Source organism: Nelumbo lutea, chromosome 1 (assembly GCF_056320005.1).
Source record: "Nelumbo lutea isolate HS-2025 chromosome 1, American lotus-T2T, whole genome shotgun sequence".
In the NCBI taxonomy this organism is placed as follows: domain Eukaryota; kingdom Viridiplantae; phylum Streptophyta; class Magnoliopsida; order Proteales; family Nelumbonaceae; genus Nelumbo; species Nelumbo lutea.
The window spans coordinates 94,750,006-94,822,094 of record NC_142684.1 but is presented as its reverse complement, the minus strand read 5'-3'; the positions used below and the strand labels follow the sequence as shown (position 1 = coordinate 94,822,094).

General features: G+C 41.7%; 1 protein-coding gene, 1 long non-coding RNA gene, 1 other non-coding gene and 1 pseudogene across 6 annotated transcripts; 2 read left to right on the top strand and 2 right to left on the bottom strand.

Annotated features, from left to right (window-relative positions):
* Positions 1 to 8,347: 8,347 nt before the first annotated feature.
* LOC148876233 (uncharacterized) lies at positions 8,348 to 11,205 on the top strand. Of its 2 annotated transcripts, XR_016105653.1 has the most exons (7): positions 8,348 to 8,903; positions 8,983 to 9,107; positions 9,192 to 9,404; positions 9,490 to 9,605; positions 9,696 to 9,897; positions 10,003 to 10,494; positions 10,800 to 11,205. It is a non-coding gene; the product is annotated as an uncharacterized LOC148876233 (long non-coding RNA). The 2 variants fall into 2 exon arrangements; XR_016105654.1 differs by lacking the exon at positions 10,800 to 11,205 and having other exon boundaries at positions 9,977 to 10,638.
* A 1,914-nt stretch (positions 11,206 to 13,119) lies between these two features.
* Positions 13,120 to 19,486, bottom strand: LOC148876232 (serine decarboxylase). 2 transcript variants are annotated; one of them, XM_088966364.1, is made up of 7 exons: positions 18,965 to 19,166; positions 18,616 to 18,691; positions 18,228 to 18,515; positions 14,843 to 15,074; positions 14,538 to 14,731; positions 14,314 to 14,450; positions 13,120 to 13,781 (listed from the first exon to the last, which is right to left on the bottom strand). In XM_088966364.1, the coding sequence occupies exons 3-7, from the start codon at positions 18,424 to 18,426 to the stop codon at positions 13,215 to 13,217; spliced, it is 1,329 nt and encodes a 442-aa protein (XP_088822490.1). In that variant the 5' UTR covers positions 18,427 to 18,515; positions 18,616 to 18,691; positions 18,965 to 19,166; the 3' UTR covers positions 13,120 to 13,214. The 2 variants fall into 2 exon arrangements, with proteins under 2 accessions (XP_088822490.1, XP_088822489.1); XM_088966363.1 differs by having other exon boundaries at positions 18,228 to 18,691; positions 18,965 to 19,486.
* A 17,271-nt stretch (positions 19,487 to 36,757) lies between these two features.
* On the bottom strand, positions 36,758 to 39,137 carry LOC148876231 (serine decarboxylase-like; annotated as a pseudogene). Its single transcript, XR_016101989.1, has 5 exons — positions 38,688 to 39,137; positions 38,231 to 38,461; positions 37,931 to 38,124; positions 37,709 to 37,845; positions 36,758 to 37,598 (listed from the first exon to the last, which is right to left on the bottom strand). The product of XR_016101989.1 is annotated as a serine decarboxylase-like (transcript).
* A 12,565-nt stretch (positions 39,138 to 51,702) lies between these two features.
* LOC148876230 (small nucleolar RNA R71) lies at positions 51,703 to 51,809 on the top strand. The gene has a single exon (XR_016106191.1). It is a non-coding gene; the product is annotated as a small nucleolar RNA R71 (small nucleolar RNA).
* Positions 51,810 to 72,089: the final 20,280 nt, after the last annotated feature.

Below are 72,089 nucleotides of genomic sequence, written 5' to 3'. Positions count from 1 at the left end.
TGTTTCATTCTAAGAACTAAATAATTATTTGTTTTTATTCAAATAATTACTTTGCATGTTTTATTCTAAAATTTAAAAAGTAAATATGTAACAGAAAAATTGAATGGGTTTATGGAAATAATAGAAAATTAGAGAAACAAATAAATATTTATAATCTAAAAATAAAAAATAAAAAACAAATTAAATTTTTCACATGATATTTCAATATATTCTTGTCAGTCTTAGCTCTACAACATACTCAACCTATAGGATTAGATCACATAAAATTGAAGAAATTATCTATATATTATATATTATTTCAAAAATTAAAAAATCAATTATTTAGAAGAAGTTTCAATTGATCTATGGACATGGTAGAAGTAGATCACATGAAAAATCTAAAATTTTCATTTCTTTCAGATTTTTTTATATTTTGGAATTTTTTCAAATATTCACAAAAGTCTACATATAGGAACAAAATAAGCAGGAATTTTTGCACAAGAATAGCCTATCAACATACACAAAGATGTTTTTAAGCATCCAAACTAAAAAAAAAAAAAAAAAACACAAAAGAATTGGTCGAGATTGTAAAAAAAATAAAAAAAAACATATATATTTTCGCTCATTTTTTAACAATCTTGAAATACTTGTTAGATCTTGCAAATTTGTGGATGTTTTGGTGAATTTTGGCTAGATTTCAATATCTAAGAATGGTATGAAGGTTTCTAGAGAGTTTGGGGAAGAAAGAGGGCTTCTTAAATGGGTTTAGAAGCCCTCTCCCTCTTTCGAATGAAGTGTTTTTTCGTTTTCCACAATAGTAAAATCACACTGTATCGGCTAATACAGCACCAAAATAGGCCGATATTCACCAAAACATTACCAATACAGGCACAATATGCTTCCAACATGACGAAAAGGAATGATACTAAGAATTTGATACCACTCCCCATGTCAAAACCTCAAAGGTATGATAAGTATCAATCGATACGAAACGAAATTTTGAACTTTAGTTAAAGTCTCCATGGCTTACAGGAAATAAAAGACATAAAATGACCCTCTTAATATATTGTTGCACATAAATAGAGAGAAGGAGAATATTGTCAATTTGAATTTGTCATCTCTCTGTCTTTCTAGCATCTTTTCTTGACGAGAGAGAGAGAGAGAGCGCATTATAAGCAGCAACAACATATGCAATTACAATTATAAGCGATAGGTGGTTACTAAGTCATAGCAATTATATTAGACATATTAAATTATTACTGAAAGATGGAATGCTGAATGGGAGACCACTTGAGATTTAGAGACAAAGAAGATTGTGAATATGAAGGAGATCAACTTCAGTAAACGGGGAGGAGTTTGGATTCCACATGAAACCCACCAACGCATATCTTTCTCTGCTTTTATTTGAAACTGAGCTGGATCTCATTCTCATTCCAGGAAGCAGGATGGAGCTCAAGGGGGGACTCTTGGCAATCCCAAGAGTCACTTTTTTCAGGTCTTGGTTTAATCGGGTCAGGTTGCACAGACCGGATATTAAAACCAGTGTTTTAAAACTCGGCTTCCAGACCGACGGGTTAACAGTTTAATCATCTGGGTCAATGGGCTGATTAACCCAATAACCCACTGAATAGGTCAATTGGGTCAATGGTTCAACCATCCAGGTTGACGGGTTATCAACCGAATTTGGATTATAGGTTGACCCAAATCGGGATTGTGAGCAAGTCACCAATCCAAACAGCTGGGTCAACCAGATTAAAATAATTAGATTGTCTATTAGATCATTGGATGGGCCATCCATGAACGCTCTTTACTAAAGACACCAACACCAAGATCATCCTAAGCATTATCTGATCAATGAAGTTCTAAGTTCTGTTTTGCTATTTATGGGTCAATTGAGCAAAGTCGGAGAGGTGAGGCCCATGATTATACTTTTCTCTTTTTAAGGGTGCAATGGGATTCATTGCATGGGAAACAAGCTAAGGTGCTATAGGCTATGGATAAGGTGAAAATTGAGCAATTCAAAGGCAACCCTACGTCTTATCTTGTCTTGCATTCTTTCTTCAATAAAGCCTAATGACTGAATGTGGGCAATTTTAGTGGATATTCACCTGCTTTTTTCCTCAGCTCTAATCCTTATTCGTTTGTTCCTTTAACCCTTTTTGTTCTTTAGAAAACGGGAATTTAATAAGGAGATAATCCTGTTTCACTTTATTATTATGTTTACAATTAATTGCATAAAAATGTACAAGTACAACCATTTTTATACGGTTTGAGTACGGTCAGATTCCCCAAAAGCTTATACAGATCCAAATTGGGTTTATCATTTATATTCTTCTTGATCAACTCTGCTATTGACAAAGGATACATAAAATTAAGTTCAGTTTGGGCAATTAGGGTTTGGGTTGAGCCCGACCCAAGATACATTTGTATATGAAATAGGAATAGGAACTCCCTCTTACAACCTAACCTTGTTCATTCTGGGTCTTTGGAGTCTGAACATCAAAACCCGGGCTATCCATTAAATGACTGGATATATATCCATATGATTACTTGAATTGAACCAGACCAGGTTGGGACATACCAGCACAAACCAAATGGGGGTTGGTGGGTCGGGTCAGTAAGACTAGGGAATATAACAGTTATTTGGTTTTCATTTCAGACCCAAATTTGCAAACCCCTTACCGGATCTAAATCATCTCTAGTCCAATAGATTGTACTATCCGTTCCAACTAAATATGTGGTTCAGTTCAACTGTTCAAAAACCTCTCAAATCAGGATATGAGCAGGACACATCTCAGATAAGGTCCACTTCTTTGCAATAGAGCTAGTGGATGGACCACCATTTAGGTGCTTTGTAAAGCCCAAGTGGATGATGATCTCAAAGTGTTTGATAAATGGAGCTTTTGGAATTTTGTACTGTTTTAAGGGAGCAGTGGAATTCCATGGGAGACGTAGCAAATTGAAATGGGTGAGGTGGATCATTCGAAAATTGGGCAAATCAAAGGCCAACAAACAACAATATGTCTTGTCGTATCCTGAATCCTGATTAAATCAAAACTTGAATAAAGAGTGATTGATTAGGGCCGATCATGGTACGTGGGCCAGTTTGGTCTATCAATCATGGGCAATGTACCATTAACATCACTTCCTTTATATGGGCATGGCTCTAAAACTTTAGTTTGCTTTAGACTCATGTATCTTAACAGAGAAAAAAAGAGATTCCCATTGAAGACTATGTATCCATATCCAGCATATGCCCTACTGCCGGATAATTCATAGTGTGTGGTTTGTGCATGTGCATGACCCAAAAATTACGGATACCATTTATTTTGGGTGAACCTCAATTTGGTTCCAACCCATACATACATACATAGAAGAGAGTCAGAACTTCAATTAGGGGTGTAAATTGGGTACCCGATTTTGTCAATCGGGCCCAAGTTTTTGGTCCAAGCCCATTCAAATTTTAACAAAACCTCAATCCAAGCCCGCCCAACTTGCAACCCTAACTTCAACCCTATGCAGAATATTTGGTTTCTACCTTATCAGAGAACATAAGTATGACTAAATGCATTTTGGGTTAGAATTTAGGGTTTAAATATAAAATCAAGAGAGGGTTGAATAACAGTGGTAGGAGAGAAGCAAAGGCCAAAAATGTCATCCCATTAAATTCGATTGAGATAACCGAATCGTAGAGTTTAATAAACTATCAAAATGCAGTCAATTAAGAAGTGCAATAGTACAATCAAAGAAGATATATAGAATAGGAGGCATTTACTTTACAACCGAATATGATCTGTACAAAGTCTGCGTCTCATGGACTGAATGCAGCAAATACAAATCAAATTCAAGAGAAGTTGGTTGTGTCTTGATCTATTTATTTATAGTTTTGGTTGGCATCTTCTTTAGTATATATGACTAGAGTGTCATCAGTAGTTCAGATGTCGAACAAGGTCTAAACCAGCCCATTACTTAATCGATCACGAGTGACAAACTGATCCATGGGCTCAAGGTTGTGGGCCTTTTGGCCCAAAGGCAACCATTTCTGGGCTGCCCATGTTCATCCCCTATCAAGGGTATTTTCATTCTCTTCTGTCTCAACTAAATTAAGGCCCATTTGGAACTATAACTTGAAAAGATAATCGTACTCGTAAATAGAAAGAACTAGAAGACACCTGTGCCATGCATGGGCTGGTGTCAAAAGATGCCCAAGTTGGTGAGCTTAAATACTCACATATTTAATTTTGTTTTTTAAAAAATTAAAAAAATCATAAAATTCTAAAAGGATTAAGAAGAAATATGATTTGCATTTTGGAATATAATATAGATTATAGAAACACTGAAGTCTTTTTTTTCATTTTTATTTTAATACTTTGTAAAACCTATGTATTAATCAAAATACACCTAGGATTTGTTTTATTGCACATAATCTTAAAGAAAACAAACTATTTCATGAAAACTGCTGTTTTAAGGTGTTCGGTTGCATTTAAAATTGTTTGGAAAACAAATATTTTCAAAAAAAAAAAAAGAGTACCAACTTTCCTTGTGGTTTTCCAGCAGTGATTAACCACAAGTTGATCTTCACCATTCATATCTTGCAAATTTAGTAAATTTCTCCACCACTTAAGCTTTATTTTCTAAATTAGGCAAAACGCCAGGAAAATTAAGAATATGATTCATTTAGTATAGATTATAATTTTTCAAGGAATTCATTCATTTCCTTTCATTTTCATTTTGTGTGCAACCAAAAACAAGCTTAATTTACTTATGTTATTTTCGTTTATAACTAATATAACAGAAAAACAAATAAATTGTAAAAAAAGAGTTCATGAGACTATTGGTTTCCTTAATTCTAAGTGCCCATTTGAGAAGCCCACACGAACAGCCCATAAACTATGTTTCGTGAAAATCCAAAGAGCCAAATTGGCTGTTGATCAGCCAGTTGAAGGATTGTCTGCATCAGCCTCTTCCAGAGCATTTTGCAAGGATTATCTAACTTCTTTGACTTCTTAGACAGACATGGCTTATGTTAATTATGCAGCTGAGCTAAAGAAACTTCTTCAAAGCTCTGGTACTAGCTTGGTTGAATCAAACTTTATCTTCAGCTCAACCCTCCGAAATGGGCCCTTAGTACATCCAAAACATATATGGTTGACTGTTAGGTTGCATTTGGAAATGATGTAAATAAGTGTGAATGTAAATATGTAGAGTATAAAATGGTTCATATAAAATGTAAAGTTGGGTTAATTTTGTACTGAAAAATTTACCTTCTTACCAAACAGATTTTTAGCTGTAATGGATTCAAACATAAATTCTAATAAAGAATTTTTTTTTTATCAAAAGTCCACTTGAATGCAAATTTAATTCCTTTTCATTGATGTACTTTTACATATTATTATCAATGTAAATATGCATTGGTTTGTCATTTGTCAATGGATAAATGTAATGTTGCTAAGCACAGACAACAGTGAACTAGAGTGCAAATTTACCCTGAACCGGGATTTACACTCCATTTGCATCGTTTCCAAACTCAGCCTTAGGTTCAGTTCAATCCAGCATGGCCCGATTTACACCTCTACTCATACTCCAGCTATGGAAGAATGATGCTTTTAATTCAGCTTTGTCCATCATATAGGGAACACTATGGATTGTAATTTCAAACTTTTCTAAAAATAATTAAGAAAAAGCTTTCCCCACATGGAAGTTAGGTTTATAATACAAGACTTTTAAAATCAATCAAGGAAAATATCTAAAATGCCTTCCAAGAATATTCCATGTGGCTACATGGTTGGGGATATTCCCCCCTCTGCATCATTATTTATCCCAGAGAGAACTCTCCACCAGTTATTCCCTTTGCTGTACCTTCAGGCTAAGGCTGCATTTGGCATTCCTTATTTTAAGGATTTGTCTCCTTTTGAACACTCAGTTTTTAACAGCACAAAGAAGATAAGTTATTATGCCAAATGCAGTCTAAGCTTTTTCTTTTTCTGCAGGTGTTTCTTGAGTTAAAATTTTGAAGCTTTGGATGGCAAATATCAAGTGTGACAAGTAGCAGCATATAGATGGATATAAGGTTGATGTGAATTTGAAGAGTATAGAATGGCCTATCCAGATCTGCTACAAACAAGGCGTGTAGAACTGGCTTCTTCAAAACAGGCGTTTACACTTGATTAGTTGATTGGGTCTCATAGCCCATTGTACATTTCTTCCTTGCAGCAGATCCAGAGTCACATTTATATACGAGCAATGTTGCAAAGAGATCTCAAATGACTGGTATAGAGTTGATCAGGTGAGATTGGCTCTGGGTTAATCGTGGGTAGGACTGTCAACGGATTGGATTTGGATCGGGACTGAGCAGAACCGTGTTCCCATTTGACAAGGAAATGCACTGTCCCAGTCTCGATCCAGACCCTAATTTTGGGCCCAGAACCGAACCTACAAGTAAGTTGCTATGAAAATGGTTCAAGGGTCATTCACAGAAACTAAACAATCTGACCAATAAACCCTTTCACCATTATTGTATTAAAGATTTATTGATTGGACGAGTCCAAATTCTTTGGATCACATGGTGGAATGATAATAGATATACATACATCAGTAAAATATATACAACGCTTATGTATTGATATAAACACATAGGAAAGAAACAATTTTAATAGTTTGTGAAATTTTAGCTACTGGGATATGTTTAATCAAGAGTTACAACAGAAACTTACACCTTACAAAACAAAGATTGATACTTAAAGTAGTAATTTTATAGCTTATAAAATTAAAGTTAAACCTATTCTACTTTAATACTAAGTTGTAGTGTAGTGTAATAGTGAGATTTACACTTGTCATGTGAGAGCAACACAAATATAGCAAATAGGATGTATGTAGGCATAAGAGAATAATGGATATTTGGGGTTTTTATAGATTCCTTCACCACATAAATGTTGATAGGGTGCATCAAGGGTTAAAATACGAGATACGCCATGACTGATACTATATCGTATTAGTCGTGCATATCAGTCTGATACACCATTGTATTGGCATGTATCGCAACGTATTGCTTGATACGCATTGATACAGAGATGTATCAAACCCGCATATCGCACAAGTGCTTCATAGCCTTCACGAGAAAAAAATGCTTTTAGCATGATTCTATCCCCAAAACCTGAGTTGCACACCAACCAAGTGTGCAAGTGTATTAACCATCAAACCATCTTCCACTTCAATAACGAATGAAATAAATTATCTTTTATTAAATTAATTATTACATTTCATCTAAACAAATAGTATATCCAATAACTCCATGTACAAATTAACAAGAATAATATTCAAAATTATTATTTTATAAACTAATAAAATAGATAATTTATCAAATCCATACATATAAATGATTTTTAATTTCAGTATATTTATAAAAATAAAAATATTATTAATAGAATAATGATTTTAATACTTAAAGTTATTTATGTAGACTTAATAAATTATAATAATTATTTTATAAATTATTAATTAATATTTCTATTTTCATTAAATAACAATGTATTTATTATTACAAAGATAAAACATTGTTTACAAAATATTTGATAATATAATATAAATTGAATCTATCAAATACACTAATCTACATTTAAATAAAAATTAATTTTTTATTTTAAAATTTTTATAAAATAAAAATATTAATAATGAATAATTATTTTTGTAATTAAAATTTATGAATTTTCATATGATATGCATCTTCAAAATTTCATTTACATTTTATATAAATATATTTATTTTTTACAAAAGTGAAAATATTATTTAATAAACATTTGCAAATTAATTTTTAGTTGATTCTTTTGTCGATGTTAAAAATTGAAATAGTAAAATAAAAGAATTGATATAATAATTCAAATATAATGGTTGGCCTTAGATTTTAATAAAAATAAAAATTGATGCATTATTAATAAAATTGTATAATATCTATACATCCTGTTATATCAATAATAATATATTTCTTCAAATATACTATTAAAATATACAATTTTTATATATTTATATATTATTTTGACACTAAACTTGAAGTTATTAATATAATTATTAAATTTATATGTATTTCCTTAACGTATCTAAACATTAATACACATCATATAAAGAACATCTCATCCTCCATGGGGAGATGTTTACGGTAGTGTGTTGTGCACTTGTGGGTAGATGTTAAAAGGGTTCTTGTGAAGAGGAGATCCGAATTCGGTGCTTTCCCCTTTTGCAAAATGGAATGTTACTGTAAATTCCCACGTACTCCCTGCTTTGAATTGCATGTGCGGTACGTATATTACATGAAAGGAAACCTTTCTGATTTTTTCTTTGCATGATTTACACGTATCCCCTCTTCTTTCTCCGTCTTTCTTCTAGTCTCTCAATCTCTCTCCCTCTTTTACCCCTTCCTCCCTCTCTTTTGAACTCTTTCCCCCCATCTCTCTCCTTCTCTGTGATTTGAACTCGTTTCCTGTGTGTGAAGGCTCTCTGGACCGTCAACAACATTTTCCAATGTCAGAAGGAACGACGACAAAACCCGACGATTCTGGCCAGCGACGACTTCTGCAAATTTCTCAGCGTTTCTTCCTCCTCTCCTTCTCGCCGGAAAAACTTGAGCAACGCGGATTCACTACCTCACCATCGGTTATCTCATTGCGCCGAAGAACTCGAGCAATGCGGAAACCGCCGGCCTCCCATTACTCTCCCTCCCTCCCTCCCTCTCTCTCTCTCTTCTTCTTCTTCTTCTTCTTTTGCTGGTCTCTTCCGATATGGTTCTCTATGGTTTGTTTTTTGGTGACGATCTGTAGGGTTTGCGGCATGGGAAGGTCTCATCGCCTCGGTATCGGTCTCCACCACTGATAAGGAGGTCACCTCTTCCCAGGTCCCCAAGACAGAAAACGATCCTCTGGACAAGGAAATAGGTATTTGACCTTCAATTTGCTCTATACTTTTCATTTTATAATAAAAATATTGGTTTTTAATCTAATAATCTATTTACAGGAGTCATAGTCCTTATAGAAGTTACAATCCTGCATACAGAAGCCGAAGGAGCTTGAGTAGGGATCGTGACCTCTCCATTAATGGAGTGGATAACAGAAAATACATGAGGATTCTGCATCTCAAAGGTAGTTTTTTTCTTTCTTTCTTTGAGCCCATGGTGTTGTTTTGGAACATGGTTTGTTTAAGTCATACTTTGTCGTTTCATGTAGTCCTCCATATAGGACCAGTGAGAAAATGTCTCCTGTTCATCATACCCCTGAGAGAGATGAGGTTGATCAGTCTGATCAGGCATGCAATGGGCATCCAATTTATTAAAGGAAGGCCCATCAGAAAATGTCTGCATTGTTACCATCACCAGAAATGTCTCGAAGTCCATCAGAAACTTCACCAAATCCACGGAGAATGAATCCCAGCAAAGATAAGTCTGTACTCTGTAGCATGGTATTGCATTAAAATGTCATAATGTTTATGCTCTTCTTTACTAACTTTGATATGCTAACATTTTAGGCAAACAAGAGAACAATTACACCACCATGACAAGCCAAGTCCTGTCAAGCAACTAAGAGATCATATTATTCATCATGACAATTCAGGAGCAAGTGAGGAGGAACTTATTTCTACAGGTAGGATTGACATTGACTGTTCTGTCAATTTTGACTTCTTAGTTATATTAATTTTGTTTTATTCTTTCTTGTGGATTTCTAATATTTTAGGGATCATGGGAATAACATTTTTGATTCCTCACGAAAAAGAACAAGGCATTCATCCATAAGTGATGGTCTGAAAAAAAACTCTTACAAAGGTTCTTAAGCAAGAAGAATATTCCCTTGAAAGATTAGCTAGCTGTGGTTCTGTTGAAGGTTGGAGTCGTCCAGATGACATGCTGCCAAGGAAAAAAGACGATGACAGAAAAAGGTATAGTCATTTCAGTTTTTTTTCTCCCTTCATTTATTTACTAATATTTGTGGAAAACCTATATGTACAAATTCTGTAGACAGATGACATCAAACTCCTCTGCAGTGAGAAAGCTTCAGTAGGACCGATCATCCTGAAAGCCCTATTCAGCGCACATCACCAATGTTGGAAGAAGTTGAATATGGGCCAGGGAGGCTAAGGGGAGAAGGCTATATAATCGAGCATGCCCAGGACAAAAAACCATCTGTGTATGAACATGAAAGAGATTCTTCTTTATATGAGGAGTTACAGAGACGATGTCTCAGAGAAGGTCGAAAAGCTGATGAAAAGAAGCATTCTCATTTGAGAAATATTGAGGGAAGTGACCGAGTTTACAAAATAGAAGTTCATAAATCAGGGAAAAAGGTTGGTAGGAAAAGCCGAGCTGGTGCTTATGGTTCTGATTTTGAGGAAAATAAGAAGCACAAATCCAAATACATGGAAAGGAGAAAGCATAAGAGAGTGGATAGGAATTTCCTGAAAACTGGAAAAATGAGGATTTCCTGAGCTATTCTGTTGATGTGCAACTTTGTGCAGACCTTGCTGCTAGATTTTCTGGTAATATTTGCCTTCCCTTATATGGGAATTTGATTTAATTTTTTTGTAGTTCTTAACTGGGTGGATATGAAACCATCTTGTTGTTTATCACAATGGCTTCTTAAAGCTTTCAGTGGCATTAATTTATATGTTTTGTTATATGAATTTATGTACTGTTGCTAGTAAAACAATAGTGCCCCATTTAACAAGGTCAATAAAATAAAATAAAATCTTATTGCCTGAATGTAGAACAATAAAACCTAAAGGTCTTGGCACTTTGTTTAAAATGAAGTTTATACTAAATTGGCTTTGTGGTTGATTGATAGATGAGTATACTGTCAACTAGATGACTTGGTTGAGCAGGGCCTTGTGCAGAACCACTTATTGAACATCAATTTAGGTGAAGTATCATACATGCTTCTCTGAACTTCTAGAAGGAAAGACTCCAAACTCTATTGGCTAAAACTGTGTCTAAATACTTGATCTCTTTATATTGTACGATGATTTAGCCTCTTTATGGTGGCAACATGAGAGCTGTTCTGCGGACTTTGTTTTTAAAATTCATCAAGGTGATATAGGCACCCGGCCCATACTGTCTTGATGTTGATGTCAGCTGTCAAGTGTCTCTGGATGGCGTCACCATGTATGTATACACTAAAATATTATGTAGAAATTTAAGCACTTTTGCTATTTATCTGCATTTTTCGACTTGATAATATTGGCATTTTCCATGAATCATTTATGTCGGTTAGTGATTGCTGGGATTTTGGTAAGCATGATCTTCTGGTGATTGATGGACTTGGCATTTTTGTTATGGAAGGAAAATGAAGCAAGTATATTAATGTTACTTTCCTTCAGTCTTTTTGTCCCCCCCCCCCTTTCTTTTTAATTTTTGTAAAACCTTTGTAGAAAGTAGAATTGCTAATAGTATTCAGTGGGTTGTATCGGAATTATAATGATTATACACTTAACATATAAAAATAAAATTTCATTACAAGGGTCACCCTCTCATTTAGCATTTGCTATTAGTGTATGTTTTCTTAGGAAAGTGGCTATGGTGGTTCTTGGAGATCACTAGAGTTTGGGATTTGGAGGAAAGCATTGGATATAGTTGGCATTTGGGACTCTGGACTTTCTTGGGACAGCTGAAGTGGCTGAACTGAAAAGCTTATTGCTTTGTCTTTTAGTGAATAAGTTTTTAAGGAGGTTGTGTGCTCTTTAGTGGCTGAAGCTGAAGTCGGGTAGCTTTCTATACCCTTGAATATTTTATTATTATTTATTGGCAAAGCAATAAGTCATTCAGTTTAGCAATTTCAGTCATTCTCATATATCCCCTTTGTATGGTATGCGTTGTTCTTTTTTTTGATGAATATGGTATGCGTTATTCTTTCTGCCCCTGAAAGACCAATTCTGGTGCTATTTGCCCCCAATTAATCATATATGTTATTGTGAATGGAGGTAGATTTTGGGGGGATCTTGATAGGGAGAAGTTTTATGGTCTGACCAGTATTGTCAGACCTGGACCAGATTGGACAGTTGAACCAGTGAGAAATTGAGCCTTCTGATTCCTGAATTTGGATGGTTTTGAGTCTTTTGACAGGCTGACAATTACAATATTGGTCAACCTGATTCTGTGAGCTTTCTGGTCTTTATGTCTGCTTCGTTAACAACACCGTGTCTGGGAGATGCCCTGAACTGTTTTTTTGGGTAGAGAGATGCCTTTGGCTTTATTTTATTTTCCAACTATAAATGGAATTCTGGTTTTGTGCCCCCTAATTGAACCCAAATCTAATTTCAATCATGGTAGTCTATGGGGTTTAACCTTGATGGGATAAAGATGGAATTTATGCTGATTTGATGCTAAGTTATCGTTTCCCGGTCTTCCCCATCCAATGCAAAGATTGCTTATTGATGGGGTATTGCTTCCTTGATGAAACTAATTTTGAAGTACGCATGCTTTGCAATTTTGGTTTTTATGGAATGGAGGGGTTTTTATTGTTTGAAGCAATTAAAGGGAGATACTGGTTTGCTATTTTGGACTGATTGACATCAGCAAACATTATAATTGAGGTTCTGGTTTTTAGAGCCCCTCACTGTCTGGTCGGTATTAGCAAAGCTTATCTCTTCTTCAAGGGCTATGAAAAGTCGGTGCCAAATTATAATGTGTATCCCAGGTGGCGGTGCTTAGTTTTTATAGATGTGTTTAGTTATTGATTGAAAATCTTGCTGTGTTCTTTACCCTCTTCGAGAACCAATTTGGATTTTTTGCAAGTTTATATCGTTAATATCTTCTTTTATGGAAATATTAGACGGCAGTTGTTTCAATGTCATAGGGGAGAGGATGAGACCTACACAAACGGAAATATTAGGCTGCAGTTCTTTCTTTTTTCAATAAATAATCTTCTTTATCCTAAACTATTTTTTGTTTATTCTATATTGTTTCTATTATGATGAATCAAGAACTGGGACTGTCAATGTAATTGCTATCAATTTTTTTCATTTTTTATTCTCCCAATTATTCAGTATTATTCGCCCGTGCTTAGCACGGGCGCCCCTCGCTAATTATTTAGAAAATAGTTGAGAAGTTGGGATTTAGGCAGTAATTGAAAGGTAATGCGCGCATTAAATAGGGAATTGTAGGCGAAATTTTCCTGAAAGAATCTCAAACTTTACTATTAAACCCAAAATGTTTGGCTACAGACAATCAACAACAAAAGCAAGACAGTCATGGAGCTATTACATCACTTATGCAGAACACAAGCACAGTTTTCCTTCCCTACATCTGCCGCAATACAAGGAGGTTGATACTTTCCATCCTGGAACCAGGTCGAACGTTTTTGGATTAGTTCGTTCAAGAAATTGTCTAGCTTCTCAATTGTGATGTTGGGCATCACCACAACATGAGCAATGTTCCCCTGACAAGCAAGCTGCCAGCGGCGAACAAACTCCTCATCTTGTGGCCGCTCAAACACAACAGTGCTACTGAGTTCATTAAGCATGGCACCAATCCCTGCAGCTCGGAGGCGGTCCTTCAAGTATTGAGCATTCCTAAGACATTTCTGGACTTCTTTCTGGAACCCTCTGTATCCTTTGCGGTTGAGTGTGTACCAGAGGAAAATTGGAGCATGGCCATTACGGCTACCCATAATGGTGGCATCCCGGGATGCAAGATACTCAACATTCCTCGAGAGGGTATTAATGTGCTCCAATCTTGTTATCTGAACTCCACAAGGCATTGGGCACCCTACAAACTTGTGTCCAGAAACACTAACACTCCCAATGGGCTTCTTAAACGTGACCTTTGGCGCCTGTTTTCGCCAGGAATGACAAGTGATCAAAATACAATGAGTTATATATGGATGGTAAAGTAAATAAATAATATAATAAAATAAGAAAAGGAGGTTTCTTCTCGGTGACTGGGGAGTTAAAGCTATTACATATTAGTCTTATTCGTAGGATAACATGATTTAATTTGCAATGAAGCAACATCCAAACATGTACAATAAAAATTACACACATGAAAGGGGTTGGGAATTTGTTAATTTTGAATGGGGACTCTCACCCAAGCCTGGTGTAATTGGAAATTCTTCAAATCGGATCACCCAACTTGCAGCCAAATCCAACATGACACTCTTTTGGATGGTTAGGAAAGGAGTCCCAAGCAACTGTAAAATTGGTGAATCAATATGGCCTAGTATGTTTCCTATGCAAACATGTCATTGGTGGATCCAGAAACCATAATATGTACATGAAGAATGTGGTGTAATCAGCTCTCACTCTAACGCAATTATCCTCATTTTAAGCATGATATGATACCAAAAACAAAAAAAGTGGACTTACACGTTTGACAAATGGCATCATAAGTCCAAACAAAGCACCATCACAATGGATGTAGAACCGGTCATGTGTAAAGCCAGTATCTTCAAGGGTTTTTATGACCAGGTCAAGATCATCAACAGCTCCTTTAACTGTTGTCCCTGTAGATTTTAGGGATGATAAACAATGATTGAGTTTTTAGTTGAGTAGACAAAGAGAAGTCAGAAAAATTATAAAATAAGGCATACCTATATTAACATTGATGATAGCTGGTTTGTCCTTGTTGGGAAGAAGTTTGGCTTTGAAATCATTGCAATCAATCTCACCAGAAGCCATAGTTTCGATCTTAATGCATTCCATTCTGTACATCCGTGCAGCTTTAAAGACTGAATAATGCGACTCTCTTGATGCATATAAAATTCCATCTGGGAAAACTTCTCTCCTGCACAACAACCAAATCATGTTCTACAAAGATCCCAATAGAGAATAAAATACCAGTTATTTATCATATCATAAATAAGTCACCAAACCACATAAGTTGTATATCACTAACCCGATCAAAATACCATGAAGGTTGCCTTCTGTTCCACAGTTTGTAATATATCCCCAATATTCATCCTTCTCTAATTCCCATAGATGGGCAAACCAGTCTAAAACACCAACCTCAAATTGTCTGGAGTGAACCCCATAGTTGCTCTCAATAAAGGGATCACCAAGGTTGTTGATGGAAAAATGTTGCAGCTGAGCCAGAGCACCATAATCAAAGTCTAAGTTATATGGATAACCTGTAAAGAAAATAATACCCAAGTGGCAAACATAAGAATAAACAAGCTAATATGAAATAGATGAAGTTCTTGGAGTTACTATTTAATCTTAGTAGATTTTCTTTATACACAAGACGCAAAGAACTAGAAAATTGGATTAATTAGCATGGGTGAATTTGGGTATGGATATGGGTTTGAATCAGCAGAGAAGGATAAGAGGATAAGTCTTATCTACTTAAAGAGTCCAAATCCAAATAAAGATTTGGATTAGGAAACTCCTAATTAGATTAGGAGATTAGCTCTTTAAGATCTATATAAATAGAAAAGGGCGAACTACTCCAAGTTTACACACTGCTTTCAGTTCTCTCTCTCCTTCTGCTCTTACCGCCCTAACCCTAATTCAACCTCCATTCCTGAATTGATAGAGATCAGTTCTGATTCTGATTTTTGCAAGAAAATATTATATCTAATTCGTGCTCACCTCCCTTGCTTGATCCAAGCTGTTGGATAGCAGTTCTTGCTAAAAAGACTACATTGTTGAACCTGCTTCATCTCAAGCTACGCCATCTTTAATGGAAGCGGGTTTTGGTACCCTCTTTGGGCATGAACACCTACTTTGGGAGCTACACATGTGGATTCTATATCATGTATTGCTCTCCCTTTCTTCTGGTTTCAAATCTGGTCCAGGTTGGTTCAAGAACAATCCTTGAAAAATGCAGCTTTTTCTAAAACTGGGAATATGATTCTCGGAAGGGAGAAGAAATTTTTGAAATTTCACCTAGCCACCCTGCATGGTTTGACCATCCATATAATGGATTTCCCCTTCCTTCAATAGCCCCCAATGATATGGTACATTTTGGATAGAGCTCTCACTTGCTCTTTGTCGAGATCACTATCGAAGTCAAAACGGGGGTAACGCATCAACGTCATGCCTCGGCGTTCGGCCTCGACCCGCTTCTTGGATGTAGGTTCCTCAGCCTCCTCCAGCTCCACCACTTAGAGAAGCTCAGGGGCATTCCCCATGCTGTCAGCCCTCGGCCTCATAGAGCTAGTACCTTCATCGAGAGAGTCTACACCCCTTTGGTCTCGCTCAGCTCCCCATGGGGCGGGGTCCTCTCCCTCAGCACTTGGATGCTAGGCGACCGAGGGGAGCTCTCGGAGTCACTACTATCACTCCCACTACTAGTCGAGGTGGAAGGAGAACTGCTAAGGTCACTCCAATCAGGAAAGGCATAACACTCAAGTCTAGAGTATGAGGCCAACATATTGAAGACAGGAGTCCTTTACCTAGTGTTCATTCAAAGAAGACTTGGGGAACCGGTTGTTGGTAGCCGAGGTCTCTGATCGCAGGTGAAGACTCAAGGTTCGAGCAAATGGTGAAGACTCGCTCTACCAACCTCCCTATTTGAAGGAAAACGTACGGCTCATATCCCTCTAATCCAACGGTCGCGAACTAGCCGACCTGACAGCCCGAACCAACAAGCTCCACGTGGCATCAACCTCAAGAAGACGAAACGACGCCAAAGGAATGGGTCGGTTCGCCTGTTATCTCTAGATCAAGAACGGACCAACCCGGGCGCCCCTCTACGCCATTTCATGCAGTCCCAGCCGGTCAACACCATGCCTGTCCAGTGTACGAATCTGCACCAGATGACGTCGACACTGGTACAGGGCACAACCGACGAACGCAGACATCCCACACCCGTATAGGCCACAGTATGCGTTCTTGGCACATAAAAATCCTCCATCGAGACGAAGAGTGAACAGAGAAGTAGTCGCCACACAACCGCCAAGAAGAGTCCTCTAAAGCCGAGGCCGACGCCTCCACACAACTCCATGGTACTCTTCGGCCAAAGCCAAGGTCTCCACACAACACATCATCCGACCTAGACCACTGCAGCCTTAAGAGTGGGGGGCAAGTGATCGCACCACGTGCTTCAGCCAGATCAAATCCTGGCCGCACATCACCAACTGCTTCCAGTCACTCTTAAGGGGAGGTTAGCTATAAAAGGGAGCACTCACTTCAAGGTAAAGATCCAGATTACCATTCTTGGCCATTAAGCACTAAGCTCTAAGCTCTCGTCTCTGGACTAGTCCAACCACTCTCTAAGTACTCAGCTAACTTGATCGTCGAAGTCTCCGCCCCTGGGATAACACCTGGGGCCTCTGACGTGTGCTCTTCTCTTATTTACAAATTGGACCAGTCGGCCTCGGACTCTAAGGAAATTACCTTGTTTCCCTCAGCCCCATATATGGCAGCAACACAACCCACTTTGAATTAAGTTGAGAAAAAACTTAAGGCAAATTTTCTTAGAAGTTTGTAGTGGAAGCATAGGTAGCCCACCAATAGGGATGTGTGGAGAGAAGCCCCCGCAGCGGTTTGGACCTGATCCATATTTTCAGCTTATGGATCCAACCCAAACATGAAGAGTTATGTAGTTTGGGAGTTTTCTATTGAATACATTTTTTTGGCTTTGGAGAGAAGTATAGAGGTTTTGGGTGTTTTGGGGTTTAGAGCTTCTGTCAAAAAGGTTGTGCACAACTCTGAAATCTCCATTGTTGATTCTATAGTGGTTTTTTGCCCTCCTTCACCATGGACAAAGGTTACAAGCCGAACCACATAAATCTGTGTGTGCTCTGTTGTTTGCTTCTCTTCATCTCTAATTTACGTCATTTTCTTATGTCATTTGAATTTGTGTTTCGGGGTTTTGCGCAACAGTTACCTTGTTCATAAGTCTATGAAATGTCTCATATCTAAGAAATGCCTCATAGAGATAGTCTGGGACCAGGAAACATGGCATCAACAACCACCAGGAATGGTTCGGGCCCGTATAGGTGGAGACTACACACACAAGAGTCCTACTCCTATATCTGGTAAAAAAAGCACTATCAAGATGCATTGATCAATGTTTTGGCATGCAAATCTCTATACTAACAACCATTACTTGAACATTTAAAACCACACCAAGCAACACAAAATCGATTAATGAAATCCGCGAAAACAAGCCATGATAACAAACGGGTTCACATTTTTAGCTTTCCCTATAAGCATTGGGATTGACGTTGCATTATTCAAAATGGTAGATGACATAAGAATCCCCGTCACGACATTTCAATAAAAGCTAACAGATGAATCAAATAGGACCGAAGAAAGGACCAAACTTTGTTTCATACCTAAGTGATGCTTCGTCCTTTCAATCAAAGATTTTCGGTACCTTGCCAATACACTGGCCATATAAGCTTCCCTTTCTCCCGTTACCTCATCGTCTGCATCAGGCTCTGTAACAGCAAGGCACATTGTATGAACATTTCTTCCCAATACAATCTCTCTTTTTTGCTCCTCATCGCTTTTCTTAGTTTCATCACTGACCATCTCTTCATTTACCGGAGACAATGGCTCCGAAATCACAGTAGTTGCATCAATTTCCTCGGGTAACGGCTCAACCTTTCCATTCAATTCACCTGGGAGCACATCAACTTCAACACTCCCAACCATGATTGCTCAGCCTAAAAAACAAACAGAAGTAACTTATTTGAGTCTCTAGATCTAATCCTTCACTACCTCCTCAAGCTCTCAAAATGCAAATCTTCCACAATCAACCCTTCCAAGAACAGCTCCAATGCAGAAAAATGCCTATCTGAAACGGAAGACAGCTAAAATCAGTAGATTGAACAAGTATTACTTCAAATCAAAGACGAAATTCGTTCATAACAAATCTTATAAAAAAACTAGTTAAAAAAAGATCGAATTATCTCTAAGAAAACAGAGTGAAATAATCGAAAAAAAGAAAAGATCATGAAAAATTACAAATCAAAATTAAATATTTTTGTAAGAAATGTTGTAGAAAATCAATGTCTGAGAGATTACAGATCCAGGAAAAATGCGAAGGTTGAAACAAACGTAAACGAACCTCAAGAAGCCAGGGCTTGCAGAGGCGGTAAATTCGCTAAAACGAAGCTCGCTCCTCCCGCGTTCGATCCTGTGGAGGGAAGCAAAGAGGAGCGGAAACCTCGCCATAGCTTCCTTTTATAGGCGAACGTGTGTACACCTCCCAAGGGAAAAATCTGCTGTGACCGTGGTCGCATTCATAAATGACGATTACATACTTTTTTTTTTTTTCCGAACGATCACTTTTACTCTCGTGTTTGAAATATCAACTGATTGTGATTGTGATGGCTTGAATTTTCTTTTTTGATAAAAATTAAAAAAAAAAAAAAGCTGATGTGGTCGCCATTTATTTGAGTTGCTTGCGACATTGGTCACAGCAGATTTCCTCTAGGCAGCCCCCTCTCTGACCCTACGTCTCTCTCCAGTCTCTGGTAATTGGTTGTACAGTGAGCACCAAAGTCTCTCTCCATCTCCCTCTAACTTCTCAGTCCGGATTTGCTACTCACCGCACACCGAAAATATCTCTATTACTTTTACTTATTATAGAGAAAATCTATAATAAGGAAAAGATATGATATGAAAAAAGTTTTTATTAATCAAAATCAATCTATCAATTTTAATAAATAACACCTGTGACACTTGGCACATCATGTCAATTAAGTGCAGCCTCTTGACAATTAGACAATTCGAGCTCGTTTCAGGTAGTTCGCCACTAGGCAACTCACCATCATGCAACTCGCCACAGGCAGTTCGTCACAAGCAGTTTGCCACAAGTAGTTCGCCACAAGCAGTTCGCCACATGCAACTCGCCACAAGCAGCTCGCCACAGGCAGCTCACCCTCTTATAGCCTGGCAACTTAGACAACTTGGCACTTCACAGGCAGTTCGCCACCATGCAGCACTCACAGGCAGCTCGCCACCATGCAGCACTCACAGGCAGCTCGCCACCATGCAACACATAGGCGGCTCGCCACTAGGCATCTCACCATCTTGTAGCTTGGCACCTAAGAACAACTAGGTGACACCCGAGACCACTTTGGCAACAACTTGCCTTTGCTAAATTGATGGTGTCCCACCAGGCGTAGCCTGGCACAGGCGCGGCCTGGCACAAGCGCGGCCTGGCACGGGCGCGACTTAGCACAGGCGCGGCCTAGCCCTGGCGCGACCTGGCCCTGGCACGAGCTGGCAGCCTGGCCCTGGCACAAGCTGACAGCTTGGCCCTAGCGTGGCCTGGCCCAGGCACCGACCTGGCGGCCTGAAATAGGCACCAACCTGACAACATCGAGGAACACACCTCCGTACCCCGCATTTTATGGGATTGTGACTTGTAATGGCTATATTAGCTCACCCACTCCCCAAGTCAGGCAGAAATGGGCAACCTTACCAGTTGGTGGCTTTATCCACACCTAACACGAAAGCAGGTCCCATCACAGCGAAAATCCAGGAACTACTTCACCTAGCCCACGAGGACTCTAGTATATAAAGACCTCACCCCCTAGGGGCGAAGGGATGCGAAAAAAGGATGGGTAACCTCTGCTCTTTAGCTCCCTCATTCTCTAATATCATTCTCAGCTCTCCTCTGACATTTGGTTCCTTGCAGGCCTCTAAAAGAGCAACAAAGCTCATCAAGGTAGCTCACCTCCAAGCAGCTCATCAAGGTAGTTCACCACCAAGCAGTTCGCCACCAGGTAACTCACCACCAGGCAGCTCAGCACTAGTCAGTTCGCCACTAGGTAGCTCGCCACCAGCGAGCGAGCTCCACTTCAGCCTCTAAGTCACAGGCCACTTGGGAGCATACGAGATGATGAGGTACGCAGCCAAAAAAAATGGCACAACACGAAAAAATGATACGTGACCAAAAACGATCAGGTCATTTGGCATCGTCTGTGGAAAAATACTACAAAAAGCTAAGTTCTCATCCTACAAAAGCTAAGTTCTTATCTTATAAAAAAGCTAAGTCCTCTTCTCTTAGAAAGCTAAGTCCCACCTTTTTAGAAATTGAAGCTCTCGCTTCATAGCTCTAAGGCGCCCACCTGACGGCCTAGCGCGGCCCGCGCGCGGCCTGCCAACCTGGGACATGCGCCGGCCTGGCACGACCTAGCACGGTCGCCGACCTGGCGGCCTGGCCCAGGCATGAACTGATGGACTGATAAAGGACTTCCTCACCCCCAGAAGACCAAAGGCCAAGCTAACAATTCACCTTGGCACCTGCATAAGACCCATTCGCCTCTTCGGCATGGGCAAAGTCAAGGAGAGTGGACTACAACTCACTCCCAGAATCTAAGGACTAACGTACCGAACTAGCAGAAACCTTGGCGCCTCATGGGTAGCTAGCTTCCAAATAGCTCCTAGAGCCTAAGAAGCTGAATCAGCACCTACGAGCTCATCGAATTACGGGCCAAAAGAAGTCTCCCTTCATCGAGTTACTTTCAGCTCGGGAGTGGGGGGCAAATGATGAGGGTGGATTTGGCCCTCCAATGACATTGTGACACCTGGCACACCATGCCAACCAAGTGCAGCCTCTTGATAGCTAGATAGCTCGAGCTCGCCTCAGGCAGTTCGCCACTAGGCAGCTCGCCATCATGCAACTTGCCACAAGCAGCTCGCTATAGGCAGTTCGCCACAGGCAGTTTGCCACAGGCAGCTTGCCACAGGCAGTTCGCCATAGGCAGCTCACCACAGGTAGTTCGCCACAAGCAGCCCACCCTCTTATAGCCTCGCAACTTAGACAACTCGGCACTTCACAGGCAGCTCACCACTAGGCAGCTCGCCATCTTGTAGCCTGGCACCTGAGAACAACTAGGTGACACCCGGGACCACTTTGACAACAACTAGCATTTGCTAAATTTGGTGTCCCACCAAGCGTAGCCCTGGTGCGACCTGGCCCTAGCACAGGCGCGACCTGGTGACCTAGCCCTGGTGTGACTTGGCCCTGGCACGAGCTGCCAGCTTGGCCCTGGCGCGACCTGGCCCTGGCATGAGCTGCCGGCCTGGCCCAGGCACCGACCTAGCAGCCTGACACAGGCACCAACCTGACAACATCAAGAAACACACCTTTGTACCCCACATTTTATGGGATTGTGACTTGTAACGGCTATATTAGCTCACCCACTCCCCGAGTCAGGCGAAAATAGGCAACCTTACAAGTTGGTCGTTTTATCCCCACCTAACACGAAAGCAGGTCCCTAGGAATCCAGGAACTGCTCCACCTAACCCACGAGGACTTTAGTATATAAAGACCTAACCCCCCAGGGGCCAAGGGATGCGAAAAAAGGATGGGTAACCTCTGTTTTCTAGCTCTCTCATTCTCTAATATCATTCTTAGCTCTCCACTAAGTGCTAACTTAGGCATCGGAGTGACCTCACCGGGTTAGCCACCCCTGGTCCTCTGACATTTGGTTCCTTGCAGGCCTCTAAAAGAGCAACAAAGCTCATCAAGGTAGCTCTCTACCAAGCAGCTCATCAAGGTAGCTCACCTCCAAGCAGCTCATCAAGGTAGTTCACCACCAGGCAGTTCGCCACCAGGTAGCTCACCACTAGGTAGCTCGACACCAAGCAGTTCTTCACTAGGTAGCTCACCACTAGGAAGCTCACCACTAGGAAGCTCTCCACCAGGGAGCTCCACTTCAGCCTCTGAGCCACAAGCCACTTGGGAGCAGACGAGATGACGAGGTACTCAGCCAAAAAAATTGACACATCACGAAAAAATGATACGTGACCAAAAATGGTTACGCATTTTTCTATCAGGTTTATGGTTCTAGTTTATTGGTCTCAATACAAGGTGGGATGTGGCTGTAAGATAGGTGTGAGGCACGTTTTGAGAGGAGCAGATTCCAATTAAATTCGACCTTCTTTTTTTAAATTCTAACTTGTGATATTTTCTATTTTTTATTTTGTGTGCATGTTGGGTGTGAATTTCAATAGGTAGGAATGGAAATGTGGTGGGGCATGCCGGGTTTTGCATAGGGATGGCAATTTCCCCATTTCCCTTATCCCCGTGGGAATCCACCCCAAATGGGGCAGGGATGGGGATGATATTTCCCTCGTGGGGACGGAGATGGAGAAATTTTCGTCCCCATTACTGGGGACAGGGAGAGCACTCCCTGGCCCGTGGGATCCCCACTAATATATTTGTATATATGTACACATACATCTATATATTAATATTTTAAAAATATGTTTGAATATGTTTAATTCGTTTCTAATCGGACTGTAAATTTTAATTATTTTATTTTTATTTTTTTAAATAAAATAAAAAACAAAATATAAAATGATTAACATTATAAAAAATTATGAGGAATGGGAATCCCCATGGGGACGAGGATAGGGATAACCTTGTCCTTGTCCCCGCCCTGCCCCATTGCCATTCCTAGTTTTGCATGTTCTGTCTCCGCCCCAAATTCCATCAGGGCTAGAAATTTCAACCCCATCCCCATTTCCACAAGGAATAGGGATCCTCGAATTTGCATCATTCCACTCCATTCACTTTTACTTGCAATATAGAACTATATTATATTATGTAAATAATATAATATATATGAACCTATATATATTATAGGTTCATATATATTAATTCCTTTTATCTTTTTTAAACTTATATAGAACTATATTATATTATGTAAATAATATAATATATATGAACCTATATATATATAGGCGCCTTCGGGGCTAGGGTCGGGGTGAAGTGGACAAATACCTCCCCCACCCCAGAGTTTCAGGTTTCCTTGAAATCAGTCCCGAACCCCGATCAATGGTAAAAAAATCTTGCCCTAATCGAGGCCCATGGGACAGGTTAAATTGCCATCCCTATAATATGAATACAGTTCTTCTATCAACAAAATGCCCCCAACAATGTTCCAATATCCCATTACCTCTCATAGGGGAGTTTAGATTGGCACTGATGCAAATTTTGCAAAGGAGTCTACGAGATGTTTTCGATGTACCACCTATAATGGATAGTTGGGACAAAATTAGAAGTGTTTCATTGGGAGAAGATATTATTTTATTACTGTGGGAAAAAGTTGAAGATTTACTATAGTTTTAATACAACGACTGAATTTTAATTTTTCAAAATTTAGCCATAAAGAAAGAGTAATCTAGTTATCTATACAACTATACCCATTGTTGCCGCTCGAATTAGCCGGGGGCAACAAGTTAAATTCAATTTCCAAGTTCTCAAGGTAGGCCGAAGGCTTTGAGGTTTCGTAAGAGGTAAGCCAAGGCCAAAGACTATAGGCCGAGGCGAGGTGTTTCCTCCTGAGTACGGTAGAAGTCGAGGACTATAGGTCGTCGTCTCGGTGATGAGGTTCCTGGAGACCCGAGGTACTATAAAACAAGAGGTGTTAGAGGCCCCGGGTGGAGATCCGATAAACTTTGACGCTCAAGTTAGTATGAGGTGTAAGGTAGGAGGAGGTGCATACGAGATCTCGATGATAGTCCTCGGATGCACTGGGACCCCATGAGTAAATGTTAAGGAAGCAAGGTAGGTGCAGAAAGTAAATGAGAAAGTTGTATTAGAATCATGGGCTTTGGATCCCCTGTCAAGGGAGAGTTACCTCTTATTTATACTTGAGTGTGCTAGACTCGGATGCACTGGGACCCCATGAGTAAATGTTAAGGAAGCAAGGTAGGTGCAGAAAGTAAATGAGAAAGTTGTATTAGAATCATGGGCTTTGGATCCCCTGTCAAGGGAGAGTTACCTCTTATTTATACTTGAGTGTGCTAGAGGTAGGTGAAGATGAACACACTAGATGAGGGCCATACGAGGTTAGGCGTTAATTCCTGGTGGGTACGCCTAACCGCTCCGGGTTGGCTCCATACGTAGGCAACAGGGCTTCTCCCCTACTGTGGCTGGTGTTGTCAGGCATTAATGGGCTAGGCCCGGCTAGCCCACATCATTTGCCCCCCACTCCCAAAGCCGAGGCAAGGCCTTGGCTTCAGCTGGTAATGAAGGTGATAGTCGGGGTAAGGCAAGGCCTCTGCTTCGATCATCGGGAGTAGTAGTCACTATGCCTTTAGATTTGTCAGTCGAGGGGTGTCCTATAGTGGCATCGCTTTCACTTTGTGTGCAACGTCCCTCGTCGGTTCGGAGATGCGTGTGGTGCGGATGCCTTGGATTAGTAGAAATGTTTCGTATTACACACACTTAGGTCATGTCAGGGGCCTACCATGCAGAAGACGGTCACTTCGGTAGGTGCGCGTTTGTCGTGTTGAACGGTCTGCCCGGTGGTTCGCGATGGGCAAGCCCTACGATTTGCCCAGCGTGCTACCGTGAGCGAGGGTTCCCATGACTGTTGGATCCGTGGTGATCTGAGTCGTTGCTTGGGCATTGTTTCGCATTCCGAGGATGAGCACCAGGTGGTGCATTGTAGTTGGATGGTGGAAGTAGAGCCGTCAGATTCAGCAAGATCTAGGCCCCCATTCTCCTATAAATAGGGGCCTTGGTGGTGACTTTCCCCTTCATTTGAACTTAGACGCCCTTGCTATCAAGTGAACTCAACTCCCTAACTCTCGATCCTTCAGGACTTTCCCAAGGTCTCCATTCTTCAGGATTTCTCGTCTTCACTTCCTACTTAGGTAGTCGACTATGTTGTTCTTGGACTCTGGCCCTGAATGCCATGAACTCCCGAACACCTCAGGAGGGAGCTCCCCTGAAACCCCTTCTCCTCTATCTTCCCTAGGTTCTTTAGCCATAGCCCCCCTTTCGGCGGGAGGTGGTCGTATTAAGACAAAGGTTATCCTCGAGGGGTGTTGAGGGCTGCCACTAGGGTAATAACTCTCCCCTTGAAAGTGTTGCGTCGGTGTCGCCGAGGGAGCCCGAAGGGTTTCCTCTCTCCGAGAAGGATGTCATAGAGGTTGTCGCCGAAGCGGCGGGAGGGACTGCTGCCCGAAGGGTGGCTGACGCTGGTGTTCCGCGTTCAGAGTTTGACAACTCCTTGGATGTGGGCCAAGTCAAATCCCTGGCGAAGAGGTTCCATATAAGTCTTATGACCTTAGGGTCCCTGATGTAAGTGATCGGCCGTGGACCCCTGAGGAGGAGGAAATTTGTGCCTACCAACATTTTTTTGAGTCTGGCCTTAGGTTTCCCCTCCCTTCTTTAATCTATGAGTTGTTGGAGTGGTACGGTATCACTATCAGTCAACTTGTACCCAACGCCCTTAGGACCATTGTAGCAATGATAGTATGGGCTCAACTTTGGGGTGTGGAGCTAACGTTAAGGATGTTCCATGCCATGTTCGCGCCGAGGAAGCACGCTTCTGAGGTCAACATGTATTACTTCGACCCTTGGAGGGGGAAGCCGATGCATAACCCCTCGCCCGTCCATGGGTGGAAGGACAAATTCTTTTATGTCTCTTTAACCGAGGGCTAAAGGTTCAGGTCTGACTGGGGGGAGGCCTGCGTAATCATCAAAAGATATCCCCCTCCACTTCGAGACGAAGAGGCTACAGCCATAGCTCATCTGCTAGTGATGGGGACATTCCAGGCGAAGCCGTTGGTGGAGGAGGAGGTCCCCCTAGTCTTCGTTGGGATTAACCCTGCCCCCTTGGTAGGAGAGGTTTTTGTACTTACTTAGCACGTCTTCCACATTTTTGCTTTAGTGTACTGACCACTTTCTTTTATTGTTTCATAGAAGTTCCCATGGATGCCAAGCAGCGCTTGCTCGAGAAGGCCTAGGCGAAGCAGGCTGGGAAGACGGCCAGAGGACAGACGCCGAAGCATCCCGACAATGAGGTTGCCCCCAGTCCCGGTGAAGGGGGAAATCCGTAGGTCCCCGCCAAGGGGAAACAACTAATGGTGGCACCCCAGGAGGTTACCGGTGGGGTGAAGAGACCCTTGGAGAGGGCCAAGAAGTTAATAGAGGCACCGAAGAAGCCAACTGACGGGGCCAAGGCGCAGAAGAAGCCCACGGACGGGGCTAAGGCGGGTTGGAAGAGGCCCGTTGTAGATACACCAAGGGAGGAGCTGTCGTGGCATGTGGCCAACATGGAGCGCCAGGCAAAGGAGGTGGCGCGGAGGTCCACGCCCAGGGAGCACCCATCCAGGCCTTCATCTGCTCCTCCATCAATACAGGGGCTCCCCGAGAGAGCCAAGGGGGTCAGGAAGATCTTTTACCCGTAATGGCAGCTCCGAGAATGGGACTCCATCCAAGACGAGGGGGTCAGCTAGAAGCTGGTGAGCAGGGCCATCCAACTGAGGGACCACTACCATCTATTGTAGAGTGACCCCAAGGCCATCTACGACGAGGGCCTATACCTCTTGGCCAAGGTGAGATGCTCTTTGGTTTTGTATTTCTTTCTCTCCCTACTTTTTCATTTACTAACTGGTTTTATTGCAGGTCTGCATACATTTCATCAGTTTGGGGAACTGAACGAGGCTGGCCATGTCTCGCAATGACAAGGCGGAGAAGGAGAAGAAATCTTTCGAGGAGAAGCTCTAGAAGGAATGAAAGAAGTTCTAGAAGACAACATGCTTTGTGTATGTTGTCTTTCTTATTTTCTTCTTTCTTCTTTGAGAGGTCCTTGCCCCTCCGAACAACGGGACCACAACACACAAAGCATGCACGGTTTGCTCATAGTGTACATAGTTTGTTTGCATGCTCACTTCAAGTAATTGGGGTATTGGGAGCTAAGGCGAGGCCACATGTCCGACGAAGGGCTCACATGGCTCCAGAATTCTTTAAGTGTCAACTTAGGCAAGGCCGAGGTGATCGGGCACAATGGCCGAGGTTGTTGGCCGAGGTATGCCATCGAGGTACTTGGAAAGACGAGGAGCCGAGGTGGAGTAGCACCATCGGGGTGCAGTTCACCTGGCTTGTTTCTCACCAAGTGTTTCCTTAGGGGAGGCCGAGGTGTCCCACCGGAAAAGCTGGGGGCTCGAACTCACTATTTCCATTGCACAAAGTATAGGTAGCCAAGGGGGTCACCGTACTCAAAGGTGACAAGATGTGTAGGGGCCTCTTTCGCCTTGGCGTGCTAAGGGGGCCACCGTCCGTCGAAGAGGTGATGAGGTGTAAAAGGCCTCTCTCGCCTTGGTGTGTATGCTCTTGGTGAGGTGCTTGTCCTAGGGTCGTCATTGTTTTCCACATCAGCCCATGAAGAGGGCTCATCCCTCGAAGGAGGGCTTCGCTCGTCGACAAGTCTCGAGGCTGTGGGTTTTTTAGGACTTAGGACGCATTTATTCAACATCTGAGGCGAAAAGGAACTTTTTGCTTCATTCATTCATCACTTAGCCATAGACAACTACATTCATTGAAAATACATCTGGAGGTTCTCCGAGTTCCTAGTCCGGGGGATGTGTCTTCCATCCAAATGTTCCAAGTGAAAAGTGTCGGGGCCGAGGACTCACTTGATTCTGTAGGGGCCTTTCCAGTTAGGGCCCAACTTTCCTACTCCGGGTTAGGGGACCATGACTTTTCTAAGGACGAGGTCCCCTTCTCGGAAGCTTCTTTCCTTTACTTTCGAGTTGCAGTAGTAGGTTTCGGGCTTCCTCTAGCAGATCCAAGTTGGCTCTGACGGATTCGTTGTTCTCTACTTCATTGTAGGCTTCAACTCAGAGCATCGGTTGGTCAATCTCTGCTGGTATTACCGCTTCGGTACCATTGGCCAGGCCGAAGGGAGTTTCTCCCATGGCCGTCCAAGGTGTGGTTCGGTATGCCCAGAGTACGTTGTTCAATTCATCGGCCCACAGTCCTTTAGCTTGCTCTAGCCTTGTTTTTAGTCCTCTAGGATGGTTCTGTTGGCGACCTCAGCTAGGCCATTTGTCTGGGGGTAGCCCATCGAGGTGTATTGCTACTTGATGCTGAGGGAGGCACACCATTCTCGAAATTTGGCATCATCGAACTGCTTCTCGTTGTCAGTGACTAGAATATGGGGGAGGCTGAAGCAACAGATGATGTTTTCCTAGAAAAAGTTCTGGATTGCTTGAGTTGTGATAGTGGCTAAGGGCTCCGCTTTGACCCACTTTGTGAAGTACTCCACAACGGCGATGAGGTACTTCCTGCCTCCCCCCCCCTCGGGTCGCTTGTGGGAAAGGGCTGAAGAGGTCCATTCCCCACTTAGCGAAGGGCCAAGGGCTGAGAGAGTTATCGTAGGCTGATGGAATATGTTGGTGTGCCTCTGGCATTCATCACGTCTTCACACAAGTTCAACTACGTCATTGTGAAGTGTTGGCCAAAAATATTCCTGTCTCAACGTCTTATGGGCGAGGGCCCTGCCACCGAGGTGGTTTCCACACATGACTTCATGAATTTCCCTAAGAATGTACTCCCCTTCCTCGGGCCAAAGGCATCGGAGATAGGGTAGGGTGAAGGGTCTTCTATACAACTTGCCTTTGAGCAACGTATAGTGGGCTACTTGACGTTGTAGCCGTCTAGCCTCTTTCTTGTTGTTGGGCAGTTGTTCTATAAGGAGGAAGTTGATGATAGGGTCCATCCATGATGTCTTGGCTTCTATTGGTAGTACTTAAGTTTCTTCAATGGTCGGCCAAGGTAGCTTCTCCATGCAAACAGTACGGCCGAGGATCATGTCCAAGGTGCTTTCCAACTTGGACAGGGCATCAACCCTCGCATTTTTGGCTCGTGGGACTTGTTGCAGGGTAGAGTGCTAGAAATGGCAGGCTAGTTCTTAGACTTTGGCAAGGTGCTTAGACATGTTTTGCTCTCTGGCTTCGTACTCGCTGTTCACCTGGTTGAACACCAGCTGAGAGTCGTTGAAGGCTTCGATATATGATGACCCAAGGTCCTTGGCTAGTTGCAGTCTAGTGTGGAGGGCCTCGTACTCGTCTTCAATGTTGGATGTTGGGAAGTCAAACTTCAACGCATATTTGATGTTGAGTTATCTGGGGTGAGAAGGATAAGGCCAACGCCGCTTCCTTTGGCATTGGATGACCCATCCACAAAAAGCTTCAAAGCAGGAGGAGCGTCTCCAGCGGTGTGCCCATTTTTTGATTCATCTTCTGGGGCCCAGGGGAGAGCTTGTTGAAGGTTTACTTTGTCAACGGGGGCATGTACCCCACTTCTATCTTCATAGACTCAGTGGGGGTCAGTTCAAATTCTTGAGTACTCTGAGGTCGGGATGTGTGCTCCTTTGCAGGCGTAACGATCATTCAAAACATCCTAGAGATCCGAGATAGAAGGCGGAGTGGCGTGCCATCGGCTCTCGCCTCGGGAGCGAACTCCAAGGTGGCCAATATGCCCATCATCGTCCTTGGGACTCCCTCCGATGGCGGTGGTGTTGCTCCGAAGGCTGGTGACTGTCTTCGGATCGAGCGAGCACTTCTTCCCTTCGACTAGGAGGACAGATATTCCTTTGTGGTGAATTAGGGGGTCAATTATTGCTCGACTCTGATGGCTCAGCCAGCAAGTTGCTGCTGAAGGGATGAGAGATCCATCGTATGGGCACCCAAAGATTGCGGAATAAGGGGGCGAATTTCAAAATTTTTTTTCTCTCCTTCAACTGGGAATCGCATTCTCTATTTAGAAAATCATATTTTCAATGATCATTCTTGAACCATAAACTGAACCAGATCTGAACCAAATGGAGTAGGAGAGGATTATACCTAATGCGGAGAAATAGTATCCCCCAACGAAGGTGTTCACGCCCAAGGAAGGATCCAAAAACTTCTCCCATTGAAGATGGCGCAGTGCAAGATGGAGCAGAATTAGCAGTGCTCTTTTCCAAGAACTCTGTCCTTCGCAAGAATCAACAGGATGGCACGTGAGCATAACTTTCAATCAATTCTTTCTCAAAGAACTGATGTCAAGATCAAATCTTGACTTCTCCAACAACTGGAGATCAAATTGGCAAACAGGGCAGCAAGAACAGGGAGGCGGCAAGAAAGAATTCTGTAGGGATGCTTAATTCTTTCTTCTTTTGATTTCAGCACTAAAGAAGATTTGAATTAATCATTCTCAAGGATGCCGCCCCCTCCTTCTTTTGTTAACCTAAAATATCAGCTCCTAATCCAATTAGGAGCTGCTTATCCAAATAATATTTGGATCAACCTTCTCTTTAGGTGATAAGGATAAACCCTTATCTTATCTGAAGATTAGATAGGCTTTCTCCTAATCTCATTAGGAGGTTTCTAGATCTGAATCACATTTAGATCTGGACTCTCTGAGTGGATAGGGTCTTGACCCTATCCTATCAGCTAATCCATCTCAGAATTCACCCGATAATTAACTAATCAAATTGCCCAATTCAAAATGGGCTTTAGGCTCATTAAGCTTATGTGATTACTTAACCTTCCTAACTACTGCCCAGGTTGCACTCTCTACTTATATGGATCCCGGGAATTAAAACCTTCTTGCAAACATTTTAAAAACCATAATATATATACTTTTATATCTCATATAAAATATATTTTGCAAAAACAAATCTCAACGATTGAAATCGGCTGATCCTGTCACTATGATCACTCACTCAGATGAATTCTCAAACTGTCCCAACATACCCAGGTTTTGACCCCCGCTAAGGATCTCACTGATTGGTATATCAAAGACAACCCAATCCAACACCTAGTGCAGTATCATAATCGAGTCTAGGGGTCAGGTGTAACTTTCCAGTTTTGTCCATCAATCTCCAAGGTCCAGGGCAATACTAGGAATCTGGTCCAGTTCATAGATTCAATTAATCCTACATTGTATGTGCCTAGGGTCTCACCCTGGCAGCTGAGACAGGCCACCCCAACCGACTTGGTGGGACCACAGTGTCAGCCTTGTCATGATAGGTCTCCCTAGATCAACCCACTAGCTGTGAACATTCTAAACTAACACGAGTCTCATTAAGTGTCCAGTTTAAGGGTATTATACAGAAACATACCAAGGGAACATGAATCAAATATGCACTTTTATTCATTTCTAATAAACTCATAAAATACATCATTCTGATTGAAGCTAAGGGCATACAAAACTGTCTAACAGTTGCCCTAGCCGAGGGTTGGGGGCTTGATGTATTCGCGTCGGCCCTGATCCTCTGACACCCCAGCGAGACGATCGCCTCGAGAGGGACCTCTTGCTCGGGGGAAAACTTCTTCCACGTGTTATGTAGGCCAGGCCAAACGATCGATGACAGCCTGAAACTACTCATAGGTGACTAGGTTCTGATTATTCCTGGTTCTCTGCACCATGGCTTTCGAACTTAGGAGCGCTTGAAGTAAAAATATTCTTTATCCTTTAAGGGGGTTGTCTTAACAACGGTTCCCATAGATGACGCCAATTGTTGCCACTCGAATTAGCCAGGGGTAATAAGGTAAATTCACTCTCCGAGTTCCGAAGGTAGGCCAAAGGCTTTGAGGTCTCGGAAGAGGTAAGCCGAGGTGAGGTGTTCCCTCCTATGTATGGTAGAAGCTGAGGACTGTAGGTCGTCGTCTCAGTGACGAGGTTCCTGGAGACCCGAGGTACTACATAACAATGGGTGTTAGAGGCTCGGGCAGAAACTCCGATGCTCAAGTTAGTATGAGGTGTAAGGTAAGAGGAGGTGTAGATGAGGTTTTGGTGATAGTCCTCGGATGCTAAGAAAGCAAGGTAAGTGCGGAAAGTAAATGAGAGAGTTGTATCAGAATCTTGGGCTCTGGATCCCCTGTCAAGGGAGAGTTACCTCTTATTTATACTTGAGCGTGCTGGAGGTAGGTGAAGATGAACGCACCATATAAGGGCGGTACAAGGTTAGGCGGCAGGTCCTGGTGGGTACGCCTAACCGCTCCGCGGTTGGCTCCATACGAAGGCAATAGGGCTTCTCCCCTATTGTGGCTAGCACTGTCAGACGTTAGTGGGCTGGGCCTCCCAGCCCATAATGGGCTGGGCCTGGCTACGAGGCATGTGTTGGATGCACTTTGTGGGGCGCTGATGCAAATTTTGCATAGGAGTCTAGGAGATGTTTTTGGTGTACCACTGTAATGGATAGTTGGGACAGAATTAGAAGTGTTTTGTTGGGAGAAGATGTTATTTTATTACCGTGGGAAAAAGTTGAAGATTTACTACAGTTTTAATACAACGGCTGAATTTTAATTTTTCAAAATTTAGCCATAAAGAAAGATAAATCTAGTTATCTATATGGCTATACCCATAAAACAAATATGCCATGGTCCAACGTCTTGCGGTTGTAGCTGATCAGCCACCATTTACTTGAAAATTATTGGCTACGATTTGTGCGGATGGCAACTACGTGGGCCCATCAAAAAGCGATGGTCTAAATTTTCTCAAGAAAAAACATCAAGTTGGTTTTAAAAGGCAAAATACCTAGTTGAGGCGTAATGGCCCAAAAGGTGAGGCATAAGTCTTAATGTGTTATAAAGCTTAAATCTCACAGCTTAAAAATAAAATTAATTAAAGTTTATAAATTAATAAAAATAATGTATAATATACCAAGTTAGAATGGAGTAAGGTTTAGATGAATAATTTAATTGTTCAACAGACTGTGGAACCAATGATAATGTTTTATGCCGGTATTAAATACATAGGGCCCACATTTTTTATAGTGGGGCCTGTGAATTTAATACAAGTGTAGAATTGATAGGATGTATAAGTATCGATAAAATAAAATTTATAAGCAATAAGTTTTAACATTTAAGCAATAAATAAAATAATAATTAATCAATTAACAATTATAAATATTTTGCATTTCATGTTTCAGAATCCAAACTTCTCAAATAATTCAAATAACCAATTTAAAAGAAAAGAAACATGTGAAGAATCATCCATATAATTGGATATTAGATTTATGATCATTCAATAGTTTAAAGAAAGAAAACAACTTAGTTAATTTGATATGTGCAAAAAAAATCAATAAAAAAATAAATCCATTAAGAAAATAAATGAAAAAAAAAATAATACCCTTGATGTTATATTTAAAATAATTAGAAAAAAATTACTTGATATATCCAAGAGAAGCTAAGAACTTGATTAGCCCTTTTTGTATTGAATTCTCCTAAAACACTAAGAGAAACTAATAAAATTTGATTTTTCCTGTTGGTTTTTCATTTTTACTCTTTTTATTTATTTAGTTCATAATTATTGAAATATTTCTTTTATATATTTTGAATTATAAAAATGCATAAAATATTTTTTTCACTAAATTACTAATAATCATTTAAACTTGAGGCTTATGCCTTTTACGTTTGACGTCTTTAGGCTTGAATCACGCCTTTTACGCATATAAAAGCTTAAGCCTCACATCAAAATTGTGAGGGTAAAATTTATATGCCTCGCATCTCAAGGAAGTCTTTTAAAACAATACAACCACCACGGTAAAAAGTGCCATCTTTTGTCAAATGTGAAACAATTGTATTAGGTGGGCCGTGCTAGACTTGTAGGATTGGAATCAATGCTGAAACTGCTAAGACCGGAATGCTGAAACCGTATTAGCTTTTTTTGGTATTAATTAGTCACCTTTGCCCCCACACACGGGATTTTTTCCTCACATTTAGGCGTCTCACATGCACATCCACCATGCAATGGGAATATCTCCCGTGACTAACGGGCTTATAACATGGGCCCAAACCTGGTCCTAATAAAAAGCCCAAAGCCTGGGCCCAAGCCCGAAGCCCGACTTAATAGAAGAAAGAATTCATCATCAGTAATTGTGTTCGTCGATGTTGAGTTTGCACCTATGAGAGAGAGAGAGAGAGGATTCACCAGTCGGTGCTCAGTTCGTAGTGAGATGCGATTTTGACAGTGAAAAGAGGAGTCAGTTCATGTCCGAGAGAGAGAGAGAGAGAGAGAGAGAAGATTCATTGCCAATCTGCTGGAGTTGTTGCACCGGTGAATGTTCACCGGTTCTGCGACTGCTTGAGAGTGTGAGGAGGATATGAAGAGAAGAGAAGTTCGGCACTTGGCAGTTTGACTAACAGGTAATGTGGAAATAGATGAATAAGAAGGGTTAAGATATTAGGGTTTTTGGGTTTAGTTAATAGGTCGGGCCGGGCTATTTTGACAAATCCCGAGCCTGGCTTAAATTTATTACGAACCAGGCTTTTTGTCCTGAGGTCAAACCTACGGGCTTATTTACGTGTCCAAACCCATCTGAGGGCCAAACCGACCCATCAGGCCACCTAACCATGAACAGGTATATTCCTAATACATGATAAGATGTGCTTATGAGGCGCCCTAAGTGAGGAGTAGATCCGGTCTCTTGCCCCATAAGTGGTGTCGTAATTTAATTATCCTTCGCATAGTAGATATTAACATTAATAATTCAGATTTTGAAAATCGTTATGAGTCGCCTTGTGTGAGGAGCAGATACCAATATCCAGTTTAGTTGCCAACCGAGCAACCACTCAGTCGGTTTGGGAGGATAGCTTATTTATCAAATGGTGACGCAAACAAAAGATGTGTAGTGAATGCAAAGTATCATTTGGAAGGATTTTAGTGGATGAGATTTATGTTCGTGGGCCCACTAAAGATTCAGATCACTGAGAATTATCATTTGAAAAGATTCCAGATCACGTGATATGTTATAAGATCTTAACCGACACGTCAGCATGTCTGATTAAAGATTCATTTTATTGTCGTTTCCCTTTAGCAAAGAGCAAAGGCATCTCGTCTCGTGGCCACGGTCCGCAGAGCTTTTGGGCCATGCGCTTAGGGGTCAGGGACTCAGGGGACATCGCTTTCTCCCATTGGATTCTATTTTGATGACCATCAGATCCAGATCAGCCATCCACCGACTGATAAGGCACATGCGGAGGTTGGTATATAAAATATGATAAATGATAAATATTAGATAAAAATCACCCTAAAATATTGTTCATAAATTTTAGAAATTTGGAATAAAGAGCAATTCCAATAAAAGAATTTTTATTTTAATATTAGAGAATAATGAATAAGAATCAAAGCAAATAAAATAGAAAAAATTACTTGGAATTATCATGTATTTTGAGAGTAGTGACACTTAAAAGGGAAAGGGATACTTTATACTTCGAAAGATCAACACTCAAGTGCAAATCAGTTAAGAGACTAAGATAATAAAATGATAAAAATGGATATTATTAATGCGCATGTTACTTTTAACGCCCTCATTATTCAATTTTGAGAAAGAAATTGAGAAAAATTAGGATTTTAGAAATTTGATAAAGGAGAGAGCAAAAACATGCAAAGAGTAATTTTTTGGATTTTTAAATGTTTTAATATGCACATAACTAATAGAATGGTAATATTTGGACTTGAGTATTGATTTTCTAAATATATAGCTAGGTACCTCATTGTCACAAGTGAAAGTTGAGGACTTTAAGTAGAACAGTGAGATCTCATCTCTAAATCTGACATTTGAGATTATAGTGAGGCCTTTAAGTTGTCAGTCACCATCATCATTGTCATGCCACCGACATCGTCTTCTTCTTTCTTTCTTTTCATTTTTTTTTTATTTTTTTATTTTTTATTTCCTTTTTTCCTTTCTTTGTTATTTTCTCAGTGGACAGCCACCTTAAACTCTTCTCTCTATTCTCATAAGAAAAATAGAGAAAGAACCTAATATACTAAATTTCTAACCTAAAGCGTAAATTGTCCAAACCGTTAGACCCAAACAATCAATCCGCTGATCTAGAAACCGGTGATTAAAGCGGTTCAATGTCTAAATTAATTTTTAAAACCTTAGTTTTGAGTTTTATAAAAAAATGTTTGTAAGAAAAAATATCAAAATAATATTTTCTTCAATATCATAACTTTTTTTTTTACGGTTTGACTTATCAGCACCTAGTTGTCATTAGGTGAGAAAAAGAGTTTTGTCCCAATTTCCATGGCAAATTCGTACCAAACACTTTCTCGTAAAATGTCAATCGTACCAAATGTCCCCTTAAGAAACACGTTCAAAATGAATGTACGAAAGTGGAAATGCTTAATTGGATAATGAGTGGTAAAATTAAAAAGGATAAAGCTAGAAATGAAGTCATATGCCAAATATTGACATCAACTGTTGTTTAGTGGAACTAAACTTTGCACCTGGCTTGAACCTTATAATCGATATAGAGTTTATAAATAAAAAATAATAAAATAATGCAAAACCCTTATATTCATAAATCCTATTCTCCTCGCCATTGATGGCAATAACTTAAAACCTCCAGAGTTTGGAGCTTACGACGGTGGATTGAAGTTTCAGAAAAGCAGAAAAGCAAAAACTTCAGCTTACGACGGCTGAGGCCTGCTAACGCATCATTTATGCAAAATACAAGCACAGTTTTCGTTCCCTACATCGGCTGCGATGCATGGAGGTTGAAGAATCCTCCCATTCCGGAACCATGCCGAACGTTCTTGCATCAGTTCATCCACGAAAACATCGAGCTTCTCAATGGTGACATTGGGCATCACCACAACGTGAGCAATATCCCCCTGACAAGCGAGATGCCAACGTCGCACAAATTCGTCATCCTGTGGTCGCTCAAACACCACTGTGCTGCTGCACTCGTTGAGCATGGCCCCAACCCCTGCAGCTCGGAGGCGATCCTTCAAATAGAAGGCGTTGCTTAGACACTTCTGCACTTCTTTCTGAAACCTTTTGTAGCCTTTTCGGTTCGGAGTGTGCCCATTACGACTGCTCATGATTGTAGCATCCCGAGAAGCTAGATACTCAACATTCCTTGAGAGAGCCTTGATGTGCTCCAGTCTTGTTATCTCAAAAACCCTTATATCCTAACCCTATGGGCTTCTTGAAGCTAACCTTGGGTGCCTGCAGCTCATTCAGAACAACGAAAGATCACAACAACAGAAACAAATTCGCCCAGAAGAAATTCAAACTGAGTTAATTAGTGATGATTTGGTCGATCCATGTGGACATACTCGTTTGATGAAAGGCATCATGAGCCCAAACAAAGCCCCGTCACAGTGAATATAGAACCGGTCCTGTGTGAACCCAGTGTCTTCAAGTGTTTTTATAACCATATCGAGATCATCTATAGCTCCTTTGACCGTCGTCCCTGTAAGTTTTAACGACGACAACTGAGATTGAGATACATGAATCGCACATGGAGGCCACAAAGGGATACCCTTTGCATTACATACCTATATTAACATTGATGATAGCTGGTTTGTCCTTGTTGGGAAGTAATTTGGCTCTGAAATCTGTGCAATCGATCTCGCCAGAGGCCAGAGTATCGACCTTAATGCATTCCACTCTGTACATCCGCGCAGCTTTAAACACTGAATAGTGGGACTCTCTTGATGCGTATAAAATTCCATCTGGCAACACTTCTCTCCTGCACAGCCGAATCAGGTTTCAGTGATTTCCCATTGATGCTCAATAGGAGATGGATAGATGGTAATTGAATGATGAGATACGTATATGAGCTTCAAATTACTAACCCAACTAGGATACCGTGAAGATTGCCTTCTGTTCCACAGTTTGTGATGTATCCCCAGTATTCATCCTTCTCTAATTCCCAGAGACGAGCAAACCAATCCGAACTCCGACCTCAAACTGTCTGGAATGGACTCCGTAGTTGCTCTCAATAAAAGGATCGCCGAGGTTGTTGATGGAAAAATGTTGCAGCTGAGCTAGAGCACCATAGTCGAAGTCCAGGTTATAAGGATAACCTGTAAATTAATTAAGCATTTTAATTTTCAAGCAAATAAAAAACAAACAAAACCCAGATTTTAATACCTTTAAACCATTTAATTTTCAAGCAAAAAACAAAATCCAGAATTTCCTAGTGTGAATCTGACAATCTGTGATGTGATCATGGCACTATTAGCAAAACCATTTAACTTGCCAACATGAATAAACTGAAACGAAAAGGAAAAGCTTTTCATATATACATACCCAAATGATGTTCAGTTCTTTCGATTAAGGACTTTCTGTATTTGGCCAATATACTGGCCATATAAGCTTCCTTTTCTCCCGTCATCTCCTCGTCTACATCAGGCTCTGTTACAGGAAGAGACATTTTATGCACGTTCCTTCCCAACACAATCTCTCTTCTCTGTTTCTCTTCCCCTCGTCTGGCTTCCCCGCTGATGCTCGCTCTCGTCTCAACCATAGTTGGAAAAGAGTTTGGGATTATCACCGTGCCACCAAACTCCTGTGGTGAGTGCTGGGTCTCTCCGTTCAGTTTACCAGAAAAAAACTCAACTTCAACACTTCCAGCCATGATTTCTCTGCAGTCTTGAGCTATAGAACTACCCGAGTCTCTAGATTTGCTCCTTCACCGGCTCCTCAAGCTCTCGTAAAGCAGGATTTCAACAACCGGTGCTTAAAACGAAAGCTGTAATGTGGAAAATACAACAATCTGAACCAACACACAACGATTATCTGATAGGATTAATACTGAATTACCGATTAATTAGTATGACAATCTAGAAAACAATTGAGAAATAGGTGAATTATAAAGCAAATAATAAAAGCAGAAGCGAAAAGTAAAGATGACACCAGATTTACATGGTTTGGTCAAAGAGACCTACATCCACGGGAGAGGAAAGAGAACTTGTTTTATTCATGTTCTTGATGAGAGTACTACAAACTGGCCACCTTACTAGTGTCGAAATGCCTTTAACAAAGCCTCAAAGAACTCTATTGCATAGACAACTGCTTGGATTTGGTGTGAAAATGCCCTTAATGGTAGCAATGAAGAAGTACACCGATCCCAAACAGAATAGGAGCAGATCTCGCTAGAAGATGGTGATGGTGATCTCCCAATCTCTTCAGCTCTCTAATGCTCACTACCCACACATCCATCTTCTCCCTGGAAGCTCCCTTTTATAGAAGAAAAGATGGGAACGTGGTCCCTAAATTTCAGGCGAGATGGTGGAGCAGTTTTAGTGGAGTAAATTGTGACTGTTGAAATACTAAACCACACCAAACGTCCACAGTAAATTTGTGACTGCTGAATTAATCAGCCACACCAAGCGTCAACAATCTCCACCTTGGAAAGAATTCAACAAGTTCTTTTAATCAGCAAATCTCCGTAACCTCCCTCTCCAAATGCCCCAAGGGCATCAAGCATCAAATGAGACAAGACAACCAAGCCGATGCAAGCATCGAACTTGAATGATGGTAATGGCTTTGTCAACATATCTGCGGGATTCTCAGCGAAAGCTATTTTGTTGACCAAAACACGACCATCCTCAACAACATCACGAACAAAGTGATAACGCACATCAATGTGCTTGGTCCTCTCATGAAACATCTGGTCATGAGTCAGATGTATGGCACTCTGACTGTCACAATAGATCACTATAGCTTCTTGACTACTTGTGAGTTTACCGACCAGATTTTGCAACCATAAAACTTCCTTAGCGGCGTCGGCCACTGCCATATACTCAGCTTTAGTCGTAGACAAAGCAACAGTCGACTGAAGTGAAGCTTTCCAACTAATAGAGGTACTACCCAAAGTGAAACAATAGCTAGTGAGAGATCTCCTCTGATCAAGATCTCCAGCATAATCAGAATCACAATAACCGGCAAACTTCTCTGTGGATCTTCCAAACTCAAGGCAGAAATTAGACATACCTCTCAAATACCTAAGTATCCACTTCATTGCTTCCCAAGGAGCCTTCCCCGGACAAGACATATAACGACTCACAACACTGACTGCTTGAGCAATATCTGGACGCGAACATACCATAGCATACATGACACTACCAACAGCACTAGAGTAAGGCACACTAGCCATATAGGCCATCTCTTCATTGGACTTTGGTGACTGCTTTGCCGACAACTTGAAGTGAGCTGCTAGAGGAGTGGAGACAGGTTTAACATTTGTCATGCCAAAACAATAAATACTTTCTCAATATAGTTCTATTGACTGAGAAACAGTTTCCCGTTCTCACAATCACAAATAATTTTCATACCTAGAATTTTCTTTGCTAGACCCAGATTCTTCATCTCGAACTCAATGTTTAAGAAAAACTTTAACTTCACAATTTCAGACTTATTCTTAGAAGCAATGAACATGTTGTCAATATATAATAATAGATAAATGAATGAATAATCACAGAGCTTCCTAAAATAAACACAGTTGTCAAAAGCACTCCTGTAATAACCACTAGAAGCCATGAAAGCGTCAAAGCGCTTATACCACTGCCTTGGAGACTGCTTAAGGCCATACAAAGACTTCTTCAACAAGCAAACGTGGTCTTCCTTTCCTTCCACAACAAAACCGTCTAGTTGTTTCATATAAGTCTTCTCTTTCAAATCACCATGCAAGAGTGCAGTTTTATCATCTAACTGCTCTAATTCCATATCATGCATAACTACCAAAGCAAGCAAGGTACTGATTGAAGAATGTTTAACAACATGGGAGAAGACTTCGGTATAGTTAATACGTACAACTTGACTGAAACCCTGTGCTACTAACCTTGCTTTGTGTCGAACATCCTCAACACCGGGAATCCCCTCTTTAGTCTTGTAGACCCACTTGCACCCAACAATTTTCTTTTTTGGTGGTGGCGTTACAAGCTCTCATATGCCATTCTTTTTGAGAGATGCAATCTCCTCTTCCATGGCAACTAACCACTTACCACTGTCCAGACTGGATATGGCTTCATCGTAAGTCTACAAATTGACCACCTTATTAGTGTCTTCCATGCAATCTCCTATGTGTCATTCTTGATGAGAATACTACAAACTGGCCACCTTACTAGTGCCGAAATGCCTTTAACAAAGCCTTGAAGAACTCTATTGCATAGACAACTGCTTAGATCTAGTGTGAAAGAACCCTTAATGGCAGCAGTAAAGAAGTATATCGATCCCAAATAGAGTAGGAGCAGATCTTGCTGAAAGATGGCGATAGTGATCTCCCAATCTCTTCAGCTCTCTAATGCTCACTACTCACACACCCATCTTCTCCCTGGAAGCTTCTTTTTATAGAAGAAAATATGGGAACGTGGTCCCTAAATTTTAGGCGAGATGGTGGAGCAGTTTTAGTGGAGTAAATTGTGACTCAGCCACACCAAACGTATACAATAAATTTGTGACTGTTGAATTATTCAGCCACAACAAACGACAATATCAGTAAATTCAGAAAAAAAAAATTGTACTAGAAACAAATGGTGGTTGGTGAGGATTAATTTCCTTGAAAAAAAAAAAGAATCAGAAACTCTGTACATGAATCGGATAAAACGATGACCAGATGAAGATGAAGTTAATTAATACGCTTAAACGTATAATAACGAGTCTTTATAGAAATTTTTTTTACAAAATGACAAATGTGAATGTAAAAAGAGTGAAGCGGTGGGGTGAAGAGGCCCTCGGAGGGGGCCAAGAAGTTAACGAAGGCGCCAAAGAAGCCAATTGATGGGGCCAAGGCGCTGAAGAGGCCCACGGACGGGGCTATACCAGAAGAAATGGGAGAAGTTCCAAAAGGTAGTTGTCGCCGCCGAGGAGAAATACTAGAAATTCAGAAATGCATTCTTGGACGAGTAGTCAATTCGGGAGTGCCTTGAGATTCAGTTGAAGGAGGCGCGGCAAGGACTCTCCAAGGAATAGGTGGAGAGGGTTCAACTAGAGATCATTATCTCCGAAGCGAAGAGATGGGTAGCCGAGGCTGAAAAGAAGGCTGCTGAGGCAGAGAAGAAGGCTGCCGAGGCCATGGCGTTAGCGAAGTAGTCAAGGAAAGCAGTGGTGGAGGCGTACAAAAAGTCCTCTGATTACTTGGATTAGCTCGCGGAGTACGCTTCGTCCTCCTACCTTGATGGTATTGAAGACACGAAGAAGGCACTCCTACTAGTGATGCCAGATTTTAATGTCGAGGGGCTGCAGGTGATGCCTGATGCTCCCAACGAAGCCCAGCCTGCCGATGACTTTGTTCTTCCTCTTGCCAATGGCAAGGCTCAAGCGTAGATTCCCCCGCCCTTTTTATTCAGTTGTTGTTTTTTGTTCTTTTCTCTTTTTTTTTTTTGTGAATGTACATATGCTTGGCCTACGAGGCCTTGACACACTATTTGTAAAGGCAATATAAAAGATTAAACGATGAATGAAGCCATTTTTTGTATTCATCGTGCTTTGTGTATGTTGCCTTTCTTATTTTCTTCTTTCTTCTTTTTTTCTTCTTCTTTGAGAGTTCCTTGCCCCTCCGAACAATGGGACCACTTCACACAAAGCACGCACGGTTCGCTCATAGTGTACGTAGTTTTTTTTGCACGCTCGCTTCAAGTAATTGGGGTATTGGGAGCCGAGGCGAGGCCACATGTCCGACGTGGGGCTCACCTAGCTCCATAATTCCTTAAGTGTCAACTTAGGCAAGGCCGAGGTGACCTAGCACAGTGATCGAGGTACTTGGGAAGATGAGGAGCCGTGGTGGAGCAGCACCATCGGGGTGCAGTTCACTTGGCTTGTTTCTCACCAAGTGTTTCCTCAAGTGAGGCCGAGGCGTCCCACCAGCGAAGCTGGGGTCATGATCTCATTATTTCCATTGCGCTAACTATAGGTAGCCGAGGGGGTCACTATACTCAAAGGTGATGAGGCGTGTAGGGGCCTCTTTCGCCTTAGTGTGCTGAGGGGGCCACCGTCCGTCGAGGAGGTGATGAGGCATAAAAGGCCTCTCTCACCCTGGCATGTATGCTCTTGGCGATGTGCTCGTCCTAGGGTCATCATTGTTTTCCACATCAGCCCGTGTCGAGGGCTCATCCCTCGAAGGAGGGCTTCGCGCATCGACAGGTCTCAAGGCTATGGGTTTTTTAGGACTGAGGACGCATTTATTCAACGTCTGAGGCAAAGAGGAACTTTTTGCTTCATTCATTCATCACTTAGCCATAGACAAGTACATTCATTGAAAATACATTTGGAGGTCCTTCGAGTTTCATGTCCGGGGGACGTGTCTTCCATCCAAATTTTCCAAGTGAAAATTGTCGGGGTCGAGGACTCGCTTGATTCTATAGGGGCCTTCCCAGTTAGGGCCCAACTTTCCTACTCCGAGTTCGGGGACCATGACTTTTCTAAGGATGAGTTCCCCTTCTTGGAAGCGTCTTTCCTTTACTTCCGAGTTGTAGTAGCGGGTCACACGTTGCTGCTAGGTAGCTATCCTAATCTGCGCTTGCTCCCGGGCTTCCTCTAACAGATCCAAGTTGGCTATGAGGGCTTCACTGTTCTTTACTTCATTGTAGGCTTCAACTCGGAGTGTCGGTTGGCTGATCTCTGCTGGTATTACCGCTTCGGTACCATAGGTCAGGCCAAAAGGGAGTTTCTCCCATGGCCGTCCGAGGTGTGGTTCGGTATGCCCAGAGTACGTTGTTCAGTTCATCGGCCCATAGTCCTTCAGCTTGGTCTAGCCTTGTTTTTAGTCCGTCTACAATAGTTCTGTTGGTGACCTCGGCTAGGCTATTTGTCTAGGGGTAGCCCACTGAGATGTGTGATGTGTGGCTCATTGTGACACTAGCAAGTGCACTAGCCGTTCAAGTAATAAAGTAGTGAGTGAAGTATCGTTCCCATGAGGATTTAGGAAACAATTACCAATACTAAATTGAACATTTCTTATCTGATCAACAAATAAATCAAAACTCTAATGAAAGCTAAGAAATCCTAAATTAAAATCTATCTAAATCATTGGTCCAATTGCCTTCAATTCAGGTTAGAAGAGTAAGCAGTAAATGTCAATCTCAGAATTCAGCAATCTATCAATTTGGATCATTCGAATGAATCATGATTGAGCCTTGGTTTGGTGAAACCCCAAGGTCATGAACAGCCTCTCTCAAGCGCATGTTCATCCTATGCATGAGTGACGGTTCTTCTATCTCTAGCAAGAATCTAATCCCCATGCATGCATTTCTTCAAACACTTCTAAGGCATCAATTCAAATCTGAATTGATCACCAACTGAATTGTGCAAGTTATCTCTAACCTTGCACTCAATTCAGTTCTTGAATAGTAGATCTGAATTCCTAGAGTCTCTCTCAAGCACTCTAGGAATTCCAAGCTGTAGATTAATTCGCCCAATCTGAAATTTGCAGATCTGAATTCTCTTTCAAGCAATTCAGATCTTGCAATCTCAGATCTGAGAATTCAGATCTGAGTTTTGAAGGTTAGTTGGCCGAATTGATCTGCAATCACACCCTTATTCAAGAAACTTCAAGTACAATGCATGATCATTTGAATGAATCAAAAAGAATTAGATTGCTGAACTGAAATTTTACAAGCTGAAATACATCAAGGAAGAATGGAAACAAGGAGAAAGAAGAAAGAACATATAACTAAGAAACTGAATTCAAATCAAAAGAGAATGAAACTACAAATGATTTATTACAAAAAATCTTTGAATCACAATCCCTCAATTCGAACTCACCTTCTTCTTCTAGCTTGCTTGTCTTGAACTTCCTTCAGCCCTTCTTCTTCTTCTTCCTTGCGCCTAGCCTTCTTCTCTTCTCTTCTCTCAAGGTGGCTGAACCTCTAAGAGTGGGAGAGCCTTTCTCTCAAGCAATTGAACAACTTTCTCCCCTCCTAGAGGCCTCCTTATATAGTTTTTCAAGGGGGCTCTTGCCCCTTCTTGAAGCCTCTAGAATGGGGTGTATTACACCCCTCATGAACCTTCTAGAGTGCTCCCTCCTTCTCTTCAAGAAACTCCTAGAAGTTGCCGCCCCTAGCTCCCTTTGGGCTGCTATTTGGGCTACAACTTAGCTTGCTTTTGAGCTCATGTGGGCTACACTCTAGGCTGTTATTTGGGCTAAAAATGGGCCTTCCTTACTGGGCCGAATTCTCCTCATAGCTAGGCTTCTTCCCTTGGATTTTCCAAAGAGTTTCACTTGCTCTTCTTGGGCCGAATGAAATTCTCTTGCTCTCATGGCTGGGCCGGGCTGAACTTGATAAATTTTTGGGTTTTCTTTTCTTGCTTTTGCCTTCTTTTTTGTTGATTTGGCTCCCCCTGAAATCTTTCTTGCAATCAAGCTAAAATACGGCAAAAATTTAATTAAACCATTATAAAATTTCATGCAAAAACCTCATAAAATATAGATAAATTGTAAGTTCATCAAATACCCCCACACTTAAGCTTTTGCTTGTCCTCAAGCAAAGACATCAGCCATAAACTTAACATTCCCCCCTTCTGTTCTCACCATTTACCTGGTGAACTTTTTAAGATAGAAATGCATTGAGTAGTCGGGGAACTTTTGTAAGTGCTTAACTCTTATTCTTGTAAATTACCATTTAAGATATGTATCAGATCCGAGGAAAGGAGAATATGAATTTCATCATAGTCTAGCCTTCGCTCCTAATTCATATATAAATCAGCTCTTTAATTGTCAAGGTTAATAATCAAATTTTACTGAGTTTCACATCTGTAACTAAATCTCAATGAGAGTTCAACTTTAGAGTGCCCCTTTGAACCTCGATTGTCACCACAATTACTTATTTCTAAGGGTGAGTGCATTTTATGCTCCATCTCACCCTTTTTTTTTTTTTTTTTTTTTTTTCTTTTTTTTTTCTTTTCGGTGTGAGTGCATTTTATGCTCCATCTCACACTTTTCTCTCTTTTTTTTTTTTTTTTTTTTTTTTTTTTTTTTTTTTTGGTGTGAGTGCATCTTATGCTCCATCTCACACTGGTCACTTGTTTGAGGTAGGTAAATAGGACTCATGTTCTAAGCTGCTAGTTTTACTATTCAGCTCAGAATAGCGGAGTCAATTTGGGCTTTTGTCCTTCTTTGCAATTATTGAACCTCAAGAATTAGCACTTCAGATGTGCACTAGCTCTCTTGACCATTAACAATGAAATCAAGGGCTTCCATACACATGAAGGAAGTTAGGGCTAGTCATGCTGAAAGGCATATTCAGCTCCCCTTTTCTCCTGCATAAATCAAATTGGGTCATTCACAAGAATAAAAACTTAACAAGTACATCAGTCTCCCTCAACTCATTGAATTCCTTCTTAAAAAAAATCATCAAATAAATAGTAATGAACTTGAGGGGTTCCAGTCTTTTTTTGGTTATGTCATTGCCTGCATATGTGTGTTGGAGTGCATGGTTTCAGCCCCCATACCCTAGCCTCGAGCTCACTCCCCCACACTTAAGATGAACATTGTCCTCAATGTTCGTAGTGTTAGGGAGTCACACTTGCTAGAGCAAACTGAAGAAAAGAAAATGATGAACTGAGTCCTTAAAGAATTGGAATTTTGAGAAAAAGATCTTTATTTTACTAACTAATATTCTAAAAAGATAAATGACAAAAAGATTCCTTAACTTGTTCATGAGCAGGCATAAGAGATTATTGGTTATCTAGATAAACAGTGGATGGAGGGGGTACAGTACTGCCCATTAAATATGGTTTCAGGCGCTGACCATTTACTTTAAACGTGCCCTGAACTGGGTGGGTGAGTTCTATAGCCCCATGGGGTAAAACCTGTGAAATGGTAAAGGGTCCAGACCACCTGGATCTCAGCTTACCTGGAAACAAGCGGAGACGGGAATTATATAACAATACCTGTTGGCCTACATAAAAGTCCCGTCTCAGCAAGTTCTTATCATGCCAGTTTTTTATTCTTTCTTTATAAACTTTGGCATTCTCATAGGTGGTAAGTCTGAATTCATCCAATTCATTCAATTGCAACCGCCTTTTTGCCCCTGTGGCCTGAATGTCAAAATTTAAGAATTTAAGAGCCCAATAGGCCTTGTGTTCCAATTCAACTGGTAAATGGCATGCTTTACCAAAGACCAATCTGTAGGGGGACATGCCAATAGGTGTCTTAAATGCAGTTCTGTATGCCCATAATGCATCATCTAATTTGATGGACCAATCTTTTCTGGTGGATGCTACGGTCTTTTCCAGAATTCTTTTGAGTTCCCTGTTAGCCAACTCCACTTGGCCACTGGTTTGAGGGTGATAAGGGGTAGCTAATTTATGTGTAATTCCATATTTCTGCATTAACCTCTCAAATTGGCTATTGCAGAAGTGAGTTCCCCTATCACTAATTATAGCTCGCGGAGTGCCAAATCGGGAGAATAGCTTCTTTAGGAAGTGTACTACCCTTCTTGAGTCATTTGTGGGTAAAGCCATGGCTTCTACCCATTTGGATACATAGTCAACTGCAACGAGGATGTACTTATTCCCAAAAGAATTCGGGAAAGGTCCCATGAAATCTATACCCCAAACATCAAAGATTTCACAGATTAAAATATTGGAAAGGGGCATTTCATTCCGTCGGGAAATGTTTCCCGATCTTTGGCATTTGTCACATGTGGACACATACTGATGGGCATCTTTGAAGAGTGTGGGCCAATAAAAACCTGATTGCAAAACCTTGGCTGCCGTGCGACTAGCTCCAAAATGACCTCCTGCTTCTTTATCATGGCAAAATTGGAGTACCGACTCCATCTCCTCCTCGGGGACACATCTCCTTATGATCTGATCTGCACACAATTTATACAAAAAGGGTTCCTCCCACAGATAGTATTTTACATCAGAAAAGAATTTCTTTTTCTGTTGATATGAAAGGTTAGGAGGAAGGACTTGTGCAGCTAGATAATTAGCAAAATCAGCATACCAAGGATATGAGTATTTCTGTATTGAGTACAACTGCTCATCCGGAAATTCTTCTCGAATGTTGCTGGTTATCTCCTCTTTTGAGCTTACCGTGTCCAACCGGGAGAGATGGTCAGCAGCCAGGTTTGCAGCACCCTTCAGGTCTCTAATCTCAATGTCAAACTCTTGCAATAAAAGGATCCACCTGATCAGTCTTGGTTTTGAGTTTTGCTTGGTAAGCAAGTGCCTTAATGCCGAGTGATCTGTGTGGACAACAACCTTGGATAATATCAGATATGAACGAAACTTATCAAGTGCAAATATTACTGCTAACAGCTCCTTTTCTGTGGTGGTGTAATTGAGTTGGGGTCCAGTCAAGGTTCTGCTAGCATAGTAAATTGGCTGAAAATGTTTGTTCATTCTTTGTCCTAAAACAGCTCCTATAGCAAAATCACTCGCATCACACATCAATTCAAATGGGAGGGTCCAATCTGGTGCTATCATGATAGGTGCATGGATCAATTTGTCTTTCAAGATGTTGAAAGCATGAAGACATTCAGTTGAAAATTCAAAAGGCACTTCTTTCTGAAGCAAGGTAGATAATGGCTTGGAAATTTTTGAGAAATCTTTAATAAACCTTCTATAGAATCCGACATGTCCTAAGAAACTTCTCAAAGAACGAATAGATGTTGGGGTTGGTAATTTTTCAATTGCCTCCACCTTGGCCCTGTCGACTTCTATACCTCTTTGAGAGATCTTGTGTCCAAGCACTATGCCTTCTTGCACCATAAAATGACATTTCTCCCAATTCAACACAAGATGTGTTTCTTTACATCTAGTAAGCACCTGTTCCAGATTATTCAAACATGCATCAAATGAAGAGCCAAAAACTGAAAAATCATCCATGAAGATCTCAATAAATTTTTCAACCATATCAGAAAATATAGACATCATACATCGCTGAAAGGTTGCTGGGGCATTGCATAACCCAAAGGGCATCCTTCGGTATGCAAAGGTTTCATATGGGCAAGTAAAAGTGGTCTTTTCTTGATCTTCTGGTGCAATTGGTATCTGGTTATACCCTGAATATCCATCCAAGAAACAATAATACTCATGCCCGGCTAGCCTCTCCAACATTTGATCCATAAATGGGAGAGGGAAATGGTCCTTCCGGGTGGCTTCATTTAATTTTCTATAGTCAATACACACACGTCATCCGGTAATGGTTCTAGTAGGGATGAGTTCATTTTTCTCATTTGGAACAACAGTCGTACCCCCTTTTTTGGGCACAACTTGCACAGGGCTTACCCAAGAACTATCAGAAATAGGATAAATGATCCCAGCATCTAACAACTTAATTATTTCAGCCTTTACCACTTCTTTCATGTTGGGATTCAGGCGCCTTTGGGGCTGAACGGAAGGCTTGCTGTCCTCTTCCATCAAAATTCTGTGAGTGCAGATTGATGGATTAATGCCTTTGATATCTTCTACCTTCCAAGCTATAGCATTTTTGTGTTCCCGCAGCACTCTTAATAATTTTTCTCTTTGTAAGGGATTCAGTGCTGCGGAAATTATCACGGGGAGATCTGATGGTTCCTCAAGGAAAGCATACTCTAAATGGGATGGTAATTGCTTCAGTTCAAGGGTGGGGGGTTCTTGGGGTGATGGCTTACCTGATGGTCCGGGCAATTTGCCTAAGTTCTCTAATTTAAGAAACCCCTTTCCCTTGAATTGAGGCTTATCATTCAGGTATGCTATCATGAGGTTTATTTTTTTATTTTCTGTTTCTTCAAGTTCTCCCTGCTGGAGGCAGAGTTCAAGAGGATCAGTTATTCTACTTACCTGGAAGCATTCATCAATTGTCAATTCAATGGCATCAATCATAAAACAAGAATCATCACTAGAGGGTGCATGTTTCATAGCATCAGACATTTTAAAAATTATCTCCTCATCTTGTATCCTAAGGCTGAGTTGTCCTTGTTGGACATCAATCATTGCTTTCCCGGTAGCCAGGAAAGGTCTCCCTAGGATAAGCGGGACCTCCACATCTTCTTGCATGTCTAACACAATGAAATCAACTGGAAAAATGAATTTGTCAACTTTAACTAACACATCTTCTATGATCCCCCTAGGATGTCTAATGGATCTATCAGCCAATTGTAATGCCACTCTAGTGGGTTGGGGTTCATTCAACCCCAATTTCTTGAAGATAGAATATGGCATTAAATTGATGCTAGCTCCCAGGTCACATAAAGCTTTTTCAATTTTTAAACTGCCAATGGTACAAGGAATAGTGAAACTCCCTGGATCTTTGAGTTTCTGAGGCAGCTTGTTCAGAAGGATAGCAGAACATTCCTCATTTAATGCAACTGTAGCCACATCTCCCAGTTTCCTTTTGTTTGCCAATAATTCCTTCAAAAACCTTGCATAGTGTGGCATCTGGGCTAGAGCATCAGCAAAAGGAATATTAATATGTAAACTTTTAAATATTTCAAGAAACTTACCAAATTCCTTCTCCAATTTTTGTTGCTTCAGCCTGTTAGGGAATGGAACTTGTGGTTGTTGGTGCATCCCTTGTTGTGCTTCTGGTTGTTCCGTCTTCTGTTGTCTGGTTCCAAGGCTTGTTTCTGCCTTGGGTTCAGCCCAATTCTTCTTTTCTACCTCAGGCAACTCTTTTCCACTTCTTAAGGTAATAGCTTGCACCTGCTCTCGTGGATTCACTTCAGTGTTGCTTGGAAGAGTTCCCGGCAGTCTGGAAGAGATTAATTGTGCCAATTGCCCCACTTGGTTTTCCAGGTTTTTGATTGAGGCTTCCTGGTTCTGGAACCTAGTTTCTGCACCTGCTATAAATTTTGTCATCAGTTCCTCCAAATTGGATTTCGGTTCAGGATGATGATAAGTCTGGTGGAACGGCTTGGAAATATGCTGATTTGGCCAGGACTGGTTTGAATGTCCCCTCCATCCTGGATGAAAAGTATGGTGACTCTGGTAACCCTGCTGTCTTGACGAATTGCTGACATAGTCAACTTGTTCAGTAGATGGTCTGAACTGATTGCCAACTTGGCAGTCTGTACTGATGTGGCCTCCCCCACACAATTCACAATTAAGAGGCTGCACATGCATGGCAGCTATCTGCATTTCATCTATTTTTTTACTGAGTGCTCCTATTTGTGCAGCTAGTGCTGTATAAGTGTCAACATTATGCAAGCCTTGCTGCTTCCTAGTTTGAGTCCTTTCCGAATGCCATTGATAATTGTTGGCTGCCATTTCCTCAATAAGTGCATGGGCAACCTCAGGAGTTTTATTATTTATGGATCCTCCGGCTGCAGCATCTAATATGGTCTTATTTGAGTCAGTAAGACCATTATAGAAAGTCTGCACTTGCAGCCAAATGGGGAGGCCATGGTGAGGAACTCTCCTTAACAGCTCCTTGTATCGTTCCCATGACTCATATAAAGATTCCCCCTCTTGCTGGAAAAAAGTAGTCATGTCATTCCTCATTTTAGCAGTTTTAGAAGGGGGAAAATATTTAGAGAGAAAACGGCTGGCCATTTCGTCCCATGTGGCTATAGATCCTGCCGGTAATGAGTTCAACCAAGCTTTGGCTTTATCCTTCAAAGAAAATGGGAATAACCTCAGCCGGATGGCATCATCACTTACCCCATTGTGTTTGAAGGTGTCACAGATTTCCAAGAAGTTAGCAATATGGGCATTCGGATCCTCATGGGCCATACCACAAAACTGAACCGTATTTTGTATCATTTGGATTATGGCCGGTTTAATTTCGAAGTTATTGGCAGCAATAGTTGGCCTGATAATGCTGGAGACAGTCCCGGTGAGGGTAGGCTTGGCATAATCCATCATAGTTCTTTGTTCAGCCATTTCTTGTGCTTCTTGTCTGACTTGCTTAGCAACTCTCAAACGGACACGGAGAGTCCGTTCAATCTCTGGGTCGTAAAGGATCTCTTCCAGTTCAGGTTTGCTTGTCATAAACTGTTAAAGTCAAAGCAATAAAAATGCCAATATTCACAAAAGAAAATAAATAACTAATCCTATCACACTGAAAATGTAAAGTGAAGTATTGGAATACAAAACCTACATCCTATCATGAATAAATGAAGCCGATTATACTAAAAGCAGATTTAAACCAATCATCTTATTCAAGGTTCCTTTATCTACATCCATCGATTGCAACATCTGAATTCAGACCCAATTTAGATCTGAGTTCAGATCTACAAGTCTTTGGTATTGTTAGTCTAGAGAAATTAATAAATAATAATTCAGATCTGAGCTGGTTATCTCATACACACTCATTGGTATACACTACAATATACATCCATTAAGGTTGGAATCAATTCTGTGATGCTTTAGGGCTGAAATCAGATCTGATCTAAAAAAAAAAATTTAAAAGGATCTGAAATAAACTAAAACCAGTCCTGAGTTAGGCTTGGGTTAAAAACTCTACAATTGAAGCTCAAACCTGTATAGCTGATGCATATCAAACACTTGCTAAGACCTGAAAATTGGGTCTGCAATGTTTGGTATTGCAAGCTATTCGGCCCATACAACTTTTGTAGAAATCTGAAATCAGGTCTGCTAACTGTTGCACTATAGCAGCCCTGCTACAGATCTGAATGCTAAAAGAAATACTTGGAAAGTGCTAATTTTTCTTAAATATCTGAGGCATAACAATTATTCAATCCAAACATACACCTCCTTAGCTAATGTAGCTCGGTTACAAGTGGGTAAAGCCAAGAATTCAGTCCACCCAGAATTCATAGTATGCTCTGTATCAGTTCAGTCCTCACATCATATCAACTGAATTTCAGATTTGAATTTCTCTCATTCCTTGCTATCCATTCACCCTTGAGGCAGGTTGGATGTATCCTAGGGTGGATTGGGGTAGTGATGGCACCCAATTCACCTCAAACTTGCATCGGTTCAGATCTGAGTTCAGAGGAATTCAGATCTGAACTGAGCAGATCTGTAACAGCAGAATTCAGATCTGAACTCAAGTCTGAGTTTGGATCTGAATTCTCAATTGCCTTACCTTCAGTTATTGCTACCAAATTGTTTTTGGGGAATAGCAGAAGTGCCCTAGGGTGACTTGGGGTGGTGATGACACCCAATTCCCCTCAAAATTTCATCAGTTCAGGTCTGAGTTCAGAGGAACTCAGATCTGAACTGTTGCAGATCTGCAATAGCAGAATTCAGATCTGAACTCAGATCTGAGTTCTGATCCGAATTCTCAATTGCTCCTCTGGTTGTTCAAAATATCTCCCTTTTTTTTTTTTCATTTGTTTTTTTTTTCTTTTTGTAATGAAAGAAAAGAATAATAAAATCTGAAACACAAGCAACTCTTTTCGGTTGAGTGCTGCAGATCTGAAATCTGCTGATCTGAGTGCCGAATGCAACTCAGATCTGCAACACTCATGTTTATGTAAAATTTTTTTTTTTTTTCTTTTTGAAGGGAACAACATCAAGATTGAATAGAAATCAAATATGCCTTTATTAAAATGAAACTGAAACCAAAAAAAAGAAAGTAATCTACTTAAGAAAGAAGAAACATAACTACATGAGTACAGCAGTTGCAGTCCAAGCTGAAATGAAAAAGTTAGCAAATTAACCCAACTATGAATGCAATGCTGAATGAGATCAGATTAAGAATGCTCAATGTTTCCTAATATTGCTTCTATAAATCCCCGGCAACGGCGCCAAAAACTTGATGTGTGGCTCATTGTGACACTAGCAAGTGCACTAGCCGTTCAAGTAATAAAGTAGTGAGTGAAGTATCGTTCCCACGAGGATTTAGGAAACAATTACCAATACTAAATTGAACATTTCTTATCTGATCAACAAATAAATCAAAACTCTAATGAAAGCTAAGAAATCCTAAATTAAAATCTATCTAAATCATTGGTCCAATTGCCTTCAATTCAGGTTAGAAGAGTAAGCAGTAAATGTCAATCTCAGAATTCAGCAATCTATCAATTTGGATCATTCGAATGAATCATGATTGAGCCTTGGTTTGGTGAAACCCCAAGGTCATGAACAGCCTCTCTCAAGCGCATGTTCATCCTATGCATGAGTGACGGTTCTTCTATCTCTAGCAAGAATCTAATCCCCATGCATGCATTTCTTCAAACACTTCTAAGGCATCAATTCAAATCTGAATTGATCACCAACTGAATTGTGCAAGTTATCTCTAACCTTGCACTCAATTCAGTTCTTGAATAGTAGATCTGAATTCCTAGAGTCTCTCTCAAGCACTCTAGGAATTCCAAGCTGTAGATTAATTCGCCCAATCTGAAATTTGCAGATCTGAATTCTCTTTCAAGCAATTCAGATCTTGCAATCTCAGATCTGAGAATTCAGATCTGAGTTTTGAAGGTTAGTTGGCCGAATTGATCTGCAATCACACCCTTATTCAAGAAACTTCAAGTACAATGCATGATCATTTGAATGAATCAAAAAGAATTAGATTGCTGAACTGAAATTTTACAAGCTGAAATACATCAAGGAAGAATGGAAACAAGGAGAAAGAAGAAAGAACATATAACTAAGAAACTGAATTCAAATCAAAAGAGAATGAAACTACAAATGATTTATTACAAAAAATCTTTGAATCACAATCCCTCAATTCGAACTCACCTTCTTCTTCTAGCTTGCTTGTCTTGAACTTCCTTCAGCCCTTCTTCTTCTTCTTCCTTGCGCCTAGCCTTCTTCTCTTCTCTTCTCTCAAGGTGGCTGAACCTCTAAGAGTGGGAGAGCCTTTCTCTCAAGCAATTGAACAACTTTCTCCCCTCCTAGAGGCCTCCTTATATAGTTTTTCAAGGGGGCTCTTGCCCCTTCTTGAAGCCTCTAGAATGGGGTGTATTACACCCCTCATGAACCTTCTAGAGTGCTCCCTCCTTCTCTTCAAGAAACTCCTAGAAGTTGCCGCCCCTAGCTCCCTTTGGGCTGCTATTTGGGCTACAACTTAGCTTGCTTTTGAGCTCATGTGGGCTACACTCTAGGCTGTTATTTGGGCTAAAAATGGGCCTTCCTTACTGGGCCGAATTCTCCTCATAGCTAGGCTTCTTCCCTTGGATTTTCCAAAGAGTTTCACTTGCTCTTCTTGGGCCGAATGAAATTCTCTTGCTCTCATGGCTGGGCCGGGCTGAACTTGATAAATTTTTGGGTTTTCTTTTCTTGCTTTTGCCTTCTTTTTGTTGATTTGGCTCCCCCTGAAATCTTTCTTGCAATCAAGCTAAAATACGGCAAAAATTTAATTAAACCATTATAAAATTTCATGCAAAAACCTCATAAAATATAGATAAATTGTAAGTTCATCAATGTGCTACTGCTTGATATCGAGGGAGGCACACCATTCTCGGAATTCGGCATCATCAAACTACTTCTCATTGTCAGTGACTAGAATGTGGGGGAGGCCAAAGCAACAGATGATGTTTTCCTAGAAGAAGTTTTGGATTGCTCGAGCCGTGATAGTGGCTAAGGGCTCGGCTTTGACCCACTTCGTGAAGTAGTCCACAACGACGATGAGGTACATCCTGCCCCCCTCCCCTGAAAGAATGGTAGGATCCATCGTATGGACGGAAAAAAGGTTGCGGAATGGGTGGACGAATTTCAAAAATTTCCTACCTTTCTTCCAATTGGGAATCGTATTCCCTGATTTTAGAATAACAAATTCAATGATCCTACATGAACCAAACTAGACCAGATCTGAACCAAGAACAAAGGGAAGGGTTATACCTGATACAGAGAATAAAGATCTCCTAACGTTGGTGTTCACGCCCAAAGAAAGATTCAAGATCTGCTCCCGCTGAAGATGACACAGCGATGGTGGAGCAGAACCAATAGTGTACGTCCCACGTACCGAACTTTTCACAAGAATCCGTTGGAGGCTTAGAGCACCAAACCAAACTAGTCTTTCAGCAAAGGCTGATATCAAGAACAAGCTTCTTGATCGTCCCTTCAAAGGAGTTCGAACCAAGTAGTAAGGCGGCGGTGGCTGGAGGAGTTCCTAAGGCTGAAAATGGTGTAAATGCAGATTTCAGCTTAGGGAATGTGAGATTCTATCTCAGATTGCAGAAGAAGTCACTGCAAAACCCTAGGTCGAATTCTTGTAATTCTAGATTAGGGTTTCCTCATTTCTTAGTGATTATGAAACCTCATAATCCTATTAGGAAATTTGTATTTGCATAGGGGATAATCTTAATCCTATGTGCAGATTAGATCAACTCACTCCTGATCTCACCAGGAGGTTAATCTTAATCCTATCTGTAGATACGCCCCCTTAAGTGGGTGATCATATCAGCCCAGGTCGAAATGGGCTTTTAAGCCCATTAAGAAAAACAATGCTCAATAAGTTTCCAAACTGTTGCCCAGTTGGGCTTCTTTGTATGGCATGGGACCCAAGCATTGATGTATACATCAACACATTGGTTCGACCCAACCTTTGTTACAAGGCCTAGCCAAATTCACTAGAAATCCTAGTGAACCCCTTGAGCCCATCACGTGGACTCTATGGGCCCAACACTTACACTAAGTGGTCCCTGGGCCAAGCCATCTTATAAAAACCCAGGGACTATAGGCAGATGCAAGATTAGTCCATCAGGTATTACCCTAAATGACCCTACACTTAACCTCTCGGCCCATAATGATCAAGCACTGCCCGACAAGAGAGGACCTCTCCCTCGATTGCAAGGAACAATGTTGCACTCTCTACTCACATGGATCCCGGTAATTAAAACCATTTGCAAACATTTTAAAACCGTATATAGGTATATATCATATAAATTTGCAAAACAAATTCCAACGATTGAAATCAACTGTCGGCAGTTTGGTTTCCATAAGAGAGAGTGCATCCCTGATCATTACCTTTGTCCGACAAAGGGGCTAATGCCGTCACTATGATCACCCACTCAGATGAATTCTCGGACTGTCCCAACATACCCAGGTTTTAACCCACACTATGGATCTCACTGATTGGCATATCAAAGATAGCCCAATCCGACACCTAGTGCAATATCATAATTGAGTCTAAGGGTCAGGTGTAACTTTTCAGTTTTACCTATCAATCTCCAAGGTCCAGGGCAATACTGGAAATCTGGTTTGGTTCAAAGATTCATGTAATCCTACACTGCATGTGCCTTGGATCTCACCCTGGTGGCTGAGACAAACCACCCCAACATTTGGCAGCACACCAATGTCAGCCTTGGCAGGTTAAATCTCCCCACACTTATCCAACGGCTGCGAACATTTAAAACTAACATGAGTCTCATTAAGTGTCCAGTTTTAGGGTTTTACATAGAAGCATACCATACAAATGAATAAAAAATGTCTAACACCCCCATAGCTTGTGGGAAAGGGCTGAAGAGGTCCATTCCCTACTTAGCGAAGGGCCAAGGGCTGCTAAGGGTTGAGAGAGTTATCGCAGGCTGATGGAATATGTTGGTGTGCCTCTGGCATTGATCACATCTTCGCACAAGTTCGACTACGTCTTTGTGAAGTGTTGGCCAAAAATATTCCTGCCTCAATGTCTTCTGGGCGAGGGCCCTACCACCATGGTGGTTTCCACAGACGACTTCATGAATTTCCCTGAGCATGTACTCCCCTTCCTCGGGTCGAAGGCATCGGAGGTAGGGTAGGGTGAAGGATCTTCTATACAACTTGCCTTCGAGAAATGTAGATTGGGCTGCCTGACGCCGGAACCATCTAGCCTCTTTTTTGTCGTCGAGTAGCTGTTCTGTAAGGAGGAAGTTCATGATAGGGTCCACCCATGATGTCTCGGCCCCTATTGGTAGTACTTAAGTTTCTTCAATGGTCGGCTGAGGTAGCTTCTCCACGCAAATAGTACGACTAAGGATCATTCCCGAGGTGATTGCCAACTTGGACAGGGCATTGGCCCTCGCATTTTCGGCTCCTGGGACTTGCTACAGGGTAAAGTGTTTGAAATGGCATGCTAGTTCATGGACTTTGGTGAAGTGTTTAGACATGTTTTGCTCTCTGGCTTCGTACTCGCCGTTCACCTGGTTGTCCACCAGCTGAGAGTCATTGAAGGCTTCGATATATGATGAGCCAAGGTCCTTGGCCAGTTGTAGTCCAGTGTGGAGCGCCTCATACTCGGCTTTGTTGTTGGATGCTGGGAAGTCGAACCTCAGCCCATATTCGATGGTTGAGTTATCTTGGGTGAGAAGGATAAGGCCAACACTGCTTCCTTTGGCATTGGATGACCCATCCACAAAAAGCTTCCAAGCAGGAGGAGCATTTCTAGCGGGGTGCCCATTTCCCGATTCATCTTTTGGGGTCCAAGGGAGAGCTCGGTTGAAGGTGCACTCTGTCATAAAATCTGCAAGGGCTTGTGCTTTGATGGCGGACCTCGGCTGGTACTGTATGTCGAATTCGGAAAGCTCAATGGCCCATTTGATTAGGCACCCCAAGGTCTCGGGCTTGGCAAGGACAACTCTGAGGGGCTGATTTGTTAACACCGTAATGGTGTGAGCTTGGAAGTATGACCTAAGCTTTCAGGCTGAAACCACGAGAGAGAATGCCAGCTTCTCCACTTTGGGATATCTGGTTTTGGCATCGCACAATACTTTGTTGGCATAGTATATCGGTTTTTGTGCTCTATCTTCTTTAATCAGGACTGAGCTGACTGCTTCGTCCCTATATGACAGGTAAATTTATACACTTTCTCTTGGGAGCGGGCGGGCTAGGAAGGGAGGCGAGGCGAGGTCGTCGAAAGCTCATTGATATTCACCCATCCATTGGAAATCTTTTAGTTTCTTGATGGCTCGAAAGAAGGGAAGACAACGATCGGCTAACTTTGACATGAAGCGGTTGAGCACCACCACATGGCCAGTGAGCTTCTAGGTTTCCTTCACCGACCGAGGAGGTGCCATGTCCAATATGGCATGTATCTTCTTAGGGTTGGCCTCGATACCTCGTTGAGTGACGATAAAGCCTAAAAACTTCCCTGAAGTGACACCGAAGGCACACTTGTTGGGGTTTAAGTTCATATTAAACTTCTACAAAATGTTGAAGGTCTCGGCTAGGTCTGAGGTGTGTGCCTCAACTTTCAGTCTCTTCACCACCATATCATCTACATAGTCTGATCCTTGAACACTTTGTTAACAAGACGTTGGTAGGTATCTCCTACGTTTTTAAGCCCAAAGGGCATCACCTTGTAGTAGTATGTGCCATGTTCGGTGATGAACGAGGTTTTCTCTTCATCTTCAGGCTACATCTTTATCTAATTGTATCTGGAGAAGGCATCCATAAAGCTAAGCAGGTCATATCCCACAACGGCGTCGACAAGGTGGTCTATTCATGGCAAGGGAGAACTATCCTTGGGATAGGCTCGATTAAAGTCTATGAACTCAATACAGATTCGTCATTTCCCATTAGCTTTCTTAACCAAAACCACATTCAACAATTAGTTAGGATAGTATAACTCTCGGATGAATTCAACATCAAGTAGCTTGTCAACCTCCTTTTCTATGGCCCTCCATCGCTCCGGTGCAAAGTTCCTCTTCTTTTACTGAATCGGCCTAGAGCTCGGGTCCACCCTCAGCCTGTGATTAATGACTGAAGGGTCAATTCCGGGCATGTCAACGATGGACCAAGCAAAGACATCGGCATTAGTTTTGAGGAAACTTACCAGTTCGGATAGACTCTCTAGGGGAAGGTTGTACCAGACACGGATAGTCTTCTCAGGCTCCTCTTCGTCTAAGGGAACCGAGACGAGGTCCTCGGCCGATTGGCCTCGGCTCGCCAGCTCCTCCCTATGGTCAAGACCCTCAAGTGGCAAGGCTTCTTTGTTCTTGCCTTTCAGCACCGCCACTTAGCACTGGCAGGTGACATACTGATCCCCCTGAACGACTCCGACGCCATGCTCAGTTGGGAATTTGAGGGCGAGGTGATAGGAGGACTTGGCGGCTCGTAGTGTGTGAAGGGTTGGTCTCCCCATGATTGCAATGTAGGGGGAGTCGATTCTCACGATGAGGAACTCTGCCATATCCTCGTCCCTTGCCGAGGCTCGATTCCTACCGTGATTGGTAGGATGGTCTTTCCTTTCGGCCTAACAACATTGTCGTTGAAGCCGACAAGCGGGACATCGGCAAGCTGAAGGCTCTCTGGCTCTATCTTCATCTTTTCAAAAGCTTCGTAGAAGAGCATATCTGCCAAGGAGCCACTATTGACGAGAATCCTCATGACTAGGAAGTTTGCCACTACGACCAAATTTACCAACGCATCATCATGGGGAACTGTAATCCCATTAATGCCCTCATCCGTGAAGGAAAGGTCCTCTTATGCTTTGGCCTCTTGGGGGCTGGCCCTCGTATGTTCAACTGCTTGGCATAGGCCGAGCCCCAGATGATGACATCGATGACTTCGGTGACTTGTTGGTGTTGCTATTGCTGTTGTTGTTGTTGATGGGAGGATGAAGCGCCAGCTTCACCTCCAACGTACTGCTTCAAGTGTCCACGACGGAAGAGGGACTCTATCTTGTTCTATAACTTGTAGCAATCCATGGAGTCTGTTGGTGGCGGCGTGCATTGATACCATGGGGTCGAGGTCCCTGATCTTGAGCTCTTCTTTTTTTAAAGCGGTCGATGTAAGACCGCAAGCTTTTGCCTAGCTTCTGTTTAATGGACATGAGCAAGACTCTTTTTTGGCATCGCTTGCTGCTAATGAAGCCGATGAGAAACATATTGGCGAATTGCTCCCAAGAAATAATTGACCTCGGGGGAGGCTGGAGAACCAACGGCGCATTGCCCCCTTGAAGGTGACTTGGAAAGTTCGGCACATCATGGCGTCGGAATACACCGTATAGTATCTTGAGCGCTCGAAAACTCTCTAGGTGGTCGTCAGGGTCCGAGGAGTCATCGTACATCTCCAAAGTAGGAGCCTTGAAGTGTGGGGGGAGAGGCTCCAAAATGATTTCTAGGGTGAATGTGTCCATGCAGCCAACGGAGTTGCTGTGACTAGTTGAGGCGTCGACTCGGCTTTCTTTAACTTGGCAGAGCTTGTCCTTGACGGCCCCAATCTCAGCTTGCAACTCAGCAAGCTCTGGGTCGATGGGGGCATGGGCCTCGCTTCTGTCTTCACAGACTCTGTGGGTTGAAGGGATGAGAGATCCATCATATGGATAGCCGAACCCTGCAGGTAGGTTGGGCAAAATTTCAATAATTTTTCTCTCCCATGTGGGAATCACAGTCCCTGTTTTAGAAAATTGCATTTTCAATGATCAATCTTGAACCTAAACCGGACTAGATCTGAAACCAAAAGGGAGTAGAGGGTTATACCTAATACGAAGTAACAATAACATCCAATGAAGGTGTTCACGCCCAAGGATAGGTCCACAAACTGCTTCCACCGAAGATGACACGATGTAGGATGAAGCAGAATCAGTAGGATGGCTCTTCAGCAAGAACCTGATTTTTCAGTAAGAATCTGATGGAGGGCGAGTGAGCACGACTTCAGATCGCCTTTTCTGCCAAAAGGTGATGTCAAGAACCTTTTCTTGATCGCTCCCAGAGTGAAGATCGAACTGGTATGGCGGTAGAAACAGGAGAGAGAGAAGAAAACAGGAGCAGTCGAACTACAAGTTCTTCTCTCCACAGTTAATGAACCATCATCATCATTGGGTCGTTGCTTTAGAAAGTTGGAAAATATATGAATGGCTAGAATTGCCTTAGAATAGCAATGGTAGGGTATCCATGCAAATTGCCCTACCCATTGTATCCCTGATTTCAAAACCGTCTAACTTTTCTTCTCAATTTCCCAAACCTATCCCATTCCAAACCCGTTAAACCCGTCCTTACCCATTAAACCCCTTGACCCAATGTTTTCTAATAAGAAAAAGTTTATATTAATGCTTGTAGTGTGATTGATCAATTAATAATAGTGCCCAATCTCTTAGCACTACTTTAAGCCACTAAGTCATCTCGTCTTTTGTGTTATTTAATGAAATAAAATACGTTTTATTGACTTTTGTGTTCATCAAAACTATCAATCAATACATATATATGATTAACAACTCCAACTAAAAATTAAAAGAATAATATTCAAAATTAGAATTTTGTAACTAAATAAAATAAACAATCTATCAAATCCAAATTACATCAACTGATGATTTTAATCCTAAGAAATTTATACAAATAAAATATTGATAATAGAATAATTGTCTTAGTACTTAAAATTTATAAATTTGTACATGATATATAATATAGTAGATTTATATTTATGTATTTCGGGTACCATATATCGAATACCCTAAAATCAAAATCCAAATCCATCCAAAACCCTATAAGGTTTTGATAAACGGGGCCCTATTAGAGCTGAAACGGGTTGGATATCCAAATATTCCCACAAAATTGCAAAGTCCGGATTAAGCAAGGCCCAAAGATGAGGGCCATGCGGCGAGTGGCCTGATAAACGTTCAGTAATTCTCCGTGGGGTGAAGCAAGATTTAGATCTCTGTGAAAATACCTCTTAATCGTCAATATCCCTGCGCGTTTGACCGTAGATGTATGCATACAAACTGGATTTTATTTTGGTCCAAGAAATACAGACCAATGTATTTAACTTACGGTTGAACAGGATGGTCGAGTTGGGGTTGAGGCTAGACAGGTTACCCACATTTCTACCAGAACACTATCGTGTATTGGGAACATTTCCCAATGGATGACAAGCGAAATATTCTCATTGAACAGCTACAATGTCCCCAGGTAGAAATGTGGGAACAATTCGTGAACAGTAGATCCGAACCCGTAACAACTAACAAGGGGAAAAAGAGCTAGGTACAACTATACAAGTTTATATGGTGAACAAGTCTATATTGTGCTAATATGTTGATAATAGCTGACAATGCATCTCCCTCAATAATGATGAAATTCAAAGACATTTTCAATTATTCAATTGGACAGAATTGGAATTCCCATTCTCAGAAATTCCCTCCCCTTTTTAGGAATAAAATCTTTTAAGATTTCAATTCGGATTTCATTCCAACTATTAACCAAATAGGCATGAAGGCTACTAGTTGCCGATAATTGAATCTCGAAAGGGCTCAATATGTCATTCAAAAGTTTTCATCTCCGCCCCGCAACGTCCCACACCACATCCCGTCGTGTATTGGAAATATCTCCGATCATAAATATTGTCAATACATGACGGGATGTGCTGTGGGATGTTGTGGGACGGAGATGTGAACTCGTCATTCAAGGCAGAAGATTGAGCTTTAATGGCGTTGCATAGGTGAGACCGAAAGATGAAGTTCCATCGCAAGATAGAAGTTGCGAATTGTATAGTTCGGTATCAAAAGCCTAGAGAAGTAAAGATAACCAGTCAATGTTAAGACAATATGAAAAGTCAAGCGTATTCGATGAGGGGTGATTTGGTCCTCCAAATCACCTTACGATACATGGATTTCAAATGATACATCGACATTGACCCAATGAACCAGTTTGGCAAGTTAGCATAAAGTGCCTTGACCAGGCCGATCTCCACCTTGGCAGGGCTGAGCTGACAGGCCTCCTCGCCCACAACGATCTGCTTGAGAGACCACCCGAGTTGTAGGAGTATATGGCGACCGGCACGCAAGCTCACCAACTTGTCCCAAGGGAACGTTATCAGCCGAAGATCTCTCGAGCATTAATACCTCGACTGTTAGACCGGCTTATTCGGACAGATCATAACCCCCACGCAGAACGTGTAACCGACACAGTAACTCACCGAACCAAACGAAAACAGCTCCGCGAGAAGATGAATCCAGTTTCAAAGGGGCTCAGACCATTGACACCTATATAAAATACTTACTTCTACACTATGAAAACACTCTAATTCTTCCTGCCTTAAGCATCGGAGTGCCCTCCCTAGGTAAAGACAACCTAGAAACTCTAATTCTTCTTGCAGAACAGAATCAACTCGGCCCTGACTAAGAGTAATCTGAATCAGTGTCCAAATCATTTGACACGAGGGAATAGCTAGATCACGCAACATCAATTGGCACCGTCTGTGGGAAATTGTTACAAAAGCTAAGCATTTATCCTTGTTTCGAAAAAATCCTCAAGAACTAATGGCTTCACCAAGCAACCAACCCGCCAACTACAACCAAGTTACTATTGTGACCATCAGACAAATAGATGTCCCTCTGAGCCCAACCGTCGTACTAGATAACGTGAATGTGCCTCCTCCTGTGGTCAAGCCCGCAGTGGCTCCCGCTGGAGTTGACATGCACTAATTCTACAATCTGGTGTAGTGCGTACGGGGTATGAGCGACCAACTCAAGTTCTGGGAAAGCAAGCTTGCCTTCACGGCGGGAGGTCAACAAGAACAACAACACAAGTAGAACTAGCAGGTACAACCACCTCTGTAGATACCACAACATAATGCCGGACTGGATCAGATTGGTGACTAGAACCTGGCCCCATCTCGAGTCCCCAGTCAGGTCCAGGTCTCCAACAGAGTTCCTAAACCTATTCACAACCAACCTCCTTATGACAATGTGGCCCCCGCCCAAAATCAGAACCAATTACCAATGGAAAGCCGAGCTACAACTCCCATCGGAATGGAGACCGCCAGCACATCCAAGGGATCCAAGAAAAGGCACCAAAGACGTACTCATCATGCCACCAAGAAAAGTCAGCTCGCTCTAGTTGGGAGTGTGATGGACAAAAAAGCATATGGAAAAGTAGTCAAACAAGAAGGCACTTCTTTAAACAAGAAGGCACTTCTTTTGGACAACCTCTCATCACTCGGGAGTCTTAGTTGGCACCAGATATCCTCCAGGCCCTGAGGCCAAAGAATTTCAAAGCAGCCACCTTCGAGACCTACAAGGGTGGAACAGACTTGATCGAACACATTGACAGTTTTCAAGCCCTAATGTTGCTTCATGGGGCTAATGAAGCGAGCAAGTGCATCGCCTTTCCTACCACCCTCAGAGAAGAAGCTCGGCTCTAGTATCTAGGATTGTCCCCTGGTTCCATAAAAAATGGAACCAATTTGCCAACCTATTTATCACACACTTTATAACAAGTAAGAAACATTCTAAATCTGTGACCTGCTTACCAAATTAATTCAAAAGCCAAATGAAACTCTCTGAGAGTATATAAGAAGATTTAATGTAGAACGCCTACAAGTTTCGAACCTGAACACAACCATCTAACTCACTGCGGCCAAGGATGGTGTACGTCATCCTGACCTACAATGGGAGATAGAACTGAACCCGCTAGCCATTGTGGAAGAATTCCTCGATGTGGTAAAAAAATTATCAAGACAAAAGTAGCACTAGGATCACGATCCAAGCTGTCCGGGAAAAGAAAGCGAGCTAAAGAAGAAACAGGCAGTAGTAAGTCGAAGAGAAGAGTAAGTCTCCTAAAAGAAGCAGGTGCCAAGAAGCACGCGAAGCAACTCGCCTAGAAGAAAGAGTAAGTCTCCACAATGGGGCTCAAACTAGCGATCTAGAACCTCACCATTGTACAATAAAACCTTCACTGCCCTAAATTCAAATAAAATCAACTAACTATGTAAAGTGGCCACCCAGGATGAAGGGCAACCCAACCACTAGAAACATTAATAAGTACTGCTACTTCCATCGCAATGTCAGTCATGACACAGAGAATTGCTGCAACCTGAAAAATGAGATTGAAGACCTGATCCGCCAAGGTTACATAAAGCAATTTGTTAAAGATGATGGTCAACCTGCCAAGCAGGGCAAGGAGGCACCTCAAACAAGTAGGGAGCAAGAGGAAGCTCCCATAAATCAATAACAAGAAAGACCTATCCGGGGGGTCATCAACATGATCATTGGAGAACTCAGTCAAGGAACTCGAGCATGACAGTGACAATTCACCAAAGTGCCCTCGAAGAGAAGAGGTAATCTCCTTCACAGAATACAATATTGGGATACAATATTCGCACGATGATGCTTTGGTAGTGAGGTTATTGATCAATGACTTTGAAGTGAAGAGGATATTGGGAGTTCAGCCAACATCATTTTCCTAGAAGCCTCCGAGCGCATGGAGCTCAGCAAAAAAGACCTATAGCCAGTCGACATACCCCTGGTTGGCTTCAGCATTGAAGTAGTCTAGCTCATTGGTCGGGTGAGGGTACCAGTTGAGGCGGGCTCGCCTCCTAATAAAGTTAGGTTTGACCATGATTTTCTATAGGTCACCACACCCTCCCTGTATAATGCCATACTAGGCTAACCTATCCTACACGCCCTCTAGGCAGTTGTTTCAACATATCACCTGGCTGTGAAGTTCCCTATTGACAGAGGCATCGGAGTTTGTGAGGCGACCAACTAGAGTCTCACAAATGCTATGTAGCCGCCCTAAAGGCGAAAGGCAAGATTGTCATTGACATTGACTTGCAGCCACCACCTGAAAGCACATATGAGTGAGCTCATCCAATTGAAGAAACCATCCAAGTGTAGGTCTCAAACATCAAGCCGGAGAAGACGTTCAAATAGGAGCTTGCTTAACAAAACCAGTGCGCTCCAACTTGATAAGTTTATTACATAATAAATTAGACGTTTTCACTTGGTCAGTAGTAGAAATGCCCAACGTAGATCCTAAGATAATAATTCACAAGTTAAGATTTGAACCTATGGTCAGACCATTCCGATAGAGGAAAAGGAACCTCGCCCTGGAGAGAATGAAAGTAGTAGACAAAGAAGTAGGGAAGTTGCTCACCATGTACTTCGTGAAGGAAGTCTACTACCTGAGTTGGACTACAAATCCAGTATTGGTAAAGAAGCCCAACGACAAGTGGCGCATATGTATCGACTATACCGACCTGAACCGAGCCTGCCCTAAAGACAACTTTCCTCTCCCTCGGATTGATCGCTTGGTAGATGCGAGCTCAGGGTTTGAGCTGTTGAGTTTCATGGATGCTTACTCTGGGTGCAACTAGATCTCGATGGACTTGACAGATGAAGAAAAAACCACTTTTGTAACCAAGACGGGCTTGTACTATTATAAAGTCACGTCCTTCAGATTGAAAAATGCTGGAGCAACTTCCAACGACTTGTAAACAATGTTTTTTCAAATTTAATTGGCAATAGAGTTGAATGTTATGTTGATGATATGGTTGCTAAAACTTAATTTTCAAATGATTTAGTCACCGACTTGGACCTCGTTTTCAATGTTTTAGGAAAATACAACTTAAAATTTAACCCGAACAAGTGTGTCTTCGGTGTGATGTTGGGTAACTTCCTTGGATACATTGTTATCCGATGTGGCATCGAAGCCAACATAGAAAAAATCCATGTGATATTAGATATGCGACCTCCTATCTCGGTTAAGGAAATCGAAAAGTTGATTGGTTGAATATCCGCCCTAAACCGATTTATGTATAAGTCGGTTGGGAAGTATTTACTCTTTTTCAAAGAAATAAAAAAGAACAAAGACTTTGAGTGGACCAAAAAGTGTTCGCTCGCCTTTGACGAGTGGAAAAGATATCTAAGTTCACTTCCCTTACTAACCAGACTTGAGACTAGGGACGAGCTTAAGCTCTACCTCGCCGCGAGCGACAAATTAGTTAGCTCAGTCCTAGTTAGAGAAGTAGGAAAAGTACAACAACATGTATATTATGTAAGTAAAGTCTTGCATGATGTTGAGACAAGGTACCCGGACAAAGAAAAATTAGCCTTTGCCTTAGTGTTAGCAGCTCGGAAGCTAAGACCCTACTTCCAGGCCCACGCTGTCGTAGTCTTGACCGACCAACGTCTGAGGCAGATCCTACAAAAGCTCGAGGTCTCGAGGAGACTCACGATGTGGGCAATTGAGCTTAGCAAATGTTACATCTGCTATGAGTCACGACCAGTAATAAAGGTGTAGGTCTTGGCCGACTTCATCACTAAGTGCACCTTCAGCTCACCGACCTCAGAAGTTGGCAAGCTGGCAACCACACCAGAGGCTTCAACCAGTGCAGCACCTGCCTGAGCCCAGGAGATCCCAGCTTAGGATGAGGAGACTTGTATACTCCATGTGGATTACTCGTCTAGCCAAAGTGAAAGCGGAGTTGGGTTGATACTTTATGGACCTAACAAAGTGAAGTTGTAATACGCACTTCGGTTTTTATTCAGAGCTTCAAACAATGAGACTGAGTATGAGGCACTTATAGCTAGACTAGCACTAGCGAAGGAAGTCGAGGCCAAGCATCTGGTAGTTTACAACGACTCGCAACTTCTAGTAAACTAGGTAAATGGACGGTAAGAGTCTTGGGAACCTGCCATGTCGGCCTACTTGGCCAGGGTAAGGAAACTCCTGTCCATCTTCCACTCTTGGTATATCTAGCAAATTTCGAGATCCAAAAACACCAAGGCCGACACCCTCTCCAAGTTGGCTAGCACAATTGACTCAACAAAAAGAATGGTCTACATAGAAGACTTACCTTGCCCATCCATAGAAAGGGTAGTAAAAGAGGCCGTCATAGTTACGACAACAGAGCTGAGCTGGATAGACCCACTCGTCGACTACATATGCCAAGGAGTATTGCCAAAGGAACGCAACGCATGTCGATGAATAGAATGCCAAGTAGCTTGCTACGTGATCATGGGTGAGCAGATATACATGAGATCTTTCACACTGCCATATCTACACTGCCTACGATGAGCTAAAGCAGACTGAGTGTTATGAGAAATTCATGAAGGACTTTGTGGAGGACACCTAGGGGGTAGGTCCCTCGCTCAAAATGCTATACAATAGGGATACCACTGGTCCACGATGAAAGCGAATGCGATCGAGCTGGTACAAAAATGCGACAAGTATCAGTGACATGCCAACACCTTGCACCAACTAGCGGCTGACCTGAAGTTCTTAACCAGTTCATGGTCATTTGCACAATGGGGATCGACATACTGGGCCCCTTCCCACTAGCAACTGGATGAAGGAAATTTTTAGTGGTAGCAATCTACTACTTCACAAAATGGGTAGAGGTTGTGCCACTTGAGACTTCATTCAGTAAGACAAGTACTCAAGAAAAAAGGCCAAATGGCCAAGCTACAAGTACTAAAAAAAACTCTCAACAAATGGCAAGTTAAGTCATTTGGGGCACGCAGACCCAAGAAGATCAACTTACTGGAGCACGTAGGCTCCTGGAACCCCCAAAGAAATTGAAACCACTAGAAAGGCCAAGCTACTCCTCATCATCGCCTCGTAGCTCGTTTCTGACACTATCACACTCCTCATCCCCTTCCTCACCATTTGCCTCTTCATCCTCCTCGGGAGTCAAGAGCTCTCCATCGACTTGATCGGCGAGCACATCAGGCATGCCATTCATAGAAAGGGACTCAAAGTCGAAGTTATGGTGCAACATTTTTAGACAGAGGCGACATAGCTTAAAACCCTACTTCATTGAAGGGATAGCATTCTTCACCTTTTTCTTATCGTATTCAAGGGACTCTAGGAAACGGATGACGGCTGCCTCCTAAGCTTGGTGGATGTCTTTAGTATATTTTGTCTGCCTCTCCTCTAGCTGGTGCACTTGGGCAGCAATAGTGTCTTGAGCTCGACAGTCCTCCATCGAACTAAGCTGGACCTTTTGCATCTGGGCCTGCAATGTGTAAAAGTTAGTTTGCATCTCACCTCTCTCCTTTTGGCTTGCATGAACATGGTCCAATAAAACCTACCCGATGGTGTTTGCCTACCAAAAGAAGAAAAGCATGATTAGATTAGACACCACAGAACAAAAAACAGAAACTTTACAAGGAGACAGACCTGAATGATGCAGTGAGTCAATCGAGCTTTACAAGGAGACATCCTCAGGAAGCAGCATACCCCTAGCCATCCGAATAGCTACACGATGATTAGACACGCGATCGAGTATAGAGACATTCATATTAGGAGTGAAACGAGGTATGCCCGAGACATGAGAGCCGACCTTGTGTCCCTCTTGGCTAACCTGAGGTTGAAAGGCAGTAGGACCTATAGAGTACTAGTCAATACTCATTGGTTCATTGCCCCCTCAAGGTCGACGACAAGAGGGGCAAAAGATGGTGACCTAACCTCGGCATTGGCCGAGGTCCCCTCCATCGAGGAGCGGCGATCCACCCTTCGTTTCTTCCTTGAAGCCTTCTTCTCCTTGGAAGCAGCTAGCATTGATGTCATACTCTCCATATCTAAAAAAGAAAGAAAAGAGTTAGTCAATTCAAAAAACCAATAAAATACCGAGTGGAAGTACAAATGACTTAAAGGCCGACCTACCTACATGACTCAAGCCTACCTATATGAGCATGGGTTCAGCCAAGATGATTTCCATTTTAACCTTATGGTGGACAAATTCTTGAACCACAACATGTAGCTCTTCGCTAAACCCCTCACCAAAACTTTGACATTCACTATACCAAGCGGTGCTTGCGCCCCAGCCACTGCTCTTAGAGAGGAAGAAAAACTTGTTCTTCTGGTCCTTAAATTTATTAGGAATGTCATCTAATACCTTATATCTACTTTGGAAGGGGAGATCAAAACAAAAGGGGACGTGGGGGACCTTCTTCATGGTACACAAACCAGAAAAGACATCGAGACTATTAGACAACTTATGCCCTTAGCTCTAATCATATTGATGTATATATACATTTATTGTAAATGAATAAAAATACATTATTGTTTCATGTTGTAATTGGTTTGTTTCTATGAAATTATCCCTTAAATTGGACATTGATGAGACTCGTGTTAGTTTAGAATGTTCTTAGTTGTTTGATAAACTTGGGGAGTTTATCCTGCCAAGGCTGACACTGAATTGCTACCAAAGAAGTTGGGGTAGCTTGTCTCGGCTGCTAGGGTTAGACACGAAGCACATGTAGTGTGTGTTTGGTTGAAATACTGAACCCAAACTTTTTTCCAGATACGCCTTGGACCTTGGAGATTGATGGACAAAACTGAAAAGTTATACATAACTCCAGGACTTAATTATGGTACAACACTGGGTGTTGGATCAGACTGTCTTTGATATGCCAATCAATGAGATCCTTGGGTCAAAACTTGGGTATGTTGGGGCAATCTGATAATTCACTTAAGTGGGTGATCATAGTGATAGGATCGGTCTCTGTGTTGGACAAAGTGAATGATCGGGACTACACTCTCTCTAATGAAAACCTAAATTGCCAGCAATGGATTTCAACCGTGTTTGAGATTTGGTTTTGCAAAATATATTTGTATGATATATATTATGTTTTAAGAAAAAAATGTTTGCAAAAGGTTTTAATTCCCGAGATCCATCTGAGAAGAGAGTGTGACATTACGCCTTGCAGTTAGGGGAGAGGTCCTTCCTTGTTGGGTAGTGTTTGATCATTGTGGGCTGAGAGGTTAAGTGTAAGAGACCATTAAGGGCTGATTACTTGATGGGCTATATCTTACTTAAGTCCATTATCCTTGGGTCTTCATAAGATGACTGGATACAAGGATTATTTAATTGTAAATGTTGGGCCCAATTTGAGCCCATAGTGATGAACTCAGGGGTTCATTGCATTTGGTAGTGAATTCGGCAGGCCTTTTCACAGAGGTTGGGCCGAACGCATGTGGGCTTTATGTGAGGTTATTGTGGGGTCCCACGCCATACAAATCAAACCTAAATTGGCTAAGAAACACTCTTGGGTTGTGAGCCATATAGCTAATGGGCCTAAAGCCCATAATTAATATGATTAATTAAGATATCACATGACTGTTTAAGCTGTCATGTGACATGGGAAAATCTGGGTTTGGATATGGGTATAAAGCACCCATTCTCTTAAGAGGATAAAACCTGTCTCTTGATAGAGTCCAGATCCAAATAAAGATT

Bases quoted from the DNA above. Each gene is read 5' to 3' on its own strand.
- LOC148876232 (XM_088966363.1), bottom strand. From the start codon at position 18,549: ATGGTTGGGAGTGTTGAAGTTGATGTGCTCCCAGGTGAATTGAATGGA. The intron at 14,451-14,537 runs GTATGCCTTATT...TAAAATCTACAG, and splicing joins TATCATCAATGTTAATATAG to GGACAACAGTTAAAGGAGCT. The intron at 13,782-14,313 runs GTAAGTCCACTT...TGGCGAAAACAG, and splicing joins TGATGCCATTTGTCAAACGT to GCGCCAAAGGTCACGTTTAA.